At 37.5% G+C, this 60,948-nt stretch overlaps 1 protein-coding gene across 1 annotated transcript; it reads right to left on the bottom strand.

The window, feature by feature from the left end:
- Window positions 1-369: 369 nt before the first annotated feature.
- LOC141802257 (uncharacterized) lies at window positions 370-29,021 on the bottom strand. The gene is made up of 5 exons (XM_074685785.1): window positions 28,747-29,021; window positions 20,894-21,942; window positions 18,586-18,726; window positions 7,601-7,874; window positions 370-3,309 (listed from the first exon to the last, which is right to left on the bottom strand). Exons 1-5 carry the CDS (start codon window positions 29,015-29,017, stop codon window positions 2,255-2,257), a joined length of 2,790 nt encoding a protein of 929 aa, XP_074541886.1. The 5' UTR covers window positions 29,018-29,021; the 3' UTR covers window positions 370-2,254.
- Between the last annotated feature and the right edge of the window lie 31,927 nt (window positions 29,022-60,948).

The following is a 60,948-nucleotide window of genomic DNA, read 5'->3' as shown; positions in this document are numbered from 1 at the left end:
GAGCAGCCTGAACTTTCCTGACTTGCAGCGTCTCTCTGTGTCTCTGTCATCTCACATTTCTCCTAATATCCATGCTGAGCTCTCATCCAAAGAGTGCACCACTGTCACCCACAGTAGTTTATGAGCAGGATTTTGATTGACAAGCTCCACCAGACCCTGCCTCTCTCTGCTGAAAAATATAATTTAATTCTATAGAGGCAGTAAACGGTAATCGAATGTCAATGGCAGGGAACACAGACATTTTGATTAATATTGACCAGTTGAAAAAAAAAAAAGAATTTACAAATCTTCACTTTTTCGTGTATTCATTTGATTAGTCATGCACTATAATTTTGTAATGCCCTACAGTTCAAATTCTTTATGTGGGGACCTTAAGCAGATATAAGATTAAAATGTGATTAATTAGATCAATTAATAACAAATCCTGTAAATAATTTGATTATTTTTTAATATCCTGACAGCACTATTTACCACATAATGGCTGATGAATGTACTTGAAAGTAGTGTCCACAAAAAAAAAACATCTTCTAACCAAAATAAACAGGATTTTGTTGTTTAAACTTGTGTATGAGAATATTCACTGATTTAGTCTTCTACCAAAATCTGTTTAGCTTGAAAAGTGTTGCTTCTGATGTTGAATATTGATGTGATTAAAATGTGATTAATTACGATTAATTAACTACAAATGGATTAATTAATTTGATTAATTTTTTTAATCAAGTCCCACCACTAATAAAGATATTTGGGGAAAAAAAAATTGCATCTTAAACAGTTTTAATTAAATACACTCAAGTTTACAGGAAGTCCTTAAGACCTAAGTATAGCTGAGCCTTGCAAACACTTTCCTCTCGAAATACAGTGACGTTCCTCAAACTGCACCTTACACTTAAAATTTTAAAGTTTTTACGTTGAAAATCAACATGATTTTGTTTTTTCAGTCGTATATATATATAAGCAAAAGAGAGACATAGCTATTTGAATTTTAACTGAAATAAAAACACCACTGTATTTGTCTGGAAATCATCTTTTAAAAAATCTGGTAAAAAAAATAAAATCACTTATTGAAACATCAGATCCAAAAATTCAAGTTAAAAAATTCAGATTCCAATGTCCAGGTTACACAGGACAGCGAGGCAATATGCTGTATTGACATGAATATAAGAAATGTTTTTGGATTTTTTTCTGCTGAAAATAATGTGAAACCGGGTCCATGCAACAGTAGTGGAACAGTAGAGAGTAACACAGTAGCATTTCTCTGTCTCTCTCTTTCAATACAATGGTAACATCAGTGTTTCAAATGTAATTCTACTGAAAGCGCTGGTAATGGGCATGCCTTCCTTGCATTTTTAAATGAACTCACACCTTCCTGACAGTCTCCTGGAAATGGTCTCTTTGGGGACCACTAAAAACTTTCTTTTACAGTTCACATTTTTGAGATACTATTTTGGTTGGTAATCTTCGGACATTACACTCCGTAACTCAATTTCTTTAGTTTGGTCTACTTTGCTCTGGAAGAGAACCGCACCTCTCCATGTCTCATCTCCTGTCCATAGCTCCTGTCACTGCGTCTCTGCTATGATTGACAGCAGTGACGCAGTGAGGTCACTGGCTTTACAGAAAGCTGGCGCCCTCTGTTGCTGTAGACACATAGCAACCCTAGACAACTATCAGCATGTGTCTATGGTTAGACCTCTATTGTAGGGATCCCTTTTTCCACATTATTTTCAATGGAAAAAAAAACATTTCTCATATTCCTATCAATACGGTATATTGCCTTTCTTGTCCTGGGTAGCCCAGATGTTGGGATCTGAATTTTTCAACTTGAATTTTTCAGATCTGAATTTTGACAAGTTGTATTTAGAAATGAATTTGACAATTTGAATTAGAGCAACCTGAATCTTTTGTTATTGAGTTTTGAAACTTGAATTTTTGGATCTGAATTTTAACTAAGTAATTTTTGGGGGATCTGAATGTTTGAAAAGTTAATTTAGGACAAATAAATTCAGATACATGGTTTTGATGGCAAAATAATTCAAAGCATAAATTCAGAGGTGTTTTTATTTCAGTGTTTAAAATTCAGTAGCTGTTGGAATTCAAATAGTTATGTCTCTTTTTTGCTTCCATATATGTATATGTATATTCATTATTTCAGTTGTCTACTGAAATCCATTTTTAGGAAAACTGCTGCTTTTCTTGTCAAATATTCATATGAGCTTAAAATGTGATTATTTGTGATAAAATGACTGCAAAGCCTCTAATCAGAATCAGAATCAATTTTTACTTGAGTCCCTCCATCAGTTGTCAGACTATCTTCATGGTTAAATCCTTTTCTACAGTCAAAGCATCTGTATGGTCTTTCATTGGCATGGACATACATATGTTTAGTCAGATTTCCCTTGAAGTTAAATCCTTTCCCACATTCAGGGCAGCTGTATGGTTTTTCTATGGTGTGGACAACCAAATGTTTGGTCAGATTTCCTTTGGACTTAAAAACTTTCCCACATTCAGGGCAACTGAAAGGTTTTTCTTCAGTGTGGACAAACATGTGTTTAGCAAGATTCCCTTTTTTGTTAAAGCTTTTCCCACACTCAGAGCAGCTGAAAGGTTTTTCTTTGGAGTGAACAATCATATGTGCAGTCAGGTTTCCTTTTTGGTTAAACCTTCTCCCACATTCAGGGCAGCTGTAAGGTTTTTCTTTGGTGTGGATCAACATGTGTCTTCCCAAATCTACCTTATAATTAAATCCTTTCCCGCACTCTGGACAGCTGTAGGGTCTCTCCTCTGTGAGACAAACCAAATGATAGTTTTTACCAGGCTCAGGAAAATTGTGTGACTTCACAGTCTCTGTGCTTTTGTTTCTGGCTGATTTTAATCTTTTAACACAGTCTCTGGTGTCTTTCCAGTCATCTGCTTCATCATCAGACCCTGATCCAGTATCTGAGGAGGCTTCCAGCTTAACCTCAATCTCTGGTTGTAAATTTCTCTCTGGATCTGAGCTCCTCTCTGGTTCTGGTCTCCAACAGTCCTCTCCACCAGCTGCTGTTTCCATATGGTCAGTTAGTCTCTGATGGAGCAGTGAAGACTCAGGTTTCTCTTCATCGTTTTCACTCTTCATATGGACTGAAGGAAACAGGACCTTGGTATCAGCCTCCTCCAGTCCTTGAAGCTGCTCTCTCCCCTTTCCGATCCACAGTTCCTCCTGTTCCTCTTTCATGAGTGGGGGCTTGTTATCCTCCTGGTCTGGATAGGGGCTCCTCTCCTGCTGCTCAGGGGGAAGCTCCTCTTTCTTCTCTATTAGTAGATGAACACCTGCAGGACACAGTGAACAATTATTAGTGTGATATTAGATCATTACTGATGGAAAAGCAAATCTGAAAGAAAAAAACTCAGGGTCTTTTTATTCAGCACTGCTGCTGAACTGAAATGACAATCTCACATACTGGACAAATAATTACAGGAGCCTTCTGCTTGTTGAGACATTGATCTCAGAGAAGAACTGAAAGTGGAGTTAAGCTGATTTGAATTTGGAGATTGCTGATGCAACTTGACAGCCATATGTAATTACGGACCATCCCCCCAAAGGTCAGAGATAGCGCCGACCAACTGCTTTGCGTGCTCAACGATGGCCCGAGTGTCACGGCGGAGGGTGCACGCCACAATGTACACAGCTCCCACCTCCTGTGCAGCAGTCTGTTAGTCTGTACAACTCAGTGCTCATTATTTGGGATCTTGGTAGCTCAAGCCCATTGAGTGTTTCCCTGGAAGAAAACCTGCTAAAGCATTCACAATCCCAGAGCGAATCAAGTGCTGACACCCACCAGAAAACAATCAGGGTAAGGCCTGTGCCGCAAAGGTAACAGATTATTGAGTTTGCTGTCTCCAAGGACAAACCTTACGAAAAAAAACAAAACAAAAACAAAGACACAGTTTATACGAATCTGGGGTGGTATTGCACAAAAGTAGGATAAATACATCCAGGATAAATGAGCAGGCGCGGCTTCAATAAGCCTAGTCGGCACTTTCTCTGATTAATTGGTTGCACGTTTGCCGAGCCAGGATGAAAAGACGCGGCTTAGTCAAGCCAGGTGTGGATCATTTGGATAAGTGCGCGTTCACAGCCTTCTTAAAAAGACCCCGAGATCGATCACAGAATCACAGATTGAAAATGGAACAAGTGCATCTTTCTTCACACGGGACGAACAGCGTACTTCTTCAACTATATGAAGAAGTAAAACCTATAATCCACAAGAGAGGCAACACCAGTGTGGTTAAAAAAAAAAAGGAGAGGGAAAAAGCCTGGCAGTTAATAACGGACCAGCTTAATGCATAAGTAGCGAAAACATGTAAAATTAAAAAACTGTACTCCATACACTGTCATAATTACAGTTTTAGGATGCAAAGTTGATGACTTTTCAAGTCCGCTGATCAATACTTGTGTTTTTCTTTAATGTGGCCCATAGAAGTGCATGTTACTCAGGTTATTTGAAGTATAATTAAGTTCAAGAAAATTTCAACTCTGTGTCCGTGTTATCTCTTGAATCAATTGTTCTTATGTAGTGGTCTGTTTCATCCCTCATCTGTCATGAAAACCAAATATAAAAATATTCTGCAGTCTGGTAAGTTACTCATGCGTAGCCCAAAGATCAGTTATCAAATGAAGTGATACATTTGTTGTCGGCTGAGAATGAATTTCTGTACAATTTTAGCCGTGAAAAAAAAAAACACATCAAACCAGCAGAGGGGGTGGCCCAACAAGCCAGGACCTGACCCCAGCAGAGGAGCTGCACTCCAGGGGGGACTGTGACAGATACTGATATACATATAAATTAAACCTCTGACAGCGATTTGACAAGCTGTCTTTATTAGTATTGCAATATAACAGTAGGGCTGACAAAGAGACTGAATGAATGAATAGAAAGATTGTTTAAGTTAAAAGGTGGAGTCAGAATGATGTGGGACCCTTTCACTCCTAAAGGTGGAGTACTAAAACAGGACGATTTTCCTATTTTCAGGAGACAGTTAAGACAAAATTATATTCTGTCTGTTGTATTGTAGGTCATTTCAGTGGTGTGATATATTTATTTTTCCTTTGTTTCTCCTCTTTCTCATTCTGTAGGTTTAGGGTTGTTTTTTATTTTTCATTTATTTATTTTTTAGGCCCCTACATCAGTTTGGTTTAGTACAAATTTCAGTTAGGCCTGTTTTTTCCATTTTCTTTATAACAATTTTAAACCTTTTATTGTAGGACTTGTATTAATAAAGAAAGGATTCTCAACCGTCTGTGTTAAAAGTTATTTTTGTCTTCATATAATCTGTGCAAACAAACAATACTGAAGTCAACCAGCGAATGCAATGACAACAGTTGTAAGATTTGGGTGCAGGATGATTAAATGATGTAATGTGTAGAAAAATCATGGAAATGCTGTAAACCATGCTCATTTCTTACATTACAGAGAGCAGAGCCAGCGCAGGATTAATCTTATCCTGGTAGTTAGCCTGGTCAGGAGCAGGCTAGCTGCAGAGAATAAATCACCATGGTAACTAGTCTGGGATAAAGTTGGCCAGCTTTTGTTCAACTTGAGGCTAACTTCATCCAGGATAACCAATGTTTGCCAGCTTAATCCCTTATCCTCATTTTGTGCAATACCCCCCAGAAATCTTAAGAATTTGTTTTGTATCACAATGCCTGCGTTATTCATTTGACATTAACAAGGGTTAACCATCTGCCTTTGGAGCCCTGGAAAAAACAGAAGCCTGACACCACCCAAAAAGCCTCTTTATCTTAAGTTTCAATGTTTCTTTTGCCATATTTAGAACTTCAGAAGTGCTAAGCACATCATCAATCATGTAGATTTCTACATGACTAAAACAGTATGTTTTGAAGATCAGCAGCTACAAAGAGGGAAAACACGTACAAAAACTTGTGTCCTTTGTTACAAATAGTTGTCTTTTGAGACAATAGTTTGATTTTGTCTTAATTTTTCTTTTCAATGTAATATTTGAACTCTTCTCAGTTTAAGAATTGCTAGTTACATGCTCTAGCTTTTAAATGCTCTGTTTTGAGGATTTGCAGCTAAAGAGAAATTAAAAAAACCCATCAAATCCAATGTTCACTTGTTTAAGGGATAATAAAGACAAGTCACATTATTAAGTGCCCTCGACACATCACTACACACAGAGAAAAGACAACCGTTTCATATTTAACATTTACCTTTTTTCACATCCATTACCTGCCATAGCTCCGACCCAAAGCATCGATTCCTCACGGTTTGGGGATATGTTGGAGGACAGATTGAGGCAGACGTTTCACAGTTTTGATAAGCTTTAACTAACCCGTAATGGGGATGCAGCGGGGGTTGTAAAGATGTGGATGTTTGTCAGACGCGCCAGTGACTATGGGCGGAGTAGGGACCATCGTAAAAGTGCAATACTGCTCATATCAATATTCAATAACGAGTTGATTTTTAGACGTCTGAATCCACTTCTATTATATATAAGATAAGATAAAAATACTTTATTCATCCCCGAAATAAAATGTATGATATCTATATATATATAGTGACAACCCTTAACATTTCACACCAATAAAAAGCTAAATAAAAGTAAATATGCAAATCAACATCATCAATAACTTTTTCACAAGGTAAAAATTTCAACAGTGTTCTCATTTTTCAATTTATTGACATCAAATCACCTCTCATGTGTCCAGAAAATCCTCCCAAAACTTTTACAGCCCTTAGTGTGTTGATAAAAGGTCCTCAAAAAATGTCTTGATACCATTCTCAGGGGGCTGTCGCTTAAATGTGGATTCGTCAACTTGGGGTTTCAATGGTGTTCTCATTTTTTAATTTATTGACGTCAAAACACTTCTCATTTTTTGTGGCTTCAGTGATATTTTACTACTTGTCTCCTGTGTTTGACTTGAGATCCTACATGTAACCATGGCTGCATTGTTTACATGTGAACTCAGCTATTAGCAGCTTGTAGCATGTCAATGCTAACTGGTGTAAGACCTGATGTGAGGTGAGGATGACGTGCTGGTTCTCAGGTGTGAGCTAAGAAGTGACGACATGGACCTGTCCCTCCATTCATCGTTATTGGGAATGTAAGATCTATCTCCAATAAGATGGACGAGCTAGCTGTGCTAACCCAGCAACAGAGGGAATACCAGAGGGCAGAGTAGCATCATGCTATTCACAGATATGGCTAACAGAGCTAACATCAGACACCAACAACACATTGGAAGAGCTTCACCTGCTGTGGGCAGACAGGATCCAGGAGACAGAGACTGAACAGACTGCTGGGGAGGCTCAGTCCTGGACCCTGTGGAGGTGGAGACTGGCTGGGCTGGAGAGTGGTGGACGGGATGTCAGCATCTATTTTCTTGTGGACCTTTTTGCACTTTCTGTGCACTTTCTGACTTTTGTTTTCTTAAATGCTGCTGTGACTCCTGAATTTCCCCCCGGGGATAAATAAAGTATCTTTTATTCTATTCTATACTAATGTGGCTGTTTACATGAACTAAATCTCATTAGATCAGAGCATTCGTCTGCTGGATCGATTCCCTGGAACATGATCACACACATTTCCAGAAACCAACCTGTTCTTTGCAGTTTAATCTCAGGGATTAAAATCACATCCAGTATTTCTTTTTGGCGCTGGAACTCCTCGTCGTATCCACGTGTTGTTCTTTGTTCATCCAGGTCTCGCGTAATCGCAGCGAGCAGCCGCCGCTCGAACAAGTCTTCAAGATCTTTAAACCTGGACATCTCCAAACATCCGAGAGTCGAAGCAGGAGAAAAAAGATGTCGTATACCTCTGAGGAGATCATCTGAGTTTCCTGACGGAGAGTCAAAAAAGGTAAACTTCCTCTTCTTCGATGGGATTTAAAGGAAGTTGGCATCCGCGGTCGTTGCATTACCGCCACCTGCTGGATAATTAATTCACTTTCTTCACTTTAAGTGCCCCTATTTATGACATCTTGTAGAAATCCAGCCTTTGCTTAGACTTCATTGCAGAGCAACAAAGAAATGTGGAAACAGATAGAAAGTTTTCATGTTTCTGCGTTTTTTTTTAACAACCAGTTGATTGTAGTGTCCTCCTCCAGTTTTCAGGTGAGATCAGGTCTTAACTTGAGTTTCTCTGTCATCTTCTGTAACCTACACTGTAAAAAATAACCAGGATTTCACAATGTTTCACTGTATTTTCTCACAGTAAATTGCTGTATTACAACTTTACAGGACTTAACTGTAATAATTACAATATAAGACTGTAATTTTAAAATTTACAATAACAACAGTAGTACTACAGTCAACTGCTGTGATATATGCTGTTTCAACTATTACCAGGATTTTACAGCATTTTATTGCATTATTTCACCATGAAATGCTGTATTAAGACTATCCACTGCAAAAACACAGCAAATTCCATGAACTGAATTGTGGGACGTGCAGCAGATTTTCAACATTTTGAAGGTTGATGCCACCAAAGTAAGTTTAACATATTCTGTCAAGTTATTGTACCCTTGTTTTCCACCTTTGCTTTATCTACATATTGTCATTTTGAACTAGTGTGAAGTTCACCATATTAATTCCTCTTTTCTCTGACGCTTTTTTATTTGCTTTTCTGACGCTTTTTTTATTGCGGCCGAGGCGCAGTGACTGCTTGGTCTGGATGATCCATGCCAGCGCGGAAAAAGTGTGCTGGAAAGAGCCAGAAGCGGAGACGGTCAGAGCCTCTGTTACCTCAGCAACCAGGAGAACAGACTGACCATCGGGGCGCGCATCAGAGGTCATGAAGCGCGTCACCGTGTGGGCCAGCTCCCAGCACAGATGTAAACTGTTCCTTTGTCAATAATAGGAGTACAAAATCTTTTTTAGATCACGTTAGAAACAAAGACTGTATGTCGGCTTACACTGTGAAAAGGGAATCTCTAGTCAGTTGAGGTGATGTAATTTTTTTAATCAATCCAACTCAAAATTTTTAGATTAAGGTTTCCAATGTATTTTTGTGGATCATGTCAACTTGAAATTCTGCGTTAGTACAACTAATAAAAAGAAGTAGTTGGACCAACTTAAATGAATAACTTCAATTGGACACACCTAAATAAATTAAGTTCTTTGAAATGAAATAAATTAGTTCCTTTAACACAACTTAATAGGTCAAATAAACCAAATATTTTAATTCTTCTCAAATCAACATTTTGCATCAATCCAACTTAAAGTTTTCAGTTGTTTCAACTCAATAATCTGCAAAACCCAAAAGGAAAACCATGGGTGAGGAGGCAACACTGTGGATATGAGACCCTGATGCACATTAAGATACCACACAGGGCCAGTGTGTCTGTGCTCCATGGCATGGACCAGCTAGCTGTCTATGGGCCACTGCGCTGGCTGGCTGTGTGTGCTCAACAGCATAGACTGCTTGTCTTGACTGCCTGGCTGTGCCCAGTGACATTGGCTGCCTGGCTGTGCTCCACAGCGTAGGCTGCTTGTCTTGGCTGCCTGGCTGTGCCCAGTGACATTGGCTGCCTGGTTGTGCTCCACAGCATAGGCTGCTTGTCCTGTTTTACGGTAATTCCTTGGGCCTGGCAACCGTGAATTAACAGTAAAGTGTTGTTGTTTTAATGTAAACTACTGTGAAACAATTACAGTAAACTACTGTGTATTACTTACGGTAAATTGCTGTGAAAATATTTGCAGCAACTTGCTGTGAAAGTAATGCAATTATTAACCAGTAACTTACTGTAATTTTACGGTGAAATTTTTTACAGTGCATGTTCCATCTTGCTTACCCCAACTAGAACTGGAATTAGTAAAGTGCTTTACAATAAAAATCCCATAATACACTGTCCACTGCATATTTGGAATCAAATCAAATCCAATCTTAAACTTGAATCTTTATCTCTAGCCCTACCGATCCACAAAACCCCACTTTTGCCCCATCTATTTTGGATGGGATCTATTCTACATGGAGTGGAATCAGTATACATTGTATCGGTGATTTATATATAAACTACATCTTTGCTTCCTTTTCACAATTGCAGATGAAATATAAACTTGGGAAAAATAATTTGTGCTCTATGAGTTATTAAATTATTATCTCGTATCTACAACACTATATTATCTATTTGCTCCCCTTCTTCTGATGTTTTCAAATCTAAATGGGAAGAGGAACTTGGCATAACAATCCCAGACGACCAGTGGATAAAAAGACTTGAAAATATACACACCTCTTCTAATAATGCAAGACACTGTCTTATTCAGTTTAAAATTTTACATAGGCCCCACTACGCTAAAGAGAAATTGCATGCTATATACCCAGATATATTGCCATTTTGTGACAAATGTCATGCCCCAGTTTCAAATCTCCTCCATAGTTTTGTGTTATGTCCAAGAATACAACATTTTTGGTCTGATGTTCACGACACCTTGTCTGGAGTTTTGGGTGTTCAGATTGAGCCGGATCCTTCCCATATTATTTTTGGTATATCTGAAGAATCTAAGAAACTTAACAACACACAACAAGTTTTTCTCTCTTACAGTCTTATAACGGCTAAGAAGCTGGTACTTTTGCAATGGAAAAGTGCTAAGGCCCCTACGGTCAGGATGTGGCTAAACGACCGAACCAGAACACTCCACTTGGAAAGAATAAGATACTCTCTAATAGACAAAATATCACAATTTAACAAGATCTGGATGCCCCTGATATCATATCTTACCATTAAGGAGCCAGATCAATACATACCTCAGTACCTCAGTATACAAATATAAAACTTAAAGTGAAAGCACATAGGGTATGGGATGGGTAGGGAGGGTGGAGGAAGGTGGGAGACTGGGGTGTGTGGGGGGTGTCTTGGGGACTCAGGAATTTAAGACAATGTTATTCATTGTGAGAGGAATCCAAATTTTAGTGTAGGTATATAAGTAAGGGAATGTGTATATATATATGTGTAAATACAGGAAGATATATTCTAATATGTATATACCTCTACAACTGAGCCCTCTAGATCCCTCTCTAATCTATTCTCCCGCTCCCTTTTTTTTTTCTATTATTTTTGTAATTGTTTGCACAACTGTTCGGTGTTCTTCATTTGAAGTTAATTATTTATTAAGATGTTTAAGTACAACTGTATGAAGACTAAAAAGAGACATAAATGTATATCTGGAATGTATGGGATATGAATGCTCAATAAAAAATCTGTTAAATAGAGCTTCACTGTCATCTTGATTTGATGCATCGGTGAAGATCAGTTATTCCCCAATATTAGAACTACTGTATTTAAATCCTGATTCACAGTTCTCATTCCTTTTACACTTTCTTTATTGCTCTAGGACCCCCTTGAAAACGAGATGCTGCATCTCAAGGGGTTATCCTTAATAAATTCAAATTCAAAATATGCTCTGTCATTTATTCACTTTATTAATTTATCCCCTGTCCTCCTAAGTTTGTCATAAATCTTTATGTATAAAGGAGTTAATCACATGTTTTGGTGTTTTTTAGAATATTACAGCCTCTGTACAACAAGCTAGATGACCTTTAGATTATTGAACTGAATAAAAGACTTTGTTAATGAGTTTCCCATCACTTGATGGGTGGCATCCCAACGACCGGCCAGTAGACACACCAGTCCTCCACCTGACAGCCTGATAAGAGGGAGCAGACACACGCACAAACATACACTCACACACACAAACTTACACAGACAAACACATACCAGTCAATTCGGAAGGGTCACTCAAAAAAAAAAAAGTCATTGCAATGTGTTGGTCCAACTTGATTTGAAAGGTTGTTTCGACATATCCACTAAGGTAAGACGTTTGAACCATGAGTGAGGAAGGTACACAGTGGATATAAGACCTTGCTGTACTTTCAGTTGTGTTGTACGTTGCTTTGCTTAAAAGCAACATGGCTGTCTGTGCACCACTGCATGGACTGACTGTGAAATCTTAAAACACTTCAGTGTAAACTTGGCCAACAAAGCACAGCATGTCAACACATTTTGTTTTATTAACAAAGCATCCCATAAAAATCATTGGGTACATGGGCTGGGCCATGTGGAGCACAGGTCCCTGGTCTATGCCAGTTTAGCACAGACCACAGGTCCATGGCAGTCCAGGACAAGCAGCCAGTTCACGCCTAAAAAGCACAAACAGCTGGTCCACACCCAGCGAGCTCTAACAACACCAGTCAGCGCCCATAGAGCACAGACTGCAGGTCTGTGCCAGTGAAACACAGACAGCCAAGCTACACCCAATGAGCACAAACTGTAGGTCCTCACCAGTCAAGCACAGACTGTATATCTGCCCTAGGGGAGCAAAGACAGCTTGTCCGCGCCCGTCAAGTACCATCTCTCTGTACAGTAGGGTCTCATATGCGTTGACTTTGCTCCTCACTCATGGTTTCAATGAGCTGTCACAACAAAAGTTACTTCATTAGTTTTTACCAATCAAACAAACAAAAGTTTACAAAGTTATATCCAGACAACACCTGGTGACAGCAAGTGGATTGTTACCTCATCAGGAACTTGTACCCTTCAAAATGATGCCCACATTATCCAGGTTATCCTCTGGCTTTGCTCTCTGATGAATAGGGCCTATTGTACATTACTGCCACCTCCTGCTCTGGAGAGGTGGTGCAGATGGGATTCCTACTTGAACCAATCATGTTGAGTTAACGTAAAGCGATGTTGTAGTTTTAACGATTTCACACATCATACTAAAACAACATGATTTAATCATGTTTAACCACTAAACATGAAATAATCTAGTAGAAGCTACATGTTTTACTTATGTTGGTTGAACAAACACCCATGTTGATTTTTTTGAGTGCAGTCATCATCTGTTCTCTCTGCTACCCTCAGGGAGGCGCTATAGGGCACTCAAAGCCTGCACCTCCAGACTCAAAAACAGTTTCTTCCACAGAGCCATAACTGAACTTGTTTGCCAGCTGAAGTGTGAGTAGATATTTTTTATGATAGTAGATTTCTTCCACAGGACTGGAACAGTGTGGCTGTCGAGAGACATCAAATATCTCAAATAACTGATGATATGCAATCTGGTTTCCTGGGTGGAAGAGCTATACACAGCAACATAAGACTAGTCTTGGATTTGATAGATTACAGTCATTAATCCATAGACAGTGGGTTTATTGTTTTCCTGGGTTTTTAGAAAGTGTTTGATTCAGTGGAGCATCCTTTCATTGTAGAAACTTTGAAGAACTTTGGATTTGGTCCAAACTGATTAATTTCAAATTTTATACAAGGATATCAACGGTTATGTAGCTTTGGAGCATGGTACCTGTCCAAGATTCACAGTCAGAAGAGGCATTAGACAGGGTTCCACTTATATTTATATTGGTTGCAGAAATACTATCCATTAAGAGAAAAAAAAAAAGAAAGAGTGAAGAGGAAGGTATTAACACTATGTGACACGTTTTGGTTAATCCCTGGTCAATTCTGTTGTACTTGATGCAATGACAAATTTAGTTCTATTCTATTCTATTCTAAGTCGTTGTGTTTGGAAACTCAGATTAAAAAGGAAATATGGGCCGTTACACATCTAATGAATGAAACAGGTGAATTTCTAAACCACAGAAAATTTTCCAACAAATAGAGTATGCAATGAAAGCATGTGAAAAAGTAATAAAAGCCATCCCACTTCCTATTAAAACCATGATTTCACAAACTTTAATGTACTCATATGAGCTGTTTGAATTGATACCACTCTCCATTGAAGGTGTTACCTGTGTAGCAAATGGTTTACAAAAAAAGTTCACCAGAAATACTTTAGCACATTTTTATCCCACTCAGCTTAAGAGAAAATATGGTCTACAAGAATTTGCAGATGAAGAAGAAAAGAAGACAAGAACAAGTTTATTTCTTTGTCTAACCACTTTGTTCAAATGAAATTCTATTTTGAAAACAACTTGTGTGGATATTGTGAGAGGGATATTGAAACTGTGGAGCAACTTTTCTTTCAGTGTAAAATTGTACATGGTTTCTGGTTTAGTAGGTTCTAGTTTTTGCAATTTTGTTGTACTTGTTACATTGACCAATAAAGTTCTATTCTATTCTATTCTGGTTTGCATTTCAAGAGTTGCTCAGCCTTAAGGTTGTTGTTTAGCAACATTCAACACTCCCATCAATTAAAGCAGGAGTATTTCTGAAGGATTAAAATGTAGAATTTCTGGTAAATAACTTGATGTTGTTTGGAAATCATTTCATTCACAGATGCAAATACATAAAGATCAAACTTTATTTTGATAAATGGAAAAATGAACTGAAACAGTTGGCAAAATCACTCCAATGCATTCAGAAGAACAACGCTCAATGTCTTAGTCTTGGTCTTAATCTAATTGGACTCTCACAATGTGTCCACAGTGTTATATTTCTGTTGTTGTTGTCAGACAGTATCGGCACCTGAAATGGACTTCGTCAAGAGATTTTTTATGTATTTATTTATTTACCTTTTTTAAAATTCAGAATATGTTAGTAAAATGTTGTTTTTTTTAAAAAAGAGTAAAAAAAGTAAAAAAAGTAAAAATAGAAAGAGTCGTGTCTTACCTGTCGGTGCCCCGTACGTCACTCACAGCGCGACAGTTCAACGCTGGTGACGTAATTTATGCCAAAAAGTCACGAGCCACAGATTATCATTGCAGCTGATTTTATTCATATCCCACATTTCTTTTTCGGCATAAATAGGAATAAAAACACGAGATGGCTGCAAATAAAGATAGGTAATTTAAATGTGAAGGTGAGGCTGAACATGTAGCTCTGGTCCAGTAAACAAACCACCACATTATATCATTTCCTTCATTTAGCTGAATTTTCAAGTTTGAGTTTTTTCCTCCCTGAAATAAAAAAGAAGAAGAAATGAAATAAACAAAAAAAAAAATATGCAAATGAAAAGGGAGGAGGTAAAAAGGACGTTCCACCTAAATTGTGTTATTCTAACATCTGGTAAAAAAACGATTTTATTTCATGAAAAGTTCCATACAGTTTTTTTAATGAGATTTCATGTACACAATTGTCATGTACACAAGTGTCATAAGTATATAAGTATATTTATAAAAAACACCCCCCTGAAATCTTTACTGCTCCTTTTTTGTTGTCCTCCTTTCTCAGTCTCTCTCTCAACAGTTGTTTTTGCACATTAGTGCATGAAGGACTCTACCAATGGAGAGAACTCTAAAAACCTGACTCCTTAAACCACCTCTGCAAGGGAAGGCTAAACTGCCTTACAAATGAAGACATTAATATCTATGTTTTTCAGCCATTCAAATTTATTTGGATGTTTTATATACTTTTCACAAACTTTCAATGACACAGACGTAATACCACAAAGAGAACCTGCTCCATCTGAACAGCCCAACTGTGGGCTGCTGTGTGAAGCTCCTTAAGTCGGCTAAAGGGAAAATCCAACACCACATTCAGAGCAGCTGAGTTGTGTCCTCTGTCAGTAAACAATCATGTGTTGTCAGTAAGGCTGGGACATTAATGTGTTAATTAGGATTAATGATTTAAAAAAATAAAAGGTTAACAATTGTACACATTTTAGCTCAGTTTATAATTTTACTTCAGACAACACAGAACATTTGTCAGTGCACAAGGTGTTAGTGTAACATTTACAACATTGCACAATGTGACACCTCCTAATGTGGAAAGCACCCAAGTAACACCAGACTGTCAACAAACAATTTGGATTGGATGGAATTTCTCAGCCTGGTGGATGGAAAAAGTAACTTGAAAAACTCATAGAAGCATGTTTAAGAGCAGTTTGAGTATTTATTAATACTTGCATGATAAGATCAATAATTATCTGTTTCTCTTCTCTACTTACACTCCTCGCTGTGAGTGTTGTAGTGAGAATGATCCACAAGAGCACCATTTGGTTTTATTCTACAGCAGCTGAACAAAATACTGGAGCTTCAGCTTTGCAGAAAACAAATAAGGAAATCTGGAAACACCTCAAGAAGAGAAGAGGGAGAAGGATAATCGGCAAAGTACAACCAGACCCCTGGCAGAGTCCTTTCAGCATGACCAACAGTATCCAGTGAGCTGATTTATAGAGGTGAAAGTAGGTAAAGCAGTCTTCAGCTTTAGTTAATGTTATTTGTCAAAGTGTAATTGATCCTAAAATTTGCAACTTAAACAGTTTTAATTAGATACACTCAAGTTTACAGGAAGTCCTTAAGACCTAAGTATAGCTGAGCCTTGCAAACACTTTCCTCTCAAAATGCAGTGACGTTCCTCAAACTGCACCTTACACTTAAAATTTAAAAATTTTCATGATTTTGTTTTTTATAGTCATATGTATATAGAAGCAAAAGAGAGACAAAGCTATTTGAATTTTAACAGCCACTGAATTAAAAATACTGAAATAAAAGCACCACTGTATTCATGCCTTGAATTATTTTGCCATGAAAAGAATCTAAATGTATTTGTCTGGAAATCATCTTTTAAAAATTCAGGTAAAAAAAATCACTTATTGAAACATCAGATCCAAAAATTCAAGTTGAAAAATTCAGATCCCAATGTCCAGGTTACCCAGGACAGCGAAGGCAATATGCTGTATTGACATGAACATAAGAAATGTTTTTGTATTTTTTCTGCTGAAAATAATGTGAAACCGGGTCCATGCAACAGTCCTGGAACAGTAGAGAGAAACATAGCAACATTTCTCTTTCTCTCTTTCAATACAATGGTAACATCAGTAGCCACGGTTACTTGAGGAGTTTTTTGTCTTTCCGAATGGAATCTTTCCGAATGACTTTTCCGAAAACAAAAGTATACATGGAAAGGAATATTCCAATTTCTGGTCTACATGCGCCGCTGTAATCAAACAGAATAGTCAATTGGGCATGCGCAGAAAAATGTAAACATCACTAGATTTATCAAAGCTGGAGGACGACAGTTTGTTTATCACGGTGTTGCAATACTCCGTATTGCGAGTTTGTCGTCCGTCCAGTCTTGAAAATATGTTCATTTCTTTCAAAGTTTGGATCAAAAACAAACTTTCCACAGCAGTCCAGTGCTGACGGCTCACCGACATTTTTAAAGTTGAGGACCGTCTCTAGTTGCGTCTTACGTCATATCTGAGCATGCGCTGAAAGAACGTACCCCGACAACTTTCCGTTTGAGTGGATACATGATACCTCAATCGGCCACCTGTCAAATAGCATGCTTGCCAAAATGTTTCCAGGAACCTGTGAAAACTGTCCGAGGTGTAAAGGTGACCCAGGCACCCTTAGCCATATGTTTTGGAGCTGCCCAAGGCTAAAAAAATTTTGGGAGAGGGTTTTTGACACAATCACTACAGTTTGGGAAATAACAATTCAACCGAACCCTGTCACAGCCTTGTTTGGGGTAGTACCACTGGACTGCAGGATTTCATCCACCCATGTCACGGCAGTGGCCTTCGCCACACTACTGGCACGGAGAACTATCCTGCTCAAATGGAAAAAGTCGACACCCCCTTCTCATAAGCGATGGGTGATGGATATGATGGCTCATCTCAGAGTGGAACAATTAAGATTTATAACTCAGGGCTCAGAAAGAAAGTTCAAAAACCTCTGGCAGCCTTTCCTATGATATGTTGAGAAGCTCCCTGTCGATTGAATAATTAGAATGGTCCCGTGAAATGTTTTTTTTTTTTTTTTCTCTTTAGTTTCTCAATTTATTACTGATTTACTGTTAGCTCACCTATTTGTCGGCCTAATGTAGCAGATTTCCATTGTCTGTGTAGCTATTTTACCTGAAATGTGTGTTTATTTTGCTCAATGTCATTAACGCTCAAGAATTTTGAGTCAATTTCATTTTGTTTGTTTTATTTAATGTGTATGTGTATGTATGTGTATATATGTATATGTATATGTATGTGTTGTGTATATATATATATATATATATATATATATATATATATATATATATACATATATATATATATATATATATATATATATATATATATATATATATACATATATATATATATATATATATATATATATATATATATATATATACATATATATATATATATTTTTTAATGATTTTACAATGTGTGCGAAACATTGGTGTCTCTAGATGTTCCAGGGTTTCTGGATGTTTTCATGCTGTGTGTGTATCTATGTATATAAAGGAAAATCTAATAAATACATTCAAACTAAAAAATGATACCTCAATTGGTTTGGGGAAAGGAATATTCCACCCCTGTGAAACCGATTAAATGTCCATATGGATTCGCACTTTTCTTTTGGAATGAGGTGTATACAAAGGTTAAATTATTTTCATTTGGGCAAATAAACCGAATGCAAGCGGAATATTAGGGTCCATGTATACGTGGTTAGTGTTTCAAATGTAATTCTACTGAAAGTGCTGGTAATGGTCATGCCTTCCTTGCGTTTTTAAATGAACTCACACCTTCCTGTCAGTCTCTTGGAAATGGTCTCTTTGGGGACCACTATAAACTTTTCTTTTACAGTTCACATTTTTGAGATACTATTTTGGTTGGTAATCTTCGGACATTACACTCCGTAACTCAATTTCTTAAGTTTGGTCTACTTTGCTCTGTAAAAGAACCGCACCTCTTCATGTCTCATCTCCTGTCCATAGCTCCTGTCACTGCGTCTCTGCTGTGATTGACAGGGCACCACAGCCACAGTGAGGTCAATGGCTTCACAGAAAGCTGGCGCCCTCTGTTGCTGTAGACGCATAGCAACCCTACACTGTAAAAAATTTCACCATAAAATTACAGTAAGTTACTGGTTAATAATTGCATTACTTTCACAGCAAGTTGCTGCAAATATTTTCACAGCAATTTACCTTAAGTAATACACAGTAGTTTACTGTAATTGTTTCACAGTAGTTTACATTAAAACAACAACACTTTACTGTTAATTCACGGTTGCCAGGCCCAAGGAATTACCGTAAAACAGGACAAGCAGCCTATGCTGTGGAGCACAACCAGGCAGCCAGGCAGCCAGGCAGCCAAGACAAGCAGCCTATGTCATGGAGCACAGCCAGGTAGTCAAGACAAGCAGCCTATGCTGTTGAGCACACACAGCCAGCCAGCGCAGTGGCCCATAGACAGCTAGCTGGGCCATGCCATGGAGCACAGACACACTGGCCCTGCGTGGTATCTTAATGTGCATCAGGGTCTCATATCCACAGTGTTGCCTCCTCACCCATGGTTTTTCCTTTCGGGTTTTGCAGATTATTGAGTTGAAACAACTGAAAACTTTAAGTTGGACTGATGCAAAATGTTGATTTGAGAAGAATTGAAATATTTAGTTTATTTGACTTATTAAGTTGTGTTAAATGAACTAGTTTATTTCATTTCAAAGAACTTAATTTATTTAGGTGTGACCAATTGAAGCAATTCATTTAAGTTGGTCCAACTACTTCTTTTTATTAGTTGTACTAACGCAGAATTTCAAGTTGACATGATCCACAGAAATACATTGGAAACCTTAATCTAAAAATTTTGAGTTGGATTGATTAAAAAAATTCCATCACCTCAACTGACTAGAGATTCCCTTTTTACAGTGTAAGCTGACATACAGTCTTTGTTTCTAACGTGATCTAAAAAAGATGTTGTACTCCTATTATTGACAAAGGAACAGTTTACATCTGTGCTGGGAGCTGGCCCACACGGTGACGCGCTTCATGACCTCTGATGCGCGCCCCGATGGTCAGTCTGTTCTCCTGGTTGCTGAGGTAACAGAGGCTCTGACCGTCTCCGCTTCTGGCTCTTTCCAGCACACTTTTTCCGCGCTGGCATGGATCATCCAGACCAAGCAGTCACTGCGCCTCGGCCGCAATAAAAAAAGCGTCAGAAAAGCAAATAAAAAAGCGTCAGAGAAAAGAGGAATTAATATGGTGAACTTCACACCAGTTCAAAATGACAATATGTAGATAAAGCAAAGGTGGAAAACAAGGGTACAATAACTTGACAGAATATGTTAAACTTACTTTGGTGGCATCAACCTTCAAAATGTTGAAAATCTGCTGCACGTCCCACAATTCAGTTCATGGAATTTGCTGTGTTTTTGCAGCAGATAGTCTTAATACAGCATTTCATGGTGAAATAATGCAATAAAATGCTGTAAAATCATGGTAATAATTGAAACAGCAAATATCACAGCAGTTGACTGTAGTAATACTGTTGTTATTGTAAATTTTAAAATTACAGTCTTATATTGTAATTATTACAGTTAAGTCCTGTAAAGTTGTAATACAGCAATTTACTGTGAGAAAATACAGTGAAACATTGTGAAATCCTGGTAATTTTTTACAGTGTAGACAACTATCAGCATGTGTCTATGGTTAGACCTCAATTGTAGGGATCCCTTTTTTCACAATATTTTCAATGGAAAAAAAACATTTCTCATATTCCTATCAATACGGTATATTGCCTTTCTTGTCCTGGGTAGCCCAGATGTTGGGATCTGAATTTTTCAACTTGAAATTTTCAGATCTGAATTTTGACAAGTTGTATTTAGAAATGAATTTGACAATTTGAATATGAGCAACCTGAATCTTTTGTTGTTGAGTTTTGAAACTTTTTGGATCTGAATTTTAAATAAGTAATTTTTTTGGGATCTGAATGTTTGAAAAGTTAATTTAGGACAAATAAATTCAGATACATGGTTTTGATGGCAAAATAATTCAAAGCATAAATTCAGAGGTGTTTTTATTTCAGTGTTTAAAATTCAGTAGCTGTTGGAATTCAAATAGTTATGTCTCTTTTTTGCTTCCATATATGTATATGTATATTCATTATTTCAGTTGTCTACTGAAATCCATTTTTAGGAAAACTGCTGCTTTTCTTGTCAAATATTCATATGAGCTTAAAATGTGATTATTTGTGATAAAATGACTGCAAAGCCTCTAATCAGAATCAGAATCAATTTTTACTTGAGTCCCTCCATCAGTTGTCAGACTATCTTCATGGTTAAATCCTTTTCTACAGTCAAAGCATCTGTATGGTCTTTCATTGGCATGGACATACATATGTTGAGTCAGATTTCCCTTGAAGTTAAATCCTTTCCCACATTCAGGGCAGCTGTATGGTTTTTCTATGGTGTGGACAACCAAATGTTTGGTCAGATTTCCCTTGAACTTATATACTTTCCCACATTCAGGGCAACTGAAAGGTTTTTCTTCAGTGTGGACAAACATGTGCGCAGCGAGATTCCCTTTTTTGTTAAAGCTTTTCCCACACTCAGAGCAGCTGAAAGGTTTTTCTTCGGAGTGAACAATCATATGTGCAGTCAGGTTTCCTTTATGGTTAAACCTTCTCCCACATTCAGGGCAGCTGTAAGGTTTTTCTTTGATGTGGATCAACATGTGTCTTCCCAAATCTACCTTATAATTAAATCCTTTCTCGCACTCTGGACAGCTGTAGGGTCTCTCCTCTGTGAGACAAACCAAATGATAGTTTTTACCAGGCTCAGGAAAACTGTGTGACTTCACAGTCTCTGTGCTTTTGTTTCTGGCTGATTTAAATCTTTTAACACAGTTTGTGGTGTCTTTCCAGTCATCTGCTTCGTCATCAGACCCTGATCCAGTATCTGAGGAGGCTTCCAGCTTAACCTCAATCTCTGGTTGTAAATTTCTCTCTGGATCTGAGCTCCTTGCTGGTTCTGGTCTTCCACAGTCCTCTCCACCAGCTGCTGTTTCCATGTGGTCAGTTAGTCTCTGATGGAGCAGTGAAGACTCGGGTTTCTCTTCATCTTCACTCTTCATATGGACTGAAGGAAACAGGACCTTGGTATCAGCCTCCTCCAGTCCTTGAAGCTGCTCTCTGCCCTTTCCGATCCACAGTTCCTCCTGTTCCTCTTTTATGAGTGGGGGTTTGTTATCCTCCTGGTCTGGATAGGGGCTCCTCTCCTGCTGCTCAGGGGGAAGCTCCTCTTTCTTCTCTATTAGTAGATGAACACCTGCAGGACACAGTGAACAATTATTAATGTGATATTACATCATCTTACTGATGGAAAAGCAAATCTGAAAAAAAAAATTCAAGGTCTTTTTTTTCAGCACTGCTGCTGAACTGAAATGACAATCTCACAACTGGACAAATAATTACAGGAGCCTTCTGCTTGTTGAGACATTGATCTCAGAGAAGAACTGAAAGTGGAGTTAAGCTGATTTGAATTTGGAGATTGCTGATGCAACTTGACAGCCATATGTAATTACGGACCATCCCCCCAAAGATCAGAGATAGAGAGCCAAAGGATCGCACTGATACCCCTTTTTAACTGCTAGTGCCAGTGGCCAGTGCCTGACTAAGCATTGTTTCGTTGTTATTTCACAGACAAAGAACAGGCTTCCATTTGTACGTGGAAGACTGAATTTCTGAGTTCCAAGTGGGAACGCCAAGCTGGAGATATATATACAGAAATACTGCTGTTTTGGCAACTAGAAAGTTAAACTCGGAGATGATGTCATTCCCAATCCTGACTTCCCAGTTTCGGATAAAAATGGAACGCAGCATAAGCACCTACTACGTCAGAGGGTGGGGGCGGGGCTACAGGATTACAACACCTGTTCGGACGGGCATTGTGCAAACCAGCGAGGCTCGCTTCCATCAGTTACAAGTTAAGTTTGCTCTTTGCTTTTAAGAGTAGTAGACATGCGCAATTTGAGTTTGTTGGATGGGGTTTTCCTGGAGGTTCCCCTGAATTGTGATGTAATGCATGCCGCTAAAGCTGCAGCTAGTTTGAGTCTTTGCATCACATCCCTCAGATAATGGGATTGATTGATGGGTCCCATATCCCAGTGCTACCTCCAATGGCTACATGAATTTTGTTAATCAAAAGGGATGGCCCAGTTATGTGTTGCAGGCTATGGTCGAGCACAAATGCTGGTAGGACAGCTGTTATTATTCACACTATGGCTTATGTTGTGGACCATCAGTTTTGCTTTAAGAAGGGCTCTATTTTACCTCTGTGTATGGGATGTAATAAAGGAAACAGGGAAGAACATATTGGGCTCTAATTTCGTAGACCAGGCGCAGGCGCACCTGCCCTGCGCCTGCCTTCGCCGTGTGCACAGGGCGTGACCGGCGCACTTTGCAAGTTTCCTGCAGTGCCAAGAGAGGCGCAGTCCAGGCGCATTTGAGCGCAGAGCTGCGCGTCCACGCCTCCCTCCGCGCAAATGGCAGAGAGGGAGGAGAAAAGCCGTGAGTGGGTTTAACACAGCCGAGCGCTGTTTTCACCAATCAAATGAGCGCCTCTCCTCGCCTGTAAATGCCCTGCGGCCGAGGCGCAGCGTCTGATTGGTCTGAGTGATCTCCAGCACCGCGGAGAGAGTGCTGGTAGCGGAGACGGTCAGATCCGCTGTGCCTGCAGCAGGTCAATGGACAGTGGAGCACATCGGAGGACACGACGCGCGTCACCTTGTGGGCCAGCTCCCGGGACAGATTTAATCTGTTCCTTTGTCATTAATAGGAGAACAAAATGAAGAGACAGTTACACAGCTGGCTTATCCATTCAGAATACTTTTGATCCACCTGCACTCCTGGTTTGTCAACGCCAAGCAGAGCCTTTGGTGATATACTGTATACTCTCCCAGTGTCTCCACCTCATCCTCCTTACAACAATGTACTCCATCTTTTTAGATCACCTTAAAAATAAAGACTAAAACAGAGAAATATGGGAAATCACGGGTAAATCCTGAGTGACAAACATTTATTTCGTCTCTTTTTTCTTCGTCTTTTCTCTCCCTCCTTTTCTTTGAATTAAATGAAATGAGAGAACCAGATATATACTCAGTATCAGATGTTTAGGCTGTTTTTTGTTTAATTGTAAGATGTGCATCAAACTTCCAGCTGCCGTCAGGTTAACTTTCCATTATGACAAACGGCTTTAATCTGACATCAGATGTGACGGGACAGTTAATATAGATACAAATGTATATGCTGATTCAGACGGTTACATTAAATAGTGATTACTGTGATTGTTTATCGCATTAAAATGTGCCTGACACTCTGGAAACCTGCCTCTGAGGCTTTGTTGACATGTGCGCACATGTGCGCCTGTCACCAAATTACAGCTGCGTGGGGAGCGCTCCGCCTTGTGCTGAGGATAGACCAGGTTGGAGCTGGCCAGCTTTCAGCGCACTTTTTTGGCACGAAACTGTCACTGCATCAACATGAATCTGCTGACACCTCCCCCTGGTGCGCCATCAACTTCCCCTGGCGCGCCTTCACACCCATCTCTGCGCAGACGGTCTACCAAATTGTCAAATTGGCAGCGCACGGCGGTGCGCCGCACGAAATTAGCACTGCGCAGGCGGCGCCAGGCTTGCGCCCCCTGCGCTGCACCACAAAATTAGAGCCCAAAATGTTTAATGTTATGCAGTCATACTAAATATACTGTGAAAATTTAAAGCACTTGTGAAATTTCATGTTTTCCTCCAGTTTCTGGAGCATTAGCTACAAATTGCCGGGAAGTGCACATGATGCAAGAGTCCTGCAACAGTCACACCTGCACCAGAGGGCTCACCTGCTGCCTAGGGTAAGGCCAGTTATAAAATAAATACTACACAAAATATGTACAAAATCATTAAAAAATAAATTAGTAATAATAACCCTCTACCCCTAACCCTCTACCTCAGCTCACCCAGGGTAGGTGTTGAGATGACTTTTGGAATGCTAAAGGCAAGGTGAAGGGTTCTTCTGAACAATAGCAACTTTCACTTTACCTTTACACCAAAGATGATTGCCACATGCTGTGCACACCACAGTTTTTGCCAGAAGGAAAACGACAGCAACAGAAACTGGTTGGAGGACGCTGCTGACCTTACAGTTGACTACCCTCAAGGAGTCAACTGTAGGAGCAAGGGAGGCACTGAAGAAACATGTGGCCAAGCGCTCTGTAAAGGGCAGCAGCGCTAATGTGGGCTCTGTGTTTGTTTCTGCTGATTCATGTATGGTTTGTTGTGGTTGTATCCCTGGTTGTATCTAAAGCCCATTTTCCAGGTTTTTGAAAAGAAGAATTATTCATTGTAGTTCAAGTATTGCTGTTTTTGAGCTATAAATAAACATTTCTGTAGTGAGGCGAGCTGCATTCCTATATCCTTGCTTTGATTTTTTAAATTTGTCAACTGTCTTTAAAACAATTTCTTTGGAGTAAAAATGAATGTCTTCTGCGTTATGAAAATTGCAACTACAGAACAGTTTTTAAATACAGTCGGACGGTGCCCACATGTTAACATCAACAAAATGATGGATTTTTGAGAAAAACTGAATGTAAAATTCTACAAGCTGAGGTTGGGTGTATGTGAGATTTGTGGTACAGAGGTTCAAGAGAACAAATCCTGATCTTTAGTATCTTTGTTTATTGCTGTAGTACAACACCAAGAAATAATGTTAAAGGTATTACCACCAAAAATTCAAATCCTCGTACTTCTGTAATACAACACCATGTTTTTGAGGTATTATCACACAAACAGCCATGTCAGGGGCCTGACAGTTGTGCTACAGGAAAGTCAAGAGTGTCATGAAAGTGCTGAACTTCGAGCAACCAAGAAGAGCTATGAACAAGTATTTTTTTTACATTAGTATTAGAACTAATACTAATGTAAAAACAAAAAGAAATTGACACAACAGTAAACATTAGATAAAAAGTGTCATTTGTAAACAAGTAATGGCTGTAGTGGTACAAAAAGATGCCTATCAAGCTAACCTCGGTCTTGTGTGCTGTATTCTTCACAATGCCTGCGTTATTCATTTGACATTAACAAGAGTTAACCATCTGCCTTTGGAGCCCTGGAAAAAACAGAAGCCTGACACCGCCCAAAAAGCCTCTTTATCTTAAGTTTCACTGTTTGTTTTGCCATGTCCTGAACTTCAGAAGTGCTAAGCACATCATCAATCATGTAGATTTCTACATGATTGAAACAACATGATCAGCAGCTACAAAGAGGAAAAACACGTACAAAAACTTGTGTCCTTTGTTACAAATAGTTGTCTGTTGAGACAATAGTTTGATTTTGTCTTAATTTTTCTTTTCAATGTAATATTTGAACTCTTCTCAGTTTAAGAATTGCTAGTTATATGATCTAGCTTTTAAATGGTCTGTTTTGAGGATTTGCAGCTAAAGAGAAATAAAAAAAAACCTATCAAATCCTATGTTTACTTGTTTAAGGGATAATAAAGACAAGTCACGTTATTAAGTGCCCTCGACACATCACTACACACAGAGAAAAGACAACCGTTTCATATTCAACATTCGCCTTTTTCCCCATCCATTACCTGCAATAGCTCTGACCCAAAGAATCGATTTCTCACAGTTTGGGGATATGTTGGAGGACAGATTGAGGCAGACGTTTCACAGTTTTGATAAAGTTTAACTAACCCGTAATTAGAGCTGCACGATTTGGGGAAAAGGTGCGATTTCCGATTAGGTGGACGATATCGCGATTGCGATTGTGCTCGCGATTTAATAAAAAAAGTTGTGTCATGATGAGTCTACAGACGTGCTTGGTTATCATGGAGAAAAATCTGAATTGCATGTGCTGACATTGCGATTGCGATTGCGATATCCTCTTTTAACCTTAATGGGGATGCAGTGGGGGTTGTAAAGAAGTGAATGTCTGTCAGACGCGCCAGTGACTATGGATGGAGTAGGGACCATCGTAAAAGTGCAATACTGCTCATATCAATATTTAATAACAAGTTGATTTTTAGACGTCTGAATCCACTTCTATTATATATAAGATAAGATAAAAATACTTTATTCATCCCCGAAATAAAATGTATGATATATAAATATATATATATATATATATATATATATATATATATATATATATATATATTTATATATTTATATATATATATATATATATATATATATATATATATATATATATATATATATATATATATATATATAGAATAGAATAGAATAGAATAGAAAATACTTTATTTATCCCCGAGGGGAAATTCAGGAGTCACCGCAGCATGTAAGAAAACAAAAGTAACAAAGAGTATAGAAAGTGCAAAAAGGTCCTTAAGAAATTAGATGACGACATCCCGTCCACCACTCGTCCACCACTCTCCGGCCCAGCCAGTCTCCACCTCCACAGGGTCCAGGACTGAGCCTCCCCAGAAGTCCATTCAGTCTCTGTCTCCTGGATCCTGTCTGCTCACAGCAGGCGAAGCTCCTCCAATGTGTCGCGGCGTCCGATGTCAGCTCCATCAGCCACGTCCATGAACAGCTCGATGCCGCTGGGTTAGCACAGCTAGCTCGTCCATCCCCCGGAGCGAGATCCCACGTTCCCAACAACGATGGATGGAAGGACAGGTCCACGTCGTCACCTCCCAGCTCACATCCGAGAACCAGCACGTCGTCCTCACCTCCTCCTCCTCAGCTCGAGGGAAATCATCAAGCCCTACACTAGTTAGCATTGACATGCTACAGGCTGCTAACAGCTAATTTTGCATGTAAACAATGCAGCCATGGTTACATGTAGGATCTCCAGACAAACACAGGAGAAAAGTAGTAAAAAATATCGCCGAGGCCACAAAAAGTTTGGTGTCCGTGACCGACAATGAACCATACAAAGTGATGATCCACTCCAAATACAAAGATGACGAAAAAGAGACGAAAAAAATTACAAGAAACGGACAAAGACGAGAGAGCTGCTGCAACAGGCAGCTACTTGGGTAGCGCCTAGCAACGGAATTAATTAATATAGTGACAACCCTTAACATTTCACACCAATAAAAAGCTAAATAAAAGTAAATATGCAAATCAACAGCATCAATTACTTTTTCACAAGGTAAAAATTTCAATAGTGTTCTCATTTTTCAATTTATTGACATCAAATCACCTCTCATGTGTCCAGAACATCCTCCCACAACTTTTACAGCCCTTAGTGTGTTGATAAAAGGTCCTCAAAAAATGTCTTGATACCATTCTCAGGGGGCTGTCGCTTAAATGTGGATTCGTCAACTTGGGGTTTCAATGGTGGTCTCCTTTTTTTAATTTATTGACGTCAAAACACTTCTCATTTTTTGTGGCTTCAGTGATATTTTACTACTTTTCTCCTGTGTTTGACTGGAGATCCTACATGTAACCATGGCTGCATTGTTTACATGTGAACTCAGCTGTTAGCAGCTTGTAGCATGTCAATGCTAACTGGTGTAAGACCTGATGTGAGGTGAGGATGACGTGCTGGTTCTCAGGTATGAGCTAAGAAGTGACGACATGGACCTGTCCCTCCATTCATCGTTATTGGGAACGTAAGATCTATCTCCAATAAGATGGACGAGCTAGCTGTGCTAACCCAGCAACAGAGGGAATACCAGAGGGCAGAGTAGCATCATGCTATCCACAGATATGGCTAACGGAGCTAACATCAGACACCAACAACACATTGGAAGAGCTTCACCTGCTGGGAGCAGACAGGATCTAGGAGACAGAGATGGAGCAAGACTGAAGAGGCTCAGTCCTGGACCCTGTGGAGGTGGAGACTGGCTGGGCTGGAGAGTGGTGGACGGGCTGTCAGCATCTATTTTCTTGTGGACCTTTTTGCACTTTCTGTGCACTTTCTAACTTTTGTTTTCTTAAATGCTGCTGTGACTCCTGAATTTCCCCTCGGGGATAAATAAAGTATCTTCTATTCTATTCTATACTAATGTGGCTGTTTACATGAACTAAATCTCATTAGATCAGAGCATTCGTCTGCTGGATCGATTCCCTGCAACATGATCACACACATTTCCAGAAACCAACCTGTTCTTTGCAGTTTAATCTCAGGGATTAAAATCACATCCAGTATTTCTTTTTGGCGCTGGAACTCCTCGTCGTATCCACGTGTTGTTCTTTGTTCATCCAGGTCTCGCGTAATCGCAGCGAGCAGCCGCCGCTCGAATAAGTCTTCAAGATCTTTAAACCTGGACATCTCCAAACATCCGAGAGTCGAAGCAGGAGAAAAAAGATGTCGTATTCCTCTGAGGAGATCATCTGAGTTTCCTGACGGAGAGTCAAAAAAGGTAAACTTCATCTTCTTCGATGGGATTTAAAGGAAGTTGGCATCCGCGGTCATTGCGTTACCGCCACCTGCTGGATGATTAATTCACTTTCTTCACTTTAAGAGCCCCTATTTATGACATCTTGTAGAAATCCAGCCTTTGCTTAGACTTCATTGCAGAGCAACAAAGAAATGTGGAAACAGATAGAAAGTTTTCATGTTTCTGCGTTTTTTTTAACCACCAGTTGATTGTAGTGTCCTCCTCCAGTTTTCAGGTGAGATCAGGTCTTAACTTGAGTTTCTCTGTCATCTTCTGTAACCTACACTGTAAAAAATAACCAGGATTTCACAATGTTTCACTGTATTTTCTCACAGTAAATTGCTGTATTACACCTTTACAGGACTTAACTGTAATAATTATGTTGAAATGCTGACTCAGCATTTCAACATATTGTTATCCTGTGACTTTATTATGTTGAAATGCTGACTCAGCATTTCAACATATTGTTATCCTGTGACTTTATTCCACTTCTTCTTCTTCTTATTCTTCCGTACGTTTTTTGGCTCTTTTCACAGCCTTCAAATTTTGTCCGATTTTCACCGTTCAACTTTTAAACTATTCAGCTTGTTTAGGAATAGTGTGCTATATCTTTTCACTTTTCTAACTATTAAACTTTTTGATTTATTCAGCTTTTTCCAAAAAAATTTCTCTATGTTAAACAGATGGGAAATTTCAGCTCCTCTGACTAAAATCTGCTTCAACTTCAACAAGCTCTAACTTCAGCTTACTCCCACTTACAGACTTCATTTTTGCTTTAAAATGTTCACTGATCTTTCCACTACTGATATCTGTAATAACGTTTTTAATATCTTCAACTGTTTTTGAGATTTCACTGTCTAAGCGACACAAACTTTTCACTCTTTTCACCTCTCCTCCTGCTCTCAGAGGGCGGAATGTTTTCAATTTGACTGAGAGAAGCAGCTGCTGCTACTGAAAAAAACTGCCGATTAACCTGCCATAAAATTCTCAAACTTGACTCAAATCAAACAAAAAAGGCTGCTACTCCTTCAACTTCAACTGCTTCTACCTTTTGCAGACTTTGACTCGAGACTCTGTTCACACATTAAACTGGTCCTATTCTCCTCATCTCATTTACACATTAATCATAGATTTCTGCTTTCTTCTACATTTTTGAGATTTCACTGTTTGGTTTCTCTCTCTTTTTATTTAATTATTTTAACTTTTGTAGGCTGATTTACATTTCCACTGTATCCACTTTCTTTATCCACTCATTGTCTTTTCCTCATTTCTCTTAACATTTTTTTTCTTTATTTTACATTTTCAGTTTTTTCCACTTTTATGCAAACTTTTCCAGCTTCAGCATTTCAACGCATTTGCTGCAAGGAAATGCAACTTCTCTAGTTATGTTGAAATGCTGATTCAGCATTTCAACATATTGTTATCCTACTTTATTATGTTGAAATGCTGACTCAGCATTTCAACATATTGTTATCCTGTGACTTTATTCCACTTCTTCTTCTTCTTCTTCTTATTCTTCCGTACGTTTTTTGGCTCTTTTCACAGCCTTCAAATTTTGTCCGATTTTCACCGTTCAACTTTTAAACTATTCAGCTTGTTTAGGAATAGTGTGCTATATCTTTTCACTTTTCTAACTATTAAACTTTTTGATTTATTCAGCTTTTTCCAAAAAAATTTCTCTATGTTAAACAGATGGGAAATTTCAGCTCCTCTGACTAAAATCTGCTTCAACTTCAACAAGCTCTAACTTCAGCTTACTCCCACTTACAGACTTCATTTTTGCTTTAAAATGTTCACTGATCTTTCCACTACTGATATCTGTAATAACGTTTTTAATATCTTCAACTGTTTTTGAGATTTCACTGTCTAAGCGACACAAACTTTTCACTCTTTTCACCTCTCCTCCTGCTCTCAGAGGGCGGAATGTTTTCAATTTGACTGAGAGAAGCAGCTGCTGCTACTGAAAAAAACTGCCGATTAACCTGCCATAAAATTCTCAAACTTGACTCAAATCAAACAAAAAAGGCTGCTACTCCTTCAACTTCAACTGCTTCTACCTTTTGCAGACTTTGACTCGAGACTCTGTTCACACATTAAACTGGTCCTATTCTCCTCATCTCATTTACACACTAGAGAAGTTGCATTTCCTTGCAGCAAATGCGTTGAAATGCTGAAGCTGGAAAAGTTTGCATAAAAGTGGAAAAAGCTGAAAATGTAAAATAAAGGAGTGGATTAAGAACGTGGATACAGTGGAAATGTAAATCAGCCTTTAAAAGTTAAAATGAATAAATACAAAGAGAGAGAAACCAAACAGTGAAATCTCAAAAATGGAGAAGACAGCAGAAATCTATGACTAATGTGTTAATGGGATGAAGAGAATAGGAGCAGTTTAATGTGTGAACAGAGTTTCAAGTCAAAGTCTGCAAAAGGTAGAAGCAGTTGAAGTTGAAGGAGTTGCAGGGGATCAGAAGATTATTTCAGTCTCTGTTTTTGATGGTAAAATGTTTTAAATAAAGTTTAATCATTTAAAAGTTAAAAAAAGGGGTTATGATGTGAACCAGAGCTGAAAATGTGGAATGGAGAGAAGAAGTAGAAGAAATAGGGGAAAAACAGTACAGAGATTAATGCAGCACTAGTAAGAAGAAAGGAAGAAAGAAGAAGAAAAACCAGCAGTTTGTCAATTATAAGTTGTGGGACAAAGCTGTATAAATAGTGGAGCATGTAGATTAAGTCAAAGGGGGAGGTATGGTATTATAAGTAACTGAAGTACATGTGTGTCTTTGTTCCTGGATGTTTTGATTACTCAGTATAAACAGCTGTGTGTGATGAAAGGTTGTCATGTTTGAATCTTCTGCTGCCTTTTGACGGTTTTGGATGGTAAAATGTTTGTGTGTGTGTGTGTGTGTGTGTGTGTGTGTGTGTGTGTGTGTGTGTGTGTGTGTGTGTGTGTGTGTGTGTGTGTGTGTGTGTTGGTCTGTGTGTGTTTGGGTTGGCTGTATGTGTTCGTGTAAGACAGTTTGGGTTGGCTGTTTAGGCATTATAAAGAAATATATGTGTTTCTCTGTCCTTCAAAGACTAATCAGTGAATATCCACAGCTGTGTGGTTACCATGGTAATCTTGCTGATGTCATAATGAGTGTGAAATGGCAGTTGAACTTTGGAACTCCTTTGTATCCACTGATCTTAAGCTGGATTTTTGGGCTAGACATAGGTCCGAACAAACTGCATTTATGCTGAAACCCTAAGGGCTAGAAGAAAAACAAAAACATTGTGAGAATCTGGAGACTCTGATGAACAAGATGATATGCTTTACAAGATGATAGGATTAAAACTGACCGCAGGAGGGTGATGTATAAAAGTTGTTAGGAATCAAGTTGATGAGAAATATTGGTCAGATTTTAACATTACTTCAGATTACAGGGATGTGACGGTTTCTCTCACACTGAGGCGTTTTTTGGCAAAACTGTACATTTTTTTTGCTAAAATACTCCCTTTGTAAGAAGCAGGAGCCTTCAGTGAACCATTTAATGTACTTTTTATTTTTCTGCTGTGAAGATTTTGGAAGTTATGACAATTCGATCGAGATTCGCACAACCTTACTGCAGCAGCCTCTTTCACTCTATTTGAAAACATTCCGCAGTCTAGCAGCCTCAATTTTAGGGCAAAGTGGGAAAAGTTTATGTTGCTTGAAGAGTGAAATCTCAAAAACAGTAAAAGCTGTTTAAGAGCAGATAAAAACCTGAAGAGAGGAAAGATAGCTGAACATTTTAAAGTTTAATTGAAGTCTGTAAGTGGAAGTAAGCTGAAGTTAGAGCTTGTTGAAGTTGAAGGAGATTTAAAGGAAGGAGCTGACATTTCCCATCTGTTTAAAATAGAGAATTTTTTTTGGAAAAAGCTGAATAAATCAAAAAGTTTAATAGTTAGAAAAGTGAAAAGATATAGCACACATGTCCTAAACAAGCTGAATAGTTTAAAAGTTGAACGGTGAAAATCGGACAAAATTTGAAGGCTGTGAAAAGAGCCAAAAAACGTACGGAAGAATAAGAAGAAGAAGAAGAAGAAGAAGAAGAACCTGGAATAACTAGAGAAATTGCATTTCCTTGCAGGAAATGCGTTGAAATGCTGAGGCTGAAGAAGTGAAAATACTAGCGGAAAAAGCTGAAAATGTAAAAGAAAATAGCTAAATAGCTGAACAAAGTATGAACTTAAAATTTGGAGTGTAGAAGGAGAGAAGAGGAAGGGAGCAATAGTGAAGACAGAGTAAAGAAGGAGTTAAGAAAAACGGTGAGGTAAAAGTGATGTAGAAGTGAAGAAGAAAGGCAGAAGAGAAAAAATGAAATAGAAAGTAAAAGAAAAGTTGAGAGAAAGTGAAGAAAGAATAGGTAAGGAAAATGACAAAGCGAAGACAAAGTGGATAAAGACAGTGGACACAGTGGAAAATATAAATAAGCCTATAGAAGTTAAAAAATAAATAAAAAAAGAGAGAAAGATCAAACAGTGAAATCTCCAAAAACGTAGATGAAATCAGAAATCTATGACTAATGTGTAAATAGCATAAAGGATAATGGGGCCAGTTTAATGTGTGAACAGTCTAAGGTCAAAGTCTGCAGAAGGTAGAAGCAGTTAAAGTTGAAGGAGTTTTAGTGGATCAGCAGATTATTCAAGTGTCTGTCATTGCTGGTAAAATTGTTTAAATAAAGTTTAATGATTTAAAAGTTTAAAAAAGGCTATAGATGTGAAGCAGAGCTGAAAATGTGGAATGGACAGGATAACAATTAGCAGAAATAGGAAAAAAACAGAGGTTTATGCAGTACTAATAGTAGGAGAAGAAGCAGTAAAAGCTGTGGAATAAATTGTATGAATAGTGGAGCATGAGGATTAAGTCAAAGGGGGAGGTATGGTATTTTAAGTAACTGAAGTAGTGATGGAAATGTCACTGCATGCAAAGGTCTGGGATGTGTGAGGGACAGAAAGAGCACACTCACATGTGTGTCTTTGTTCCTGAATGTTTTGATGAGTTAGTATAAACAGCTGCATGAGATGAAAGGTTTAATAGATATAGTGGAAATGTAAATTATCCTAAAAGAGTTCAAATAAAATAATAAAAATAAGAGAAAGATCAAAAAGTGAAATCTTCAAAAATGTAGAAGAAAGCAGAAATCGATGACTAATGTGTTAATAGGATTAAGGGTAATAGGACCAGTTTAATGTGTGAATGAGGTCTTTAAGTCAAAGTCTGCAGAAGGTAGAAGCAGTTGAAGTTGAAGGAGTTGCAGTGGATCAGAAGATTTTTTCAGTCTCTGTTTTTGTTGGTAAAATGTTTTAAATAAAGTTTAATCATTTAAAAGTTTTTAAAAAAGGGGGTTAAGATGTGAACCAGAGCTGAAAATGTGGAATGGAGAGAAGAAGTAGGAGAAGTAGGGGACAAAACAGTACAGAGATTAATGTAGCACTAGTAATAGAAGAAAAAGTAGCAGTTTGAGAATAATAGGGTGTGGGAAAAGTTGTATGAATAGTGGAGCATGTAGATTTAGTCAAAGGGGGAGGTATGGTGTTATAAATAACTTTAGTACATGTGTGTCTTTGTTCCTGACTGTTTTGATGAGCTAGTACATACAGCTGTGTGAGATGACAGACTGTCAAGGAGACGAATGCTCGTTAAGTTGCAGCTGCAGAACTTTGCCCTGCTCATGTGTTACTCTGGGCATTTTGTGGTGAAGCAAGAGTCTGAATCTTCTGTCATCTTGCCAAAACCGTGAGGGCTACAATAAAAATAAACACATCATAAGAACCACAAGATCCCGGGGAAGCTGAAGGTGCAACTTTCATGTATGGAGATGCAGAACTGTGTCATTGAGAGCAGTTTGCAAATGAGGGAAATTCCACTGATCTTTGAGAAAACTCCTCAGGAATTAACATTGGAGGAGATGGCGTGAGGGTGTAAAAACTTCATGATAGCTGGTCATTTTGTGATAAAGTGCTTGATGTTTTTGCTTTAAAAACCACTTTGTCAGAAGCAGCACACGATTAGGTACCGTGTGATGTATTTTTTAAGTTTCTACTGTAAATATTTCAGAAGTTATGACAATTCTTTCAAAGACAGCAGCAACCCTTCTGCAAGAGTGTGTCGCACTCTAGCTAACGATGATTGCACTCTAGGAAGCTAAGATTTTAGGGCAAAGTGGGAAAAGTTTATGTTGCTTGAACAGTGAAATCTCAAAAACAGTTAAAGATATTAAAGAGCAGACAAAGTCCTGAAGAGTGGAAAGATAGCTGAATATTTTAAAGTTTAAATGAAGTCTGTAAGTGGAAGTATGAGGAGGCTAGAACTTCTGAAAGTTGAAGGACATTTTTCAAGAGAAGCAGAAGTTTCCAATGCATTTCAGATGGAGAATAATTTTCATAAAAAGCTGAATAATTCAAAAAGTTTAAGGGTTACATATGAGAAGAGTCATAGCACGCATCTCCAGAAGAAGCTGAATAGTTTAAAATTTGAATGGTGAAAATCGGACAAAATTTGAAGGAGTTTTAGCGAACCAAAAAACGTACGGAAGAATAAGAAGAAGAAGAAGAAGAAAAAGAAGAACTAGAGAAATTGCATTTCCTTGCAGGAAATGCGTTGAAATGCTGAGGCTGAAGAAGTGAAAATACTAGTGGAAAAAGCTGAAAATGTGAAAGAAAACAGCTAAATAGTTGAACAAAGTATGAACTGAAAATTTGGAGTGTAGAAGGAGAGAAGAGGAAGGGAGAAATAGTGAAGACAGAGTAAAGAAGGAGTTAAGAAAAACGGTGAGGTAAAAGTGATGTAGAAGTGAAGAAGAAAGGCAGAAGAGAAAAAATGAAATAGAAAGTAAAAGAAAAGTTGAGAGAAAGAAAAGAAAGAATAGGTCAGGAAAATGATAAAGCGAAGACAAAGTGGATAAAGACAGTGGATACAGTGGAAAATATAAATAAGCCTATAGAAGTTAAAAAATAAAAATAAAAAAGAGAGAAAGATCAAACAGTGAAATCTCCAAAAACGTAGATGAAATCAGAAATCTATGACTAATGTGTAAATAGTATAAAGGATAATGGGGCCAGTTTAATGTGTGAACAGAGTCTCTAGTCAAAGTCTGCAAAATGTAGAAGCAGTTAAAGTTGAAGGAGTTTTAGTGGATCAGCAGATTATTCAAGTGTCTGTCATTGCTGGTAAAATTGTTTAAATAAAGTTTAATGATTTAAAAGTTTAAAAAAGGCTATAGATGTGAAGCAGAGCTGAAAATGTGGAATTGAGAGAATAAGAAGTAGCAGAAAAAAAAGTACAGAGGTTAATGTAGCACTAATATTAGGAGAAGAAGCAGTAAAAGCTGTGGAATAAATTGTATGAATAGCGGAGCATGAGGATTAAGTCAAAGGGGGAGGTATGGTATTTTAAGTAACTGAAGTAGTGATGGAAATGTCACTGCATGTAAAGGTCTGGGATGTGTGAGGGACAGAAAGAGCACACACACATGTGTGTCTTTGTTCCTGAATGTTTTGATGAGTTAGTATAAACAGCTGCATGAGATGAGAGGTTTAATAGATATAGTGGAAATGTAAATTATCCTAAAAGAGTTCAAATAAAAGAATAAATATAAGAGAAAGATCAAACAGTGAAAGCTTCAAAAATGTAGAAGAAAGCAGAAATCTATGACTAATGTGTAAATAGGATAAAGGATAATAGGACCAGTTTAATATGTGAATGAGGTCTTTAAGTCAAAGTCTGCAAAATGTAGAAGCAGTTGAAGTTGAAGGAGTTGCAGGGGATCCGAAGATTATTTCAGTCTCTGTTTTTGTTGGTAAAATGTTTTAAATAAAGTTTAATCATTTAAAAGTTTTTAAAAAAGGGGGTTAAGATGTGAGCCAGAGCTGAAAATGTGGAATGGAGAGAAGAAGTAGGAGAAATAGGGGAACAAACAGTACAGAGATTAATGTAGCACTAGTAATAGAAGAAAAAGTAGCAGTTTGAGAATTATAAGGTGTGGGAAAAAGTTGTATGAATAGTGGAGCATGTAGATTAATTCAAAGGGGGAGGTATGGTGTTATAAGTAACTGAAGTGCATGTGTGTCTTTGTTCCTGGATGTTTTGATTACTTAGTAAAAAACAGCTGCATGAGATCAAAGGTTGTCAAGGAGATATGCAATTAAGCTGCAGCTGCAGAACTTTGCCCTGCTCATGTGTTACTCTGGGCATTTTGTGGTGAAGCAAGAGTCTGAATCTTCTGTCATCTTGCCAAAACCGTGAGGGCTACAATAAAAATAAACACACCATAAGAACCACAAGATCCTGGGGAAGCTGAAGGTGCAACTTTCATGTATGAAGATGATGAACTGTGTCATTGAGAGCAGTTTGCAAATGAGGGGAATTCCACTGATCTTTGAGAAAACTCCTCAGGAATTAACATTGGAGCAGATGGCTTGAAGGTGTAAAAACCTCATGACAGCTGGTCATTTTGTGATAAAGTGCTTGATGTTTTTTGCTTTAAAAACCACTTTGTCAGAAGCAGGACAAGATTAGGTACAGTGTGATGTATTTTTTAAGATACTACTGTGAATATTTCAGAAGTTATGACAATTCTTCCAGAGACAGCAGCAACCTTTCTGCAAGAGTGTGTCGAGCTCTAGCTAACGATGATTGCACTCTAGGAAGCTGAGATTTTAGGGCAAAGTGGGAAAAGTTTATGTTGCTTGAACAGTGAAATCTCAAAAACAGTAAAAGATATTAAAGAGCAGATAAAAACCTGAAGAGTGGAAAGATAGCTGAATATTTTAAAGTTTAAATGAAGTCTGTAAGTGGAAGTATGAGGAGGCTAGAACTTCTGGAAGTTGAAGGAGATTTTTCAAGAGAAGCTGAAGTTTCCAATGCATTTCAGATGGGGAATAATTTTCATAAAAAGCTGAATAATTCAAAAAGTTTAAGGGTTATATACCACAAGAGTCATAGCACGCTTCTCCAGAAGAAGCTGAATAGTTTAAAATTTGAATGGTGAAAATCGGACAAAATTTGAAGGAGTTTTAGCGAACCAAAAAACGTACGGAAGAATAAGAAGAAGAAGAAGAAGAAAAAGAAGAACTAGAGAAATTGCATTTCCTTGCAGGAAATGCGTTGAAATGCTGAAGCTGAAGAAATGAAAAATACTAGTGGAAACAGCTGAAAATGTGAAAGAAAACAGCTAAATAGTTGAACAAAGTATGAACTGAAAATATGTAGTGTAGAAGGAGGGAAGAGGAAGGGAAAAAAATTGTGAAGACAGAGTAAAGAAGGAGTAAAGAAAAAAGATGAGGTAAAAGTGATGTAGAAGTGAAGAAGAAAGGCAGAAGAGAAAAAGTGAGAAAGAAAGTAAAAGAAAAGTTGAGAGAAAGTGAAGAAAAAATAGGTAAGGAAAATGAAGTGAAGACAAAGTGGATAAAGACAGTGGATACAGTGGAAAATATAAATAAGCCTATAAAAGTTAAAATATATAAATAATCAAAAAAAGAGAAAGATGAAACAGTGAAATCTCCAATAATGTAGAAGAAAGCAGAAATCCATGACTAATGTGTTAATAGCATAAAGGATAATAGGGCCAGTTTAATGTGTGAACAGAGTCTCAAATCAATGTCTGCAGAAGGTGGAAGCAGTTGAAGTTGAAGGAGTTGCAGTGGATCAGAAGATTATTTTAGTGTCTGTCTTTGTTGGTACAATTGTTTAAATAAAGTTTAATAAGGCTATAGATGTGAAGCAGAGCTGAAAATGTGGAATGGACAGAATAACAATTAGCAGAAATAGGAAAAAATACAGAGGTTTATGTAGCACTAATATAAGGAGAAGTAGCAGTAGTTTGACAAGTAAAAGCTGTGGAATAAATTGTATGAATAGTGGAGCATGAGGAGTAAGTCAAAGGGGGAGGTATGGTATTTTAAGTAACTGGAGTAGTGATGGAAATATCACTGCATGTAAAGGTCTGGGATGTGTGAGGGACAGAAACAGCAAATACCTGTGTGTCTTTGTTCCTGAATGTTTTGATGAGTTAGTATAAACAGCTGCATGAGATCAAGTGTTTAATAGAAGTAGTGGAAATGTAAATCATCCTAACAAAGTTAAAATAAAAGAATAAAAATAAGAGAAAGATCAAACAGTGAAATCTTCAAAAATGAAGAAGAAAGCAGAAATCCATGACTAATGTGTAAATAGGATAAACGATAATAGGACCAGTTTAATGTGTTAATGAGGTCTTTAAGTCAAAGTCTGTAGAAGGTAGAAGCAGTTGAAGCTGAATGACTTGCAGTGGATCAGGAGATTATTTGAGTCTCTGTTTTTGTCAATAAAATGTTTTAAATAAAGTTTAATCATTTGAAATGTTTAAAAAAAAGGGGGTTAAGATGTGAACCAGAGCTGAAAACGTGGAATGAAGAGAAGAAGTAGGAGAAATAGGGGAAAAAACAAGTCAGAGATTAATGTAGGACTAGTAACAGAAGAAAAAGTAGCAGTTTGAGAATCATAAGGTGTGGGAAAAAGTTGTATGAATAGTGGAGCATGTAGATTAAGTCAAAGGGGAGGAATGGTATTATAAGTAACTGAAGTACATGTGTGTCTTTGTTACTGGATGTTTTGATGAGCTAGAATAAACAGCTGTGTGAGCTGAAAGACTGCCAAGGAGACATGCTCGTTAAGCTGCAGCTGCAGAACTTTGCCCTGCTCATGTGTTACTCTGGGCATTTTGTGGTGAAGCAAGAGTCTGAATCTTCTGTCATCTTGCCAAAACCGTGAGGGCTAGAATAAAAATAAACACACCATAAGAACCACAAGATCCTGGGGAAGCTGAAGGTGCAACTTTCATGTATGAAGATGCAGAACTGTGTCATTGAGAGCAGTTTGCAAATGAGGGAAATTCCACTGATTTTTGAGAAAACTCCTGAGGAATTAACATTGGAGCAGATGGCTTCAGGGTGTAAAAACTTCATGACAGCTGGTCATTTTGTGATAAAGTGCTTGATGTTTTTGCTTTAAAAACCACTTTGTCAGAAGCAGCACAAGATTAGCTACCATTTGATGTATTTTTTAAGTTTGTACTGTAAATATTTCAGAAGTTATGACAATTCTTTCAAAGAAAGCAGCAACCTTTCTGCAAGAGTGTGTCGAACTCTAGCTAACGATGATTGCACTCTAGGAAGCTGAGATTTTAGGGCAAAGTGGGAAAAGTTTATGTTGCTTGAACAGTGAAATCTCAAAAACAGTAAAAGATATTTAAGAGCAGATAAAAACCTGAAGAGTGGAAAGATAGCTGAATATTTTAAAGTTTAAATGAAGTCTGTAAGTGGAAGTATGAGGAGGCTAGAACTTCTGAAAGTTGAAGGAGATTTTTCAAGAGAAGCTGAAGTTTCCAATGCATTTCAGATGGAGAATAATTTTCATAAAAAGCTGAATAATTCAAAAAGTTTAAGGGTTAAATACCACAAGAGTCATAGCACGCTTCTCCAGAAGAAGCTGAATAGTTTGAAATTTGAATGGTGAAAATCGGACAAAATTTGAAGGAGTTTTAGCGAACCAAAAAACGTACGGAAGAATAAGAAGAAGAAGAAGAAAAAGAAGAATAAAGTCACAGGAGAACAATATGTTGAAATGCTGAGTCAGCATTTCAACATAATAAAGTCACAGGAGAACAATATGTTAAAATGCTGAGTCAGCATTTCAACATAATAAAGTCACAGGAGAACAATATGTTGAAATGCTGAGTCAGCATTTCAACATAATAAAGTAGGATAACAATATGTTGAAATGCTGAATCAGCATTTCAACATAATTAATCATAGATTTCTGCTTTCTTCTACATTTTTAAGATTTCACTGTTTGGTTTCTCTCTCTTTTTATTTAATTATTTTAACTTTTGTAGGCTGATTTAAATTTCCACTGTATCCACTTTCTTTATCCACTCATTGTCTTTTCCTCATTTCTCTTAAAATTTTTTTTTCCTTTATTTTACATTTTCAGTTTTTTCCACTTTTATTCAAACTTTTCCAGCTTCAGCATTTCAACGCATTTGCTGCAAGGAAATGCAACTTCTCTAGTTATTATGTTGAAATGCTGATTCAGCATTTCAACATATTGTTATCCTACTTTATTATTATGTTGAAATGCTGATTCAGCATTTCAACATATTGTTATCCTACTTTATTATTCCAGGTTCTTCTTCTTCTTCTTATTCTTCCGTACGTTTTTTGGACCTTTTCACAGCCTTCAAATTTTGTCCGATTTTCACCGTTCAACTTTTAAACTATTCAGCTTGTTTAGGACATGTGTGCTATATCTTTTCACTTTTCTAACTATTAAACTTTTTGATTTATTCAGCTTTTTCCAAAAAAATTTCTCTATGTTAAACAGATGGGAAATGTCAGCTCCTTCCTTTAAATCTCCTTCAACTTTAACAAGCTCTAACTTCAGCTTACTTCCACTTACAGACTTCAATTAAACTTTAAAATGTTCAGCTATCTTTCCACTCTTCAGGTTTTTATCTGCTCTTAAACAGCTTTTACTGTTTTTGAGATTTCACTCTTCAAGCAACATAAACTTTTCCCACTTTGCCCTAAATTTGAAGCTGCTAGACTGCGGAATGTTTTCAAATAGAGTGAGAGAGGCTGCTGCAGTAAGGTTGTGCAAATCTCGATCCAATTGTCATAACTTCCAAAATCTTCACCGCAGAAAAATAAAAAGTACATTAAATGGTTCCCTGAAGGCTCCTGCTTCTTACAAAGGGAGTATTTTAGCAAAAAAATGTACAGTTTTGCCAAAAAACGCCTCAGTGTGAGAGAAACCGTCACATCCCTGTAATCTGAAGTAATGTTAAAATCTGACCAATATTTCTCATCAACTTCATTCCTAACTACTTTTATACATCACCCTCCTGCGGTCAGTTTTAATCCTATCATCTTGTAAAGCATATCATTTTGTTCATCAGAGTCTCCAGATTCTCACAATGTTTTTGTTTTTCTTCTAGCCCTTAGGGTTTCAGCATAAATGCAGTTTGTTCGGACCTATGTCTAGCCCAAAAATCCAGCTTAAGATCAGTGGATACAAAGGAGTTCCAAAGTTCAACTGCCATTTCACACTCATTATGACATCATGATGATCACCATGGTAACCACACAGCTGTGGGTAATCACTGATTAGGTCTTTGAAGGACAGAGAAACACATATGTTTCTTTATAATGCCTAAACAGCCAACCCAAACTGTCTTACACGAACACATACAGCCAACCCAAACACACACAGACCAACACACACACACACACACACACACACACACACACAGACACACACACACACACACACACACACACACACACACACACACACACACACACACACACACACACACACACACACACACACACACACACACAAACATTTTACCATCCAAAACAGTGAAAAGGCAGCAGAAGATTCAAACATGACAACCTTTCATCACACACAGCTGTTTATACTAAATAATCAAAACATCCAGGAACAAAGACACACATGTACTTCAGTTACTTATAATACCATACCTCCCCCTTTGACTTAATCTACATGCTCCACTATTTATACAGCTTTTTCCCACAACTTATAATTGACAAACTGCTACTTTTTCTTCTTCTTCCTTCCTTTCTTCTTACTAGTGCTGCATTAATCTCTGTACTGTTTTTCCCCTATTTCTTCTACTTCTTCTCTCCATTCCACATTTTCAGCTCTGGTTCACATCATAACCCCTTTTTTTAACTTTTAAATGATTAAACTTTATTTAAAACATTTTACCATCAAAAACAGAGACTGAAATAATCTTCTGATCCCCTGCAACTCCTTCAACTTCAACTGCTTCTACCTTTTGCAGACTTTGACTAGAGACTCTGTTCACACATTAAACTGGTTCTATTCTCTTCATCCCATTAACACATTAGTCATAGATTTCTGCTTTCTTCTACATTTTTAAGATTTCACTGTTTGGTTTCTGTCTCTTTATCTATTTATTTTAACTTTTATAGGCTGATTTAAATTTCCACTGTATCCACTTTCTTTATCCACTCATTGTCTGTGCCTCATTTCCCTTACCATTTTTTCTTTCCTTTATTTTACATTTTCAGCTTTTTCAACTTTTATTCAAACTTTTCCAGCTTCAGCATTTCAACGCATTTGCTGCAAGGAAATGCAACTTCTCTAGTTATGTTGAAATGCTGATTCAGCATTTCAACATATTGTTATCCTACTTTATTATTCCAGGTTCTTCTTCTTCTTCTTCTTCTTCTTCTTATTCTTCCGTACGTTTTTTGGCTCTTTTCACAGCCTTCAAATTTTGTCCGATTTTCACCGTTCAACTTTTAAACTATTCAGCTTGTTTAGGACATGTGTGCTATATCTTTTCACTTTTCTAACTATTAAACTTTTTGATTTATTCAGCTTTTTCCAAAAAAAAATCTCTATTTTAAACAGATGGGAAATGTCAGCTCCTTCCTTTAAATCTCCTTCAACTTCAACAAGCTCTAACTTCAGCTTACTTCCACTTACAGACTTCAATTAAACTTTAAAATGTTCAGCTATCTTTCCACTCTTCAGGATTTTATCTGCTCTTAAACAGCTTTTACTGTTTTTGAGATTTCACTCTTCAAGCAACATAAACTTTTCCCACTTTGCCCTAAAATCGAGGCTGCTAGACTGCGGAATGTTTTCAAATAGAGTGAAAGAGGCAGCTGCAGTAAGGTTGTGCAAATCTCGATCGAATTGTCATAACTTCCAAAATCTTCACAGCAGAAAAATAAAAAGTACATTAAATGGTTCACTGAAGGCTCCTGCTTCTTACAAAGGGAGTATTTTAGCAAAAAAAATGTACAGTTTTGCCAAAAAACGCCTCAGTGTGAGAGAAACCGTCACATCCCTGTAATCTGAAGTAATGTTAAAATCTGACCAATATTTCTCATCAACTTGATTCCTAACAACTTTTATACATCACCCTCCTGCAGTCAGTTTTAATCCTATCATCTTGTAAAGCATATCATCTTGTTCATCAGAGTCTCCAGATTCTCACAATGTTTTTGTTTTTCTTCTAGCCCTTAGGGTTTCAGCATAAATGCAGTTTGTTCGGACCTATGTCTAGCCCAAAAATCCAGCTTAAGATCAGTGGATACAAAGGAGTTCCAAAGTTCAACTGCCATTTCACACTCATTATGACATCAGCAAGATTACCATGGTAACCACACAGCTGTGGATAATCACTGATTAGTCTTTGAAGGACAGAGAAACACATATGTTTCTTTATAATGCCTAAACAGCCAACCCAAACTGTCTTACACGAACACATACAGCCAACCCAAACACACACAGACCAACACACACACACATACACACACACACACACACACACACACACACACACACACACACACACACACACACACACACACACACACACACACACACACACAAACATTTTACCATCCAAAACCGTCAAAAGGCAGCAGAAGATTCAAACATGACAACCTTTCATCACACACAGCTGTTTATACTGAGTAATCAAAACATCCAGGAACAAAGACACACATGTACTTCAGTTACTTATAATACCATACCTCCCCCTTTGACTTAATCTACATGCTCCACTATTTATACAGCTTTGTCCCACAACTTATAATTGACAAACTGCTGGTTTTTCTTCTTCTTCCTTCCTTTCTTCTTACTAGTGCTGCATTAATCTCTGTACTGTTTTTCCCCTATTTCTTCTACTTCTTCTCTCCATTCCACATTTTCAGCTCTGGTTCACATCATAACCCCTTTTTTTTAACTTTTAAATGATTAAACTTTATTTAAAACATTTTACCATCAAAAACAGAGACTGAAATAATCTTCTGATCCCCTGCAACTCCTTCAACTTCAACTGCTTCTACCTTTTGCAGACTTTGACTTGAAACTCTGTTCACACATTAAACTGCTCCTATTCTCTTCATCCCATTAACACATTAGTCATAGATTTCTGCTGTCTTCTACATTTTTGAGATTTCACTGTTTGGTTTCTCTCTCTTTGTATTTATTTATTTTAACTTTTAAAGGCTGATTTACATTTCCACTGTATCCACGTTCTTAATCCACTCCTTTATTTTACATTTTCAGCTTTTTCCACTTTTATGCAAACTTTTCCAGCTTCAGCATTTCAACGCATTTGCTGCAAGGAAATGCAACTTCTCTAGTTATGTTGAAATGCTGATTCAGCATTTCAACATATTGTTATCCTACTTTATTATTCCAGGTTCTTCTTCTTCTTCTTCTTCTTCTTCTTATTCTTCCGTACGTTTTTTGGCTCTTTTCACAGCCTTCAAATTTTGTCCGATTTTCACCGTTCAACTTTTAAACTATTCAGCTTGTTTAGGACATGTGTGCTATATCTTTTCACTTTTCTAACTATTAAACTTTTTGATTTATTCAGCTTTTTCCAAAAAAAATTCTCTATTTTAAACAGATGGGAAATGTCAGCTCCTTCCTTTAAATCTCCTTCAACTTCAACAAGCTCTAACTTCAGCTTACTTCCACTTACAGACTTCAATTAAACTTTAAAATGTTCAGCTATCTTTCCTCTCTTCAGGTTTTTATCTGCTCTTAAACAGCTTTTACTGTTTTTGAGATTTCACTCTTCAAGCAACATAAACTTTTCCCACTTTGCCCTAAAATTGAGGCTGCTAGACTGCGGAATGTTTTCAAATAGAGTGAAAGAGGCTGCTGCAGTAAGGTTGTGCGAATCTCGATCGAATTGTCATAACTTCCAAAATCTTCACAGCAGAAAAATAAAAAGTACATTAAATGGTTCACTGAAGGCTCCTGCTTCTTACAAAGGGAGTATTTTAGCAAAAAAAATGTACAGTTTTGCCAAAAAACGCCTCAGTGTGAGAGAAACCGTCACATCCCTGTAATCTGAAGTAATGTTAAAATCTGACCAATATTTCTCATCAACTTGATTCCTAACAACTTTTATACATCACCCTCCTGCGGTCAGTTTTAATCCTATCATCTTGTAAAGCATATCATCTTGTTCATCAGAGTCTCCAGATTCTCACAATGTTTTTGTTTTTCTTCTAGCCCTTAGGGTTTCAGCATAAATGCAGTTTGTTCGGACCTATGTCTAGCCCAAAAATCCAGCTTAAGATCAGTGGATACAAAGGAGTTCCAAAGTTCAACTGCCATTTCACACTCATTATGACATCAGCAAGATTACCATGGTAACCACACAGCTGTGGATATTCACTGATTAGTCTTTGAAGGACAGAGAAACACATATATTTCTTTATAATGCCTAAACAGCCAACCCAAACTGTCTTACACGAACACATACAGCCAACCCAAACACACACAGACCAACACACACACACACACACACACACACACACACACACACACACACACACACACACACACACACACACACACACACACATTTTACCATCCAAAACCGTCAAAAGGCAGCAGAAGATTCAAACATGACAACCTTTCATCACACACAGCTGTTTATACTGAGTAATCAAAACATCCAGGAACAAAGACACACATGTACTTCAGTTACTTATAATACCATACCTCCCCCTTTGACTTAATCTACATGCTCCACTATTTATACAGCTTTGTCCCACAACTTATAATTGACAAACTGCTGGTTTTTCTTCTTCTTTCTTCCTTTCTTCTTACTAGTGCTGCATTAATCTCTGTACTGTTTTTCCCCTATTTCTTCTACTTCTTCTCTCCATTCCACATTTTCAGCTCTGGTTCACATCATAACCCCTTTTTTTAACTTTTAAATGATTAAACTTTATTTAAAACATTTTACCATCAAAAACAGAGACTGAAATAATCTTCTGATCCCCTGCAACTCCTTCAACTTCAACTGCTTCTACCTTTTGCAGACTTTGACTTGAAACTCTGTTCACACATTAAACTGCTCCTATTCTCTTCATCCCATTAACACATTAGTCATAGATTTCTGCTGTCTTCTACATTTTTGAGATTTCACTGTTTGGTTTCTCTCTCTTTGTATTTATTCATTTTAACTTTTAAAGGCTGATTTACATTTCCACTGTATCCACGTTCTTAATCCACTCCTTTATTTTACATTTTCAGCTTTTTCCACTTTTATGCAAACTTTTCCAGCTTCAGCATTTCAACGCATTTGCTGCAAGGAAATGCAACTTCTCTAGTTATGTTGAAATGCTGATTCAGCATTTCAACATATTGTTATCCTACTTTATTATTCCAGGTTCTTCTTCTTCTTCTTCTTCTTCTTCTTATTCTTCCGTACGTTTTTTGGCTCTTTTCACAGCCTTCAAATTTTGTCCGATTTTCACCGTTCAACTTTTAAACTATTCAGCTTGTTTAGGACATGTGTGCTATATCTTTTCACTTTTCTAACTATTAAACTTTTTGATTTATTCAGCTTTTTCCAAAAAAATTTCTCTATGTTAAACAGATGGGAAATGTCAGCTCCTTCCTTTAAATCCCCTTCAACTTTAACAAGCTCTAACTTCAGCTTAATTCCACTTACAGACTTCAATTAAACTTTAAAATGTTCAGCTATCTTTCCACTCTTCAGGTTTTTATCTGCTCTTCAACAGCTTTTACTGTTTTTGAGATTTCACTCTTCAAGCAACATAAACTTTTCCCACTTTGCCCTAAATTTGAAGCTGCTAGACTGCGGAATGTTTTCAAATAGAGTGAGAGAGGCTGCTGCAGTAAGGTTGTGCGAATCTCGATCGAATTGTCATAACTTCCAAAATCTTCACAGCAGAAAAATAAAAAGTACATTAAATGGTTCACTGAAGGCTCCTGCTTCTTACAAAGGGAGTATTTTAGCAAAAAAATGTACAGTTTTGCCAAAAAACGCCTCAGTGTGAGAGAAACCGTCACATCCCTGTAATCTGAAGTAATGTTAAAATCTGACCAATATTTCTCATCAACTTCATTCCTAACTACTTTTATACATCACCCTCCTGCGGTCAGTTTTAATCCTATCATCTTGTAAAGCATATCATCTTGTTCATCAGAGTCTCCAGATTCTCACAATGTTTTTGTTTTTCTTCTAGCCCTTAGGGTTTCAGCATAAATGCAGTTTGTTCGGACCTATGTCTAGCCCAAAAATCCAGCTTAAGATCAGTGGATACAAAGGAGTTCCAAAGTTCAACTGCCATTTCACACTCATTATGACATCATGATGATCACCATGGTAACCACACAGCTGTGGGTAATCACTGATTAGGTCTTTGAAGGACAGAGAAACACATATGTTTCTTTATAATGCCTAAACAGCCAACCCAAACTGTCTTACACGAACACATACAGCCAACCCAAACACACACAGACCAACACACACACACACACACACACACACACACACACACACACACACACACACACACACACACACACACACACACACACACACACACACACACACACACACACAAACATTTTACCATCCAAAACAGTGAAAAGGCAGCAGAAGATTCAAACATGACAACCTTTCATCACACACAGCTGTTTATACTAAATAATCAAAACATCCAGGAACAAAGACACACATGTACTTCAGTTACTTATAATACCATACCTCCCCCTTTGACTTAATCTACATGCTCCACTATTTATAAAGCTTTTTCCCACAACTTATAATTGACAAACTGCTACTTTTTCTTCTTCTTCCTTCCTTTCTTCTTACTAGTGCTGCATTAATCTCTGTACTGTTTTTCCCCTATTTCTTCTACTTCTTCTCTCCATTCCACATTTTCAGCTCTGGTTCACATCATAACCCCTTTTTTTTAACTTTTAAATGATTAAACTTTATTTAAAACATTTAACCATCAAAAACAGAGACTGAAATAATCTTCTGATCCCCTGCAACTCCTTCAACTTCAACTGCTTCTACCTTTTGCAGACTTTGACTAGAGACTCTGTTCACACTTTAAACTGGTTCTATTCTCTTCATCCCATTAACACATTAGTCATAGATTTCTGCTTTCTTCTACATTTTTGAGATTTCACTGTTTGGTTTCTCTCTCTTTTTATTTAATTATTTTAACTTTTGTAGGCTGATTTACATTTCCACTGTATCCACTTTCTTTATCCACTCATTGTCTTTTCCTCATTTCTCTTAACATTTTTTTTTCCCTTTATTTTACATTTTCAGTTTTTTCCACTTTTATTCAAACTTTTCCAGCTTCAGCATTTCAACGCATTTGCTGCAAGGAAATGCAACTTCTCTAGTTCCACTTCTTCTTCTTCTTCTTCTTATTCTTCCGTACGTTTTTTGGACCTTTTCACAACCTTCAAATTTTGTCCGATTTTCACCGTTCAACTTTTAAACTATTCAGCTTGTTTAGGACATGTGTGCTATATCTTTTCACTTTTCTAACTATTAAACTTTTTTATTTATTCAGCTTTTTCCAAAAAAATTTCTCTATGTTAAACAGATGGGAAATGTCAGCTCCTTCCTTTAAATCTCCTTCAACTTTAACAAGCTCTAACTTCAGCTTACTTCCACTTACAGACTTCAATTAAACTTTAAAATGTTCAGCTATCTTTCCTCTCTTCAGGTTTTTATCTGCTCTTAAACAGCTTTTACTGTTTTTGAGATTTCACTCCTCAAGCAACATAAACTTTTCCCACTTTGCCCTAAAATCGAAGCTGCTAGACTGCGGAATGTTTTCAAATAGAGTGAAAGAGGCTGCTGCAGTAAGGTTGTGCGAATCTCGATCGAATTGTCATAACTTCCAAAATCTTCACAGCAGAAAAATAAAAAGTACATTAAATGGTTCACTGAAGGCTCCTGCTTCTTACAAAGGGAGTATTTTAGCAAAAAAATGTACAGTTTTGCCAAAAAACGCCTCAGTGTGAGAGAAACCGTCACATCCCTGTAATCTGAAGTAATGTTAAAATCTGACCTATATTTCTCATCAACTTCATTCCTAACTACATTTGTAAATCACCCTCGTGCGGTCTATTTTAATCCTACAATCGTGGGAGGCACATCATCTTGTTCATCAGAGTCTCCAGATTCTCACAATGTTTTTGTTTTTCTTCTAGCCCTTAGGGTTTCAGCATAAATGCAGTTTGTTCGGACCTATGTCTAGCCCAAAACTCCAGCTGTAGATCAGTGGATACAAAGGTGTTCCAAAGTGTAACTGACAGATCACACTCACTGTGACATCATCATAATGATCACCATGGTAACCACACAGCTGTGTCTACTGACTGATGAGGTCATTGAGGGACAGAGAAACACAGGTTTTTGTTTACTTTGCCTAAACAACCAACCCAAACTCTCTTATACACACACATACACACATACAGCCTACCCATACACACACACGCGTGCACACACACACACCCACCCACACACACACACACACACACACACACACACACACACACACACACACACACACACACACACATAAACCCCCATCTCTTCTCTCTCAATTCTCTCTGTCTCTTTCTCTATTGCTGTCTCCCTCCCTGTCCCTCACGCACACACAGGTGCATGATTTTGAACATATCATTTGGCTGCCTTGTATTTAAGTCTTTTTTTTTCTTCTGAACAGTTACATTTCCATTTATTATGAGAGGTTAAAAACAAGGTACTATGTCACATTTTATGATAATTGACAGCTGCCGTTCTTGTGTATTTTTTTTCTGGGATTGTAAAATATGTCAGGACGTAGAGTCAAGAAGTGATCAGACTCGCAAAAGAAATATGAAGTTATTAGTTTTGTTACCAAGCGCCACTCAGATTCTCCCAGAATCCCTCACAGTCTGTACTGCGCAGACTCTGGCTGCACAACTGCTGCCAATGACTGCGCCTTTGACAGAGGTATTTTGACTTCAGAACTGTACAATGGCGGAGCCACGCTGTGACTCTATACAGTTTATGTTTGGGACGTATTGCTTTGGGGCTAGAATAGTATAGATATGAAAGTGTGTACACACACACACACACACACACACACACACACACATACACACACACACAAACACGGACCCCCTTTCCTTTCAATACGCTCTTTCTCTCCCTCACCCTCTCTCTTTCTCTCCCTCTCTCTGGCTCTATCTCTTTTCTCTTTACAGCTCTCCCTCTGTCCCTCACACACACACACACACACACACACACACACACACACACACACACACACACACACACACACACACACACACACACACACACACACACAAGTACTTTAACAAGTTCTCAAGAGCTTATCTGTGGTTAAGGCTCTGCAACCAGCCACTCTCCCATGTCTTGTGATATGTAGGTGTATATTTGTGAAATAATGTTTTGGGGCTAAAACAGTAAAGATATGAAAGTGTGCGCGCGAAGCGCGCTTCATTGTGCATGAGGTAATTTGATACCTGTTGAATCAGAAATAAGAAATGTTAAGAAGTGTTTCGCTATGTCAGTCCAAAACAAGATCTGGTGACATCTGTGTTTCTGAACATTTTGAAGACATGAAAGTACGCGCGCGAAGCGCGCTTCATTGTGCATGGGATAATTTGACACCTATTCGATCAGAAGTCAGTCCAAAACAAGGTCTGGTCACATCGGTGTTTCAAAACTATTTAATGAATGCAAAAAGCCCGGCCGCCGCCCGAGCCCCTCTCACGATTTCCGTGGAAATTGTCTAGTTATGTTGAAATGCTGACTCAGCATTTCAACATATTGTTATCCTGTGACTTTATTCCACTTCTTCTTCTTCTTATTCTTCCGTACGTTTTTTGGCTCTTTTCACAGCCTTCAAATTTTGTCCGATTTTCACCGTTCAACTTTTAAACTATTCAGCTTGTTTAGGAATAGTGTGCTATATCTTTTCACTTTTCTAACTATTAAACTTTTTGATTTATTCAGCTTTTTCCAAAAAAATTTCTCTATGTTAAACAGATGGGAAATTTCAGCTCCTCTGACTAAAATCTGCTTCAACTTCAACAAGCTCTAACTTCAGCTTACTCCCACTTACAGACTTCATTTTTGCTTTAAAATGTTCACTGATCTTTCCACTACTGATATCTGTAATAACTTTTTTAATATCTTCAACTGTTTTTGAGATTTCACTGTATAAGCGACACAAACTTTTCACTCTTTTCACCTCTCCTCCTGCTCTCAGAGGGCGGAATGTTTTCAATTTGACTGAGAGAAGCAGCTGCTGCTACTGAAAAAAACTGCCGATTAACCTGCCATAAAATTCTCAAACTTGACTCAAATCAAACAAAAAAGGCTGCTACTCCTTCAACTTCAACTGCTTCTACCTTTTGCAGACTTTGACTCGAGACTCTGTTCACACATTAAACTGGTCCTAATTCTCCTCATCTCATTTACACATTAATCATAGATTTCTGCTTTCTTCTACATTTTTAAGATTTCACTGTTTGGTTTCTCTCTCTTTTTATTTAATTATTTTAACTTTTGTAGGCTGATTTACATTTCCACTGTATCCACTTTCTTTATCCACTCATTGTCTTTTCCTCATTTCTCTTAACATTTTTTTTTCCCTTTATTTTACATTTTCAGTTTTTTCCACTTTTATTCAAACTTTTCCAGCTTCAGCATTTCAACGCATTTGCTGCAAGGAAATGCAACTTCTCTAGTTATGTTGAAATGCTGACTCAGCATTTCAACATATTGTTATCCTGTGACTTTATTCCACTTCTTCTTCTTCTTCTTCTTATTCTTCCGTACGTTTTTTGGACCTTTTCACAACCTTCAAATTTTGTCCGATTTTCACCGTTCAACTTTTAAATTATTCAGCTTGTTCAGGACATGTGTGCTATATCTTTTCACTTTTCTAACTATTAAACTTTTTGATTTATTCAGCTTTTTCCAAAAAAATTTCTCTATGTTAAACAGATGGGAAATGTCAGCTCCTTCCTTTAAATCTCCTTCAACTTTAACAAGCTCTAACTTCAGCTTACTTCCACTTACAGACTTCAATTAAACTTTAAAATGTTCAGCTATCTTTCCTCTCTTCAGGTTTTTATCTGCTCTTAAACAGCTTTTACTGTTTTTGAGATTTCACTCTTCAAGCAACATAAACTTTGCCCACTTTGCCCTGAAATCGAAGCTGCTAGACTGCGGAATGTTTTCAAATAGAGTGAGAGAGGCTGCTGCAGTAAGGTTGTGCGAATCTCGATCGAATCGTCATAACTTCCAAAATCTTCACAGCAGGTAAATAAAAACTACATCACGACGTTCCCTGAAGGCTCCTGCTTCTTACAAAGGCAGTATTTTACCAAAAAAATGTACAGTTTTGCCAAAAAACGCCTCAGTGTGAGAGTAACGCTCATATCCCTGTAACCTGTAGTAATGTTAAAATCTGACCTATATTTCTCATCAACTTGATTCCTAACTACTTTTATACATCACCCTCCTGCGGTCAGTTTTAATCCCACAGTTCTGGGAAGAACAGCATCTTGTTCATCAGAGTCTCCAGATTCTCACAATGTTTTTGTTTTTCTTCTAGCCCTTAGGGTTTCAGGGTAAATGCAGTTTGTTCGGACCTATGTCTAGCCCAAAAATCCAGCTTAAGATCAGTGGATACAAAGGAGTTCCAAAGTTCAACTGCCATGTCACACTCATTATGACATCATGATGATCACCATGGTAACCACACAGCTGTGGGTAATCACTGATTAGGTCTTTGAAGGACAGAGCAACACATATGTTTCTTTATTATGCCTGGACAGCCAACCCAAACTGTCTTACACGAATGCATACAGCCAACCCAAACGCATACACACAAATACACACACACCAACACACACACAGACACAGACACAGACACACACACACACACACACACACACACACACACACACACACACACACACACACACACACACACACACACACACACACACACACAAACATTTAACCATCCAAAACAGTGACAAGGCAGCAGAAGATTCAAACATGACAACCCTTTCATCACACACAGCTGTTTATACTGAGTAATCAAAACATCCAGGAACAAAGACACACATGTACTTCAGTTACTTATAATACCATACCTCCCCCTTTGACTTAATCTACATGCTCCACTATTTATACAGCTTTGTCCCACACCTAATAATTGTCAAACTGCTACTTTTTCTTCTTCTTTCTTCCTTTCTTCTTACTAGTGCTTCATTAATCTCTGTACTGTTTTTTCCCCTATTTCTTCTACTTCTTCTCTCCATTCCACATTTTCAGCTCTAGTTCACATCATAACCCCCTTTTTAACTTTTAAATGATTAAACTTTATTTAAAACATTTTACCATCAAAAACAGAGACTGCAATAATATTCTGATCCCCTGCAACTCCTTCAACTTCAACTGCTTCTACCTTTTGCAGACTTTGACGAGAGACTCTGTTCACACATTAAACTGGTCCTATTCTCTTCATCCCATTAACACATTAGTCATAGATTTCTGCTGTCTTCTACATTTTTGAGATTTCACTGTTTGGTTTCTCTCTCTTTGTATTTATTTATTTTAACTTTTAAAGGCTGATTTACATTTCCACTGTATCCACGTTCTTAATCCACTCCTTTATTTTACATTTTCAGCTTTTTCCACTTTTATGCAAACTTTTCCAGCTTCAGCATTTCAACGCATTTGCTGCAAGGAAATGCAACTTCTCTAGTTAAACTTCTTATTCTTCCGTACGTTTTTTGGCTCTTTTCACAGCCTTCAAATTTTGTCCGATTTTCACCGTTCAACTTTTAAACTATTCAGCTTGTTTAGGAATAGTGTGCTATATCTTTTCACTTTTCTAACTATTAAACTTTTTGATTTATTCAGCTTTTTCCAAAAAAATTTCTCTATGTTAAACAGATGGGAAATTTCAGCTCCTCTGACTAAAATCTGCTTCAACTTCAACAAGCTCTAACTTCAGCTTACTTCCACTTACAGACTTCATTTTTGCTTTAAAATGTTCACTGATCTTTCCACTACTGATATCTGTAATAACTTTTTTAATATCTTCAACTGTTTTTGAGATTTCACTGTATAAGCGACACAAACTTTTCACTCTTTTCACCTCTCCTCCTGCTCTCAGAGGGCGGAATGTTTTCAATTTGACTGAGAGAAGCAGCTGCTGCTACTGAAAAAAACTGCCGATTAACCTGCCATAAAATTCTCAAACTTGACTCAAATCAAACAAAAAAGGCTGCTACTCCTTCAACTTCAACTGCTTCTACCTTTTGCAGACTTTGACTCGAGACTCTGTTCACACATTAAACTGGTCCTATTCTCCTCATCTCATTTACACATTAATCATAGATTTCTGCTTTCTTCTACATTTTTGAGATTTCACTGTTTGGTTTCTCTCTCTTTTTATTTAATTATTTTAACTTTTGTAGGCTGATTTACATTTCCACTGTATCCACTTTCTTTATCCACTCATTGTCTTTTCCTCATTTCTCTTAACATTTTTTTTTCCCTTTATTTTACATTTTCAGTTTTTTCCACTTTTATTCAAACTTTTCCAGCTTCAGCATTTCAACGCATTTGCTGCAAGGAAATGCAACTTCTCTAGTTCCACTTCTTCTTCTTCTTCTTCTTATTCTTCCGTACGTTTTTTGGACCTTTTCACAACCTTCAAATTTTGTCCGATTTTCACCGTTCAACTTTTAAACTATTCAGCTTGTTCAGGACATGTGTGCTATATCTTTTCACTTTTCTAACTATTAAACTTTTTGATTTATTCAGCTTTTTCCAAAAAAATTTCTCTATGTTAAACAGATGGGAAATGTCAGCTCCTTCCTTTAAATCTCCTTCAACTTTAACAAGCTCTAACTTCAGCTTACTTCCACTTACAGACTTCAATTAAACTTTAAAATGTTCAGCTATCTTTCCTCTCTTCAGGTTTTTATCTGCTCTTAAACAGCTTTTACTGTTTTTGAGATTTCACTCTTCAAGCAACATAAACTTTTCCCACTTTGCCCTGAAATCGAAGCTGCTAGACTGCGGAATGTTTTCAAATAGAGTGAGAGAGGCTGCTGCAGTAAGGTTGTGCGAATCTCGATCGAATCGTCATAACTTCCAAAATCTTCACAGCAGGTAAATAAAAACTACATCACGACGTTCCCTGAAGGCTCCTGCTTCTTACAAAGGCAGTATTTTACCAAAAAAATGTACAGTTTTGCCAAAAAACGCCTCAGTGTGAGAGTAACGCTCATATCCCTGTAACCTGTAGTAATGTTAAAATCTGACCTATATTTCTCATCAACTTGATTCCTAACTACTTTTATACATCACCCTCCTGCGGTCAGTTTTAATCCCACAGTTCTGGGAAGAACAGCATCTTGTTCATCAGAGTCTCCAGATTCTCACAATGTTTTTGTTTTTCTTCTAGCCCTTAGGGTTTCAGGGTAAATGCAGTTTGTTCGGACCTATGTCTAGCCCAAAAATCCAGCTTAAGATCAGTGGATACAAAGGAGTTCCAAAGTTCAACTGCCATGTCACACTCATTATGACATCATGATGATCACCATGGTAACCACACAGCTGTGGGTAATCACTGATTAGGTCTTTGAAGGACAGAGCAACACATATGTTTCTTTATTATGCCTGGACAGCCAACCCAAACTGTCTTACACGAACGCATACAGCCAACCCAAACACATACACACAAATACACACACACCAACACACACACAGACACAGACACAGACACACACACACACACACAGACACACACACACACACACACACACACACACACACACACACACACACACACACACACACACACACACACACACACACACACACACACACACACAAACATTTAACCATCCAAAACAGTGACAAGGCAGCAGAAGATTCAAACATGACAACCCTTTCATCACACACAGCTGTTTATACTGAGTAATCAAAACATCCAGGAACAAAGACACACATGTACTTCAGTTACTTATAATACCATACCTCCCCCTTTGACTTAATCTACATGCTCCACTATTTATACAGCTTTGTCCCACACCTAATAATTGTCAAACTGCTACTTTTTCTTCTTCTTTCTTCCTTTCTTCTTACTAGTGCTTCATTAATCTCTGTACTGTTTTTTCCCCTATTTCTTCTACTTCTTCTCTCCATTCCACATTTTCAGCTCTAGTTCACATCATAACCCTCTTTTTAACTTTTAAATGATTAAACTTTATTTAAAACATTTTACCATCAAAAACAGAGACTGCAATAATATTCTGATCCCCTGCAACTCCTTCAACTTCAACTGCTTCTACCTTTTGCAGACTTTGACGAGAGACTCTGTTCACACATTAAACTGGTCCTATTCTCTTCATCCCATTAACACATTAGTCATAGATTTCTGCTTTCTTCTACATTTTTGAGATTTCACTGTTTGGTTTCTCTCTCTTTGTATTTATTTATTTTAACTTTTAAAGGCTGATTTACATTTCCACTGTATCCACGTTCTTAATCCACTCCTTTATTTTACATTTTCAGCTTTTTCCACTTTTATGCAAACTTTTCCAGCTTCAGCATTTCAACGCATTTGCTGCAAGGAAATGCAACTTCTCTAGTTACAATATAAGACTGTATTTTTAAAATTTACAATAACAACAGTATTACTACAGTCAACTGCTGTGATATATGCTGTTTCAATTATTACCAGGATTTTACAGCATTTTATTGCATTATTTCACCATGAAATGCTGTATTAAGACTATCCACTGCAAAAACACAGCAAATTCCATGAACTGAATTGTGGGACGTGCAGCAGATTTTCAACATTTTGAAGGTTGATGCCACCACAGTAAGTTTAACATATTCTGTCAAGTTATTGTACCCTTGTTTTCCACCTTTGCTTTATCTACATATTGTCATTTTGAACTAGTGTGAAGTTCACCATATTAATTCCTCTTTTCTCTGACGTTTTTTATTTGCTTTTCTCACGCTTTTTTATTGCGGCCGAGGCGCAGCGACTGCTTGGTCTGAATGATCCATGCCAGCGCGGAAAAAGTGTGCTGGAAAGACCCGGTAGCGGAGACGGTCGGAGCCTCTGTTACCTCAGCAACCAGGAGAACAGACTGACCATCGGGGCGCGCATCAGAGGCCATGAAGCGCGTCACCGTGTGGGCCAGCTCACAGCACAGATGTAAACTGTTCCTTTGTCAATAATAGGAGTACAAAATCTTTTTTAGATCACGTTAGAAACAAAGACTGTATGTCAGCTTACACTAAAAAGGGAATCTCTAGTCAGTTGAGGTGATGTAATTTTTTTAACCAATCCAACTCAAAATTTTTAGATTAAGGTTTCCAATGTATTTTTGTGGATCATGTCAACTTGAAATTCTGCGTTAGTACAACTAATAAAAAGAAGTAGTTGGACCAACTTAAATGAATTGCTTCAATTGGTCACACCTAAATAAATTAAGTTCTTTGAAATGAAATAAACTAGTTCATTTAACACAACTTAATAGGTCAAATAAACTAAATATTTTAATTCTTCTCAAATCAACATTTTGCATCAATCCAACTTAAAGTTTTCAGTTGTTTTAACTCAATAATCTGCAAAACCCAAAAGGAAAACCATGGGTGAGGAGGCAACACTGTGGATATGAGACCCTGATGCACATTAAGATACCACACAGGGCCAGTGTGTCTGTGCTCCATGGCATGGACCAGCTAGCTGTCTATGGGCCACTGCGCTGGCTGGCTGTGTGTGCTCAACAGCATAGACTGCTTGCCTTGACTGCCTGGCTGCCTGGTTGTGCTCCACAGCATAGGCTGCTTGTCCTGGCTGCCTGTGCTCGACAGCAGTGAGGGCTCCAAATACTCTTTCAGTAAAGGAAATTTGAATATAACTGAAGACAAAACCCAGTTTGTCATTTCTGATCAAAATTTTACCCCATTATCACATCTCATTTATTATTACTCTTAAAGGTACACAGTCCATGCTACAGGGCACAGACAGCAGGTCCATGCCATGTGTAGCACAGAAAGCCTGTGCTCTTGGCAGTTCAACATCTTGATGTACAGCTGGGTCTAATATCCACTGCATTCCCTCCTCACTCACGGTTTGAAGTCAGTTTGAGTCAATTCAATAGGCTGTTAAGTAAACTTTACAAGTAGGCATAAAGCAAACTCAACTTAAGTCTATCGGTCAGATTTACCAACCTTTTTTGTGCAATTGTTTTCCTAGATTCTTTTAAGCTCAACTTGTCACATTTTTAGAGTGTAAGTATAAAAACAACTCGTCAGATTTTACTTTGAGGTTTTGCCAATTATTGAGTTGAAACAACTTAAAACCTTAAATTCAACTGATGCAAAATGGTGATTTGAGAACAATCAAATTCTTAAAAATTCATGTGACCTAATCAATTGTGTTGATTGAACTTATCTTCATTTCAAATAACTTAATTTATTTAGTCGTGACCAATTGAAGAAATAATTTGAGTTGGTCAACTGTTTTCTTTTTTCAGTGTCACAGCAATTTACTGTGTTTATTTCACAGTCATTTACATTAAGTGCACAGCTAAATACTGCTGTTTTACGGTAATTCCTTGGGCCTGGCAACCGTGAATTAACAGTAAAGTGTTGTTGTTTTAATGTAAACTACTGTGAAACAATTACAGTAAACTACTGTGTATTACTTACAGTAAATTGCTGTGAAAATATTAACAGCAACTTGCTGTGAAAGTAATGCAATTATTAACCAGTAACTTACTGTAATTTTACGGTGAAATTTTTTTTTTACAGTGTATATGAGAAAGATCGCAAGAATGAAGTTTTTCTGAAAGAGAAAAAATAAAACTGTGTAAAACTAAATATAAGAGAGGTGATATTTAACTTTTGAGAATCTATGAGTGTTCCTATGATGGAAACATATTTATTCAATAACACAACATCAGAATAAGGATAAATGAACAGAAATTATAAACTTTTTATTGCGTCTGATGGTGTTGACAAAAACTAAGAAACAACAGTAAAAAAAAGACATTTTTGATATTATTACAGAATCAGGAGGCTGCAACTAAACATGTTTTGATAGCTGAGACTTTACTTCATGTACACATGGGTTTATATTTGTTAATACCTTTAAAAAATCAAAATCAAATCCTGCTTGAGCCAAATTCTCAAGAATCAGTGAAATCACATTTACTTCAGTTACAAGTTTCTACTCACAAGGAAGAGAGAAGCACAGAGAGGGCAGTGAAAAGAGAACACAGAAGGGAGTAAAGACAGAGAGCACAGAAGTCAGAAATGTCAGAGTCTGAATGATTTTAATTAGACTTTGTGGAAAGGAGGCCTGAGTAAAGGGATGAGCTGAAAGAAAGCAGAATAAGTAGAAAGAAAAGAGAAAACTAACCACCACCATGTGAAACGCTGTGAGTTAGTTTTGAGGTTGGTAACCGAGGGTCAGACTGCTGGACAACATTGGAGTATTGCAGCACGTCAGTTTTCAACGTGGAGGAAACTCTAAAAAACAAAAAGAGCCCTGGAGAAACGGGAAAAATAGTCCAGCTCCTCGGCTCCTCTCCTGCAGTGATAGATGAGATGTTCCAGCAATGATGTGCCATTGATCTGAGTAAATAGAATGAAACACTCTTTCTGTGAGCCAGCACAGTTTTTTTTTTTCTATTTGTCTCTTTCAGTCCATGTCCATGAAGATTGTAAACAAAAAAGTGTAACTCATTGTAATATCAAAATTCTAACTTAAAAAAGAAAAAATGTTGAAAAAAAACTGATTCAAAAAATGAATGAAAAAAAAGAAAAAATAATTTTTAAAAAAAGTTTTAAAAAAGTTTTAAAAAAATCTGATTGAAAAAACAACAACAAAAAAAAAAGGAATAAAAAAACTGAAAAAAAAAAAAAAAAAAAGTAACTCCGCCATAGTGTCTCTATGGTGTCACTTTGCCGGTCCCAAGCCCGGATGA

The sequence above is a fragment of the Halichoeres trimaculatus genome, unplaced genomic scaffold (genome assembly GCF_033239565.1).
Source record: "Halichoeres trimaculatus isolate MK-OKI-2021-1 unplaced genomic scaffold, fHalTri1.1 fHalTri1_scaffold_13, whole genome shotgun sequence".
NCBI lineage: Eukaryota > Metazoa > Chordata > Actinopteri > Labriformes > Labridae > Halichoeres > Halichoeres trimaculatus.
The sequence above is the reverse complement of the archived record's forward strand: the minus strand, read 5'-3'. Positions and strand labels throughout refer to the sequence as shown.

Excerpts from the sequence above, each read along its gene's own strand:
- LOC141802257 (XM_074685785.1), bottom strand. The coding sequence starts at position 29,017 with ATGAAGTTTACCTTTTTTGACTCTCCGTCAGGAAACTCAGATGATCTC. Across the intron at positions 18,727-20,893 it reads AAATTGATTCTGATTCTGAT|TGTAGGGTTGCTATGCGTCT; the intron begins TAGAGGCTTTGC and ends AATTTTTTACAG. Across the intron at positions 7,875-18,585 it reads AGGAGATGAGACATGAAGAG|AAGAGGAAGTTTACCTTTTT; the intron begins GTGCGGTTCTTT and ends ATCCCATCGAAG.